The sequence below is a fragment of the Cetorhinus maximus genome, chromosome 34 (genome assembly GCF_964194155.1).
Source record: "Cetorhinus maximus chromosome 34, sCetMax3.hap1.1, whole genome shotgun sequence".
NCBI classification, from domain to species: domain Eukaryota; kingdom Metazoa; phylum Chordata; class Chondrichthyes; order Lamniformes; family Cetorhinidae; genus Cetorhinus; species Cetorhinus maximus.
The window spans coordinates 1,004,107-1,067,844 of NC_135912.1; the positions used below are offsets into that span (position 1 = coordinate 1,004,107).

A 63,738-nucleotide genomic window follows, 5' to 3' on the forward strand; every position below is an offset into this window, starting at 1 on the left:
TGTTGTGCGTAAATTGGCAGCTCCTTTTGCAACAGTAACTACTCTTCAGAAATACTTCATTGGCTGTGCTTCGATTTTTTGTAGTGTTGTCACTGTTGTAACTATATGCGCACAGCAAGATTCCACAAACAGCACAGAAATGTATCTCCTCTCTATCGCAGACAGGTGTGTCCCATGGAGAGTCTCCTCATGGCAGAGTTGTGACATAAAGAAGGTCCTGGTCCAGTGAATGACAGGGCTCTGGACCGCTTTACTCTGTATGCACACCGACGCCACTCAGTTCGAGCTCACAGTCGCCCTCCTCGACCCCCCCCCGCCCCCTCCAACCCCCGGTACCTCCAAACCGTTTGGGGCTTCCCAAACTGTGGGTCGTGACCCCCCGAGTGGGACCACGAGATGAAATTTTGGGGTCACGAGGAGCGAGGCAGCAATGGCTGCTGTGGAACTAACAGCTGCAAGGCCCCTTTAAATCTTCAAAGGGGAGGGATGGTGGGCGTGGCCTAATGGACTTCTCTCTGAGGCTCAGTTGCTGCTGCAAAAAAAGCCTGTAAAAAGGGGGGTATTTGGGGGCTTTTCTTGTAGAAATCCTGCCATTTCATCACTTCCACTCATGCTGCTCCCCCTCAACAGTTAAAGCCTCACCCCTCCAACGCTCAACAACTCTTGTACCCCGCCCCCCCACCCCCAAACTTTCCCTCTGGGGTCACTCAGAGCCTGATCCATTAAAATGGGGTCACACTGGGGGTAAGCTGGGGAAGCCTTGCTCCAAATTGTCCCGCTCCAGTTAAATATAGGGAAAGGGCAGCACAACCCCCATTCCCCTAACTACTGACCCCATCCAGTTCCTACAAACAGTCTGAGGCTCAGTCAGGCTGTTCACAAGCACTGACCCCTAAAGGAACTTATATCACCCACAGAGCAGAGCTACCACTCAGATAGGCACCTCCCACCTCAGGAATATTGCCCCTTTTGCCCCTGTTTTGCACCTTTGCTGAGACCCTCAGCCAGGCCGTTCCTATCTCTCTGACAATTCCAGTGGTCTCCTGAATTCACGTCTTCTTGTTCAAATCTCTCCATGGGCCTCGTTCCCCTCCCTATCTCTGTAACCTCCTCCAGTCCCTACAACCCTCCCTATCTCTGTAACCCCCTCCAGTCCCTACAACCCTCCCTATCTCTGTAACCCCCTCCAGCCCCTACAACCCTCCCTATCTCTTAACCTCCTCCAGCCCCTACAACCCTCCCTATCTCTGTAACCTCCTCCAGCCCCTACAACCCTCCCTATCTCTGTAACCTCCTCCAGCCCCTACACCCCTCCCTATCTCTGTAATCTCCTCCAGTCCCTACAACCCTCCCTATCTCTGTAACCTGCTCCAGCCCCTACAACCCTCCCTATCTCTGTAACCCCCTCCAGTCCCTACAACCCTCCCTATCTCTGTAACCCCCTCCAGCCCCTACAACCCTCCCTATCTCTTAACCTCCTCCAGCCCCTACAACCCTCCCTATCTCTGTAATCTCCTCCAGTCCCTACAACTCTCCCTATCTCTGTAACCTGCTCCAGCCCCTACAACCCTCCCTATCTCTGTAACCCCCTCCAGTCCCTACAACCCTCCCTATCTCTGTAACCCCCTCCAGCCCCTACAACCCTCCCTATCTCTTAACCTCCTCCAGCCCCTACAACCCTCCCTATCTCTGTAACCCCCTCCAGCCCCTACAACCCTCCCTATCTCTGTAACCTCTTCCAGCCCCTACAACCTTCCCTATCTCTGTAACCTCCTCCAGCCCCTACAACCCTCCCTATCTCTGTAACCCCCTCCAGCCCCTACAACCCTCCCTATCTCTGTAACCTCCTCCAGCCCCTACAACCCTCCCTATCTCTGTAACCTCCTCCAGCCCCTACACCCCTCCCTATCTCTGTAACCTCCTCCAGCCCCTATAACCCTCCCTATCTCTGTAACCCCCTCCAGCCCCTACAACCCTCCCTATCTCTGTAACCCCCTCCAGCCCCTACAACCCTCCCTATCTCTGTAACCCCCTCCAGCCCCTACAACCCTCCCTATCTCTGTAACCCTCTCCAGTCCCTACAACCCTTCCTATCTCTGTAACCTCCTCCAGCCTCTACAACCCTCCCTATCCCTGTAACCTCCTCCAGCCCCTGCAACACTCCAAGATCTCTGCTCTCCTCCAGTTCCGGCCTCTTGACCATCCCCCGATTCCCATCGCTCCACCATTGGCGGCCGTGCCTTCAGCTGCCTGGGGGCCCTAAGCTCTGGAATTCCCTCCCTAAACCTCTCCACCTTTCTCCCTCTCTCTCTCTTTCTCTCTCGCTCTCTCTCTCTCTCTCTTCATTTAAGACGTTCTTTAAAACTGATCCCTTTGACCAAGCTTTTGGTCACTTGTCCGTAATATCTCTTTTTGTGGCTCAGGGTCAAAATGGTGTTGGATAATTGCTGCTGGGACATTTCACAACATTAAAGGCGCTATATAAATGGAAACTGGTGCTGCAGTCTTCACTGGTTTTCTCCAGGCCTCACTCCAATCTCCTTCCCTCTCTCTCTAGGCTGCGATCGTTGAGAAGCGGATTCTTGCCAAGGTTCACAGTCGTTTCATTGTGACTCTGGCCTATGCCTTTCAGACCAAACATGAGTTGTGTCTGGTTATGACCTTAATGAATGGTGGAGACCTGAGGTAAGAGGGATCACGAGGGTCCTCCCAAGAGGAGGGTCGAATGTTAAATGGAAACAAAACCTGGCCCACCTTTCATCAGCAAATTTGCCCAAAGCCTCCCAAAAATTCCTTCCTTATCTCTCCTCTGCTTCCAACCTTAAACATTCACTCCCTCCACCACTGACGCACAGTAGCAGCAGTGTGTGTACCATCTACAAGATGCACTGCAGCGACTCACCAAGGCTCCTTAGACAGCACCTTGCAAACCAACGATCACTACCATCTAGAAGGACAAGGGCAGCAGACACATGGGGAACACCACCACCTGGAAGTTCCCCTCCAAGCCACTCACCATCCTGACTTGGAAATATATCGGCCGTTCCTTCACTGTCACTGGGTCAAAATGCTGGAACTCCCTCCCTAACAGCACTGTGGGTGTACCTACACCACATGGACTGCAGCGGTTCAAGAAGGCAGCTCACCACCGCCTCCCGAACCTGGTTTCTCTCCATGTCTCACTGTCCATCGCTCGTACCCTTCGGCCTATGCGGCATCTGCATTTCCTGACATGTTAACTTAAAATCCTCAACCTGACGCCTGTCTTTCACATGAGACACATGAGGAACATTGGACCTAGAGGAGTCCATTCAGCCCCTCAAGCCTGTTCCACGCCATTCACTGAGATCATGGCTGATCTGTGACCTAACTCCATACACCTTACTTTGCCCCATATCCCTGTGTACCTCTGGTTAACTAAAACCTATCTGTCTCAGATTTAAAATTAACAATCGATCCAGCGTCAATTGCCATTTGTGGAAGAGAATTCCAAACTTTTGCCACCCTTTGTGTGTGGAAGTGTTTCCTCATCTCACTCCTGAAAGGTCAGCCTCTGATTTATAAGACTTTGCCCCACCCAGTCCCAGATTCCCCACCCAGTCCCAGATTCCCCACCCAGTAGAAACAGTTTCTCTCTATTGACCCTGTCTGTTCCCCGTAATATCGTGAAAACTTTGATCAAATCTCCCCTTAGCCTTTATATTCCAGGGAATACAATGCCAGTTTGTGTAATCTCTCCTTGTAATTTAACCCTTGAGTCCAGCTATCATTCCGGTAAATCTACGCTACACACCCTCCAGGACCGATATAGCCTCCCTGAGCTGTGGGGATTATTGATTATTTAGCCGAGGGTCTTGGCTCTCCACTCGATACATGTAAAGTAAAAATCCCATGGCTATTATTTCAGAGAAGAGCAGGGGGTGGGTGATGGGGAAGAGTGTGTGTTTGGGGGGAGAGTGTGTGTTTCGGGGAGAGTGTGTGTTTGGGGTGAGAGTGTGTGTTTGGGGTGAGAGTGTGTGTTTGGGGTGAGAGTGTGTGTTTGGGGGGAGTGTGTGTTTGGGGTGAGAATGTGTGTTTGGGGTGAGAGTGTGTGTTTGGGGGGAGTGTGTGTTTGGGGGGGTGGTGTGTTTGGGGTGAGAGTGTGTGTTTGGGGTGAGAGTGTGTGTTTGGGGGGAGTGTGTGTTTGGGGGAGAGTGTGTGTTTGGGGGAGAGTGTGTGTGTGGGGGAGAGTGTGTGTGTGGGGGAGAGTGTGTGTTTGGGGGAGAGTGTGTGTTTGGGGGAGAGTGTGTGTTTGAGGGGGGTTGTGTGTTTGGGGAAGAGTGTGTGTTTGGGGAAGAGTGTGTGTTTGGGGGAGAGTGTGTGTTTGGGGTGAGAGTGTGTGTGTGGGGGAGAGTGTGTGTTTGGGGGAGAGTGTGTGTTTGGGGGAGAGTGTGTGTTTGGGGAAGAGTGTGTGTTTGGGGAAGAGTGTGTGTGTGGGGGAGAGTGTGTGTGTGGGGGAGAGTGTGTGTGTGGGGGAGAGTGTGTATTTGGGGGAGAGTGTGTGTTTGGGGGAGAGTGTGTGTTTGAGGGGAGAGTGTGTGTTTGGGGGAGAGTGTGTGTTTGGGGAAGAGTGTGTGTTTGGGGGAGAGTGTGTGTTTGAGGGGGGTTGTGTGTTTGGGGAAGAGTGTGTGTGTGGGGGAGAGTGTGTGTTTGGGGGAGAGTGTGTGTTTGGGGGAGAGTGTGTGTTTGGGGAAGAGTGTGTGTTTGGGGAAGAGTGTGTGTGTGGGGGAGAGTGTGTGTGTGGGGGAGAGTGTGTGTGTGGGGGAGAGTGTGTATTTGGGGGAGAGTGTGTGTTTGGGGGAGAGTGTGTGTTTGAGGGGGGTTGTGTGTTTGGGGAAGAGTGTGTGTTTGGGGAAGAGTGTGTGTTTGGGGAAGAGTGTGTGTTTGGGGAAGAGTGTGTGTTTGGGGGAGAGTGTGTGTTTGGGGTGAGAGTGTGTGTGTGGGGGAGAGTGTTTGTTTGGGGGAGAGTGTGTGTTTGGGGGAGAGTGTGTGTTTGGGGAAGAGTGTGTGTTTGGGGAAGAGTGTGTGTTTGGGGGAGAGTGTGTGTTTGCGGGGGTGGGGTGTGTTTGGGGGAGAGTGTTTGTTTGGCGGGGTGTGTGTTTGAGGGACAGTGTGTGTGGGAGGGGAGTGTATGTGTGTGGGGAGTGTGTATGTGTTGGGGGAGTGTGTGTGTGGGGAGTGTGTGTGTGTGGGAGTGTTTGTGTGTGTGGGAGTGTTTGTGTGTGTGGGAGTGTTTGTGTGTGGGGAGTCTGTATGTGTTGGGGGAGTGTGTGTGTGTGTGGGGAGTGTGCGTGTGTGGGAGTGTTTGTGTGTGGGGAGTGTATGTGTGTGGGGAGTGTATGTGTGTGGGGAGTGTGTGTGTGCATGGGGAGTGTGTGTGTGCGTGGGGAGTGTGTGTGTGCGTGGGGAGTGTGTGTGTGCGTGGGGAGTGTGTGTGTGCGTGGGGAGTGTGTGTGTGCGTGGGGAGTGTGTGCGTGCGTGGGGAGTTGTGCGGGGTTGGTGGGGGTTGGGGGTGTTTGGGGAGGCGTTGGGAGTTGGGGAGCTGTTGGGGGGTGGGGTGTTTGGGGGGTGGGGTGTTTGGGGGGTGGGGTGTTTGGGGGGTGGTGTGTTTGGGGGGTGCTGGGGGTGGGGGAGGGTTGGGGAGATGTTGGGGGGTGGGTTGGTGGTGTGTTGGGTGGGGGTGGGTTGTTGGGTGGTGTTGGGGGCTGTTGGAGCTGGGGTGGGGGTGGGGAGGGTGTTTGGGGGGTGTTGAGGGTGAAGGAGGGTTGGGGAGATGTTGGGGGGTGGGATGTTTGGGGGGTGTTGGGGGGTGTTGGAGTTGGGGTGGGGGTGGGGAGGGTGTTTGGGAGTGGGTTGGTGGGGTGAGGGTGGGGGTGGGAGTGGGTTGGTGGGGTGGGGGTGGGTTGGGGGCGTGAGTTCTCTCCAGGGTCCTTGGGACCAATACCTTCTCCCTCAACATCACACAAAGAAAGCTGACCTGGGGGGTCATTATCACATTGCTTGTTGTGGGATCTTGCTGTGCGCAAATTGGCTGCCGCGAGGCCCACGTTACAACAGGGATCAAGCTTCAGACAGGGGAGACCCTCCGGGCCTTGGCCTGCGGTGAATCAGATCGCACAGAGGGCAAGATCACCGCGCGGTATCAGGATCACCGTGCGGTGCCCAGTGTGAGCTGTGCGGTGCTCAGGATGGCCGTGCGGTGCTCAGGATCGCCGTGCGGTGCTCAGGATCGCCGTGCGGTGCTCAGGATCGCCACGCGGTGCTCAGGATCACCGTGCGGTGCTCAGTGTGAGCCGTGCGGTGCTCAGGATCGCCGTGCGGTGCTTAGGATCACCGTGCGGTGCTCAGTGTGAGCCGTGCGGTGCTCAGGATCACCGTGCGGTGCTCAGTGTGAGCCGTGCGGTGCTCAGGATCATCGTGCGGTGCTCAGTGTGAGTTGTGCGGTATCAGGATGGCCGTGCGGTGCTCAGTGTGAGCCGTGCGGTGCTCAGGATCACCGTACGGTGCTCAGTGTGAGCTGTACGGTGCTCAGGATCGCCGCGCGGTATCAGGATGGCCGTGCGGTGCTCAGTGTGAGCCGTGCGGTGCTCAGGATCACCGTGCGGTGCTCAGGATCACCGTGCGGTGCTCAGTGTGAGCCGTGCGGTGCTCAGGATCGCCGTGCGGTGCTTAGGATCACCGTGCGGTGCTCAGTGTGAGCCGTGCGGTGCTCAGGATCACCGTGCGGTGCTCAGTGTGAGCCGTGCGGTGCTCAGGATCATCGTGCGGTGCTCAGTGTGAGTTGTGCGGTATCAGGATGGCCGTGCGGTGCTCAGTGTGAGCCGTGCGGTGCTCAGGATCACCGTACGGTGCTCAGTGTGAGCTGTGCGGTGCTCAGGATCGCCGCGCGGTATCAGGATGGCCGTGCGGTGCTCAGTGTGAGCCGTGCGGTGCTCAGGATCACCGTGCGGTGCTCAGGATCACCGTGCGGTGCTCAGTGTGAGCCGTGCGGTGCTCAGGATCGCCGTGCGGTGCTTAGGATCACCGTGCGGTGCTCAGTGTGAGTCGTGCGGTGCTCAGGATCACCGTGCGGTGCTCAGTGTGAGCCGTGCGGTGCTCAGGATCATCGTGCGGTGCTCAGTGTGAGTTGTGCGGTATCAGGATGGCCGTGCGGTGCTCAGTGTGAGCCGTGCGGTGCTCAGGATCACCGTACGGTGCTCAGTGTGAGCTGTGCGGTGCTCAGGATCGCCGCGCGGTATCAGGATGGCCGTGCGGTGCTCAGTGTGAGTTGTGCGGTATCAGGATCACCGTGCGGTGCTCAGTGTGAGTTGTGCGGTATCAGGATGGCCGTGCGGTGCTCAGTGTGAGTTGTGCGGTATCAGGATCACCGTGCGGTGCTCAGTGTGAGTTGTGCGGTATCAGGATGGCCGTGCGGTGCTCAGTGTGAGTTGTGCGGTATCAGGATCACCGTGCGGTGCTCAGTGTGAGTTGTGCGGTATCAGGATCACCGTGCGGTGCTCAGGATCGCCGCGCGGTATCAGGATAGCCGTGCGGTGCTCAGTGTGAGTTGTGCGGTATCAGGATCACCGTGCGGTGCTCAGTGTGAGTTGTGCGGTATCAGGATCACCGTGCGGTGCTCAGTGTGAGTTGTGCGGTATCAGGATCGCCGTGCGGTGCTCAGCGTGAGTTGTGCGGTATCAGGATCACCGTGCGGTGCTCAGTGTGAGCTGACCAGCGAAATGCTGCAGCTCGGAAAAACTTGCCTGGGATAAATTTACTGCCTCAGATGTGGGATTAACACAGAAGCAGATTAAGCGAAGATTTGGCAGGACAAAGATAGACTTTATATCACCATGTGGGCTTTAACGCCAGCTGTAACTACCTTTCATATATTGACATCAATTCCATCTGCGGGACTTAAAATGGAAAGTTTAATGTGTTTTACATGGGTTCTTAGAATCGCACAGCACAAAAGCAGGCCATTCAGCCCATCCTGCCTGTGCCAGCCCTTTGCAAGAGCTTTGTGCTTAGCACCCCCTCCCCTCCTCTTCCCCCCCCAGTCCTGCAAATCTTTCCCCTTCAAGTATTTATCCAATTCCCTTTAGAAAGCTCCAATCGAACCTGCTCCCAGCTGAAGGAGGGAACAGGGTCGGCGGGGGTGGGGGGGGTGGGCGGGGGTCGGCGGGGGTGGGGGGGTGGGTCGGTGGGGGTGGGGGGGTGGGTGGGTGTTGGGGGGTGGAGAGAATGGAAAGTTCGGAAGAAAGAGAGATCTTGCTTCTCAATAGCGACTGTCACATCCCCCGGATGTCCCCAAACCGTTGAGAGCCAATGATGTCCTTTTGGAAGTGCAGACAACGTAGCAATCATGGCAGCCAATAAGTGCACAGCAAGATCCCACATTTCTGATAAAGACCCTGATGACCTGCTTTTTTTCTGGTGAGAGGGGCCTCAGTTTAATGTTTCATTTGAAACCTGGCTCCTCTGACAGTGTGGCACTCCCTCAGTACTGACCCTCCGACAGTGCGCCGCTCCCTCAGTACTGACCCTCTGACAGTGCAGCCCTCCCTCAGTACTGACCCTCCGACAGTGCGGCACTCCCTCAGTACTGACCCTCCGACAGTGCGGCACTCCCTCAGTACTGACCCTCCGACAGTGCGCCGCTCCCTCAGTACTGACCCTCTGACAGTGCGGCACTCCCTTAGTACTGACCCTCTGACAGTGCCGCACTCCCTCAGTATTGACCCTCCGACAGTGCGGTACTCCCTCAGTACTGACTCTCCGACAGTGCAGCACTCCCTCAGTACTGACCCTCCGACAGTGCGGCACTCCCTCAGTACTGACCCTCCGACAGTGCGGCACTCCCTCAGTACTGACCCTCCGACAATGCGGCACTCCCTCAGTACTGACCCTCTGACAGTGCGGCACTCCCTCAGTACTGACCCTCCGACAGTGCGGCACTTCAGTACTGACCCTCCGACAGTGCGGCACTCCCTCAGTACTGACCCTCCGACAGTGCGGCACTCCCTCAGTACTGACCCTCCGACAGTGCGGCACTCCCTCAGTACTGACCCTCCGACAGTGCGGCACTCCCTCAGTACTGACCCTCCGACAGTGCGGCACTCCCTCAGTACTGACCCTCCGACAGTGCGGCACTCCCTCAGTACTGACCCTCCGACAGTGCGGCACTCGCTCAGTACTGACCCTCTGACAGTGCGGCACTCCCTCAGTACTGACCCTCCGACAGTGCGGCACTTCAGTACTGACCCTCCGACAGTGCGGCACTCCCTCAGTACTGACCCTCCGACAGTGCGGCACTTCAGTACTGACCCTCCGACAGTGCGGCACTCCCTCAGTACTGACCCTCCGACAGTGCGGCACTCCCTCAGTACTGACCCTCCGACAGTGCGGCACTCCCTCAGTACTGACCCTCCGACAGTGCGGCACTCCCTCAGTACTGACCCTCCGACAGTACGGCACTCCCTCAGTACTGACCCTCCGACAGTGCGGCACTCCCTCAGTACTGACCCTCCGACAGTGCGGCACTCCCTCAGTACTGACCCTCCGACAGTGCGGCACTCCCTCAGTACTGACCCTCCGACAGTGCGGCATTCCCTCAGTACTGACCCTCCGACAGTGCGGCACTCGCTCAGTACTGACCCTCCGACAGTGCGGCACTCCCTCAGTACTGACCCTCCGACAGTGCGGCACTCGCTCAGTACTGACCCTCCGACAGTGCGGCACTCCCTCAGTACTGACCCTCCGACAGTGCGGCACTCCCTCAGTACTGACCCTCTGAGGGTGTAGTTAGGAATGGTTCGGGAAAAGCAATAGTAAATGGGGCTTGACAGCTCTGGAGGGTGTATTTGGTTGGCGTTTGTCTGATTGACAGTTGGCCCTGGGAGTTGCAGTACCATTCCCCACCACTGTTTAAGTCCTGCCCGGTTTCTCACCCACAGGTATCACATCTACAACGTCAACGAGAAGAATCCAGGGTTTGACGAATCTCGAGCTTGTTTCTACTCAGCACAGATCATCTGTGGCCTCGAACACCTACACCAGAATCGGATCATCTACCGGGACCTGAAACCAGAGAACGTTCTGCTGGATGATGATGGTAAACCATAGGCGCCCGGACCCGGCTGGGGTAGATTCATACAGCACAGAGGCAGCCCATAATTCCTGTGTGTTTGACCGGGACAGTGTAGAGGAAGCTTTACTCTGTATCTAACCCCGTGCTGTACCTGTCCTGGGAGTGTTTGATGAGGACAGTGTAGAGGGAGGTTTACTCTGTATCTAACCCCGTGCTGTACCTGTCCTGGGAGTGTTTGATGGGGACAGTGCAGAGGGAGCTTTACTCTGTATCTAACCCCGTGCTGTACCTGTCCTGGGAGTGTTTGATGGGGACAGTGTGGAGGGAGCTTTACTCTGTATCTAACCCCGTGCTGTACCTGTCCTGGGAGTGTTTGATGGGGACGGTGTAGAGGGAGCTTTACTCTGTATCTAACCCCGTGCTGTACCTGTCCTGGGAGTGTTTGATGGGGACAGTGTAGAGGGAGCTTTACTCTGTATCTAACCCCGTGCTGTACCTGTCCTGGGAGTGTTTGATGGGGACAGTGTAGAGGGAGCTTTACTCTGTATCTAACCCCGTGCTGTACCTGTCCTGGGAGTGTTTGATGGGGACAGTGTAGAGGGAGCTTTACTCTGTATCTAACCCCGTGCTGTACCTGTCCTGGGAGTGTTTGATGGGGACAGTGTAGAGGGAGCTTTACTCTGTATCTAACCCCGTGCTGTACCTGTCCTGGGAGTGTTTGATGGGGACAGTGTAGAGGGAGCTTTACTCTGTATCTAACCCCGTGCTGTACCTGTCCTGGGAGTGTTTGATGGGGACAGTGTAGAGGGAGCTTTACTCTGTATCTAACCCCGTGCTGTACCTGTCCTGGGAGTGTTTGATGGGGACAGTGTAGAGGGAGCTTTACTCTGTATCTAACCCCGTGCTGTACCTGTCCTGGGAGTGTTTGATGGGGACAGTGTAGAGGGAGATTTACTCTGTATCTAACCCCGTGCTGTACCTGTCCTGGGAGTGTTTGATGGGGACAGTGTAGAGGGAGCTTTGCCATAAGAATTTGAATGTAAATCTCCCAGTTTTCCCATTTTACTCCGAGAATCAGTTTTTAATTGTATGCAGGTGGTTGACATGAACTGGGAATTCACTTGTGCTTCTACGTGTTGGAGCAGAATGACAATCTTACGGCTGGGTTAGGAGGTGCGTGCTTGTAATGTGTAACAGTGTAAATAAATATGGTGGTGTGTCACTCAGGGAGGTGTCGCTGTGGCCACATGCACTTTTCAGATATAGTCTGGAGCTATGGGCAGTGATGATAGAGGCTTCAACTTTTTTTCCATCACATGTCTGAGCAGGACTCTTGCCCGGTCTCAATGCCCACCATTGTCGTGTGTTGGAGGGATTGACCGGTTGATGGCCAACCTGTTTGGCTGAGTTATGAATGCACCTTCCACGTCCATCAGGTCCTGGAGTGGGTCTTGAACCCGAAGTTCCTGACTCAAGAGCAGGTTTGCAGTCTACCGCACCAGAAGACCTTCAACTGTGAACCAATACAGAAATGTCTCAAGATTGGCTCCAGTTCCATCCTTTACCAGCTGCCTCTCAGGAATATAACATCAGCCACGTTTCTCCCATCTGCTTCCTCTCTGGGGCCTCTGTATATCACTGTGGCAGAACCCTTGTTGTTAGACTGAGGACATTCTGGTGCCATAGTGCAGGAAACTCAAGCTGGTAACAGGAAATAGAACTAAGAGTGAGTACATGCAAAACATTTTAGTCACACTAAGTGGTGGGTCTGTGCCTGCTTTCTGGAATACGTTGCAGTCTGCAATGGTCCTTTAACAACAAACTCCTCAACTAGAATCGGAGTCAGCAGAGCCCTCTCCGTCTGTCGCTCTCTCTCTCTCTCTCTGTCGGCCTCTACCTCACCCTGTCTCTCTCTCTCTCTCTCTCTGGTTTGCCTTTCTCAGCCTCCCCCATTCTCTCCCTCCCCTCTGTGTTTTAATTACTGTACATCGTTCTCTGTCTAGGTCACGTGAGAATATCTGATCTGGGACTGGCAACTGTGTTGAAGGAAGGCCGCAGTCAGACCAAGGGTTATGCAGGCACACCGGGTAAGTAATGAGTACATTCCACACTGGCCTGGTCCCATGAGGCAAAATCAAATGAAACAGCAGAGAGTTTGGCAGTGAAATTCAGTCCCCTGATACAGAATCTTTATAAACCCTCCCTGACTCTGCACCACCCTGAGTGTGAGAGGACGCGGGTCTGTGTCTGTGATTCCCCCACACGGTGACGGGACGCGGGTCTGTGTCTGTGATTCCCCCACACGGTGACGGGACGCGGGTCTGTGTCTGTGATTCCCCCACACGGTGACGGGACACGGGTCTGTGTCTGTGATTCCCCCACACGGTGACGGGACGCGGGTCTGTGTCTGTGATTCCCCCACACGGTGACGGGACACGGGTCTGTGTCTGTGATTCCCCCACACGGTGACGGGACACGGGTCTGTGATTCCCCCACACGGTGACGGGACGCGGGTCTGTGTCTGTGATTCCCCCACACGGTGACGGGACACGGGTCTGTGTCTGTGATTCCCCCACACGGTGACGGGACGCGGGTCTGTGTCTGTGATTCCCCCACACAGTGACGGGACGCGGGTCTGTGTCTGTGATTCCCCCACACGGTGACGGGACGCGGGTCTGTGTCTGTGATTCCCCCACACGGTGATGGGACGCGGGTCTGTGTCTGTGATTCCCCCACACGGTGACGGGACGCGGGTCTGTGTCTGTGATTCCCCCACACGGTGACGGGACACGGGTCTGTGTCTGTGATTCCCCCACACGGTGACGGGACACGGGTCTGTGTCTGTGATTCCCCCACACGGTGATGGGACACGGGTTTGTGTCTGTGATTCACCCACACGGTGATGGGACGCGGGTCTGTGTCTGTGATTCCCCCACACGGTGACGGGACGCGGGTCTGTGTCTGTGATTCACCCACACGGTGACGGGACGCGGGTCTGTGTCTGTGATTCCCCCACACGGTGACGGGACGCGGGTCTGTGTCTGTGATTCCCCCACACGGTGACGGGACACGGGTCTGTAAACGAGAAAAATAATTTGCATTCCTGCACCCTTTTCACTAGCTCAGGATGCCCCACAGTCAAAGAGCCAAAGATGTACTTTATTTGAAATGTAGTCACTTTTGTAATGTAGGAAACATGGAAGATCCCACAAAAAACCGACATGGTAATGACCGGGTAATCTACTTTGTCTGCTGATGTTGGTCGAGGTGTAAAATTTTGTTTAACCTTTCACACTGTCTCCGGCCCTCGTCCCATTTCCATTGATGTTTAATCTCACATAATCCATTCCTTTCGAAATGTAACCGCTTCAGATGTTCAGGGTATACCTGACCCAGCATTTGCTGACAAGCTGTTAAATCCCGAAATTCCCTAAAAAAAGCCCATCAGCCTGAAAGGTTGACTCTGTTTCTCACAGATGCTGCCAGACCAGCTAAAGTTTTCCCAGAATTTGACCGGGGCTTGTGGAGTGCTGACTGTCCTTATCTCTCCTTTAGGATTCATGGCACCCGAAATGCTTAAAGGCGAATCCTACAACTTCTCTGTGGATTACTTCACACTCGGTGTTACTCTGTACGAGATGATTGCTGCCAAGGGGGCTTTCCGAATGCGTGGGGAGAAGGTACAAATAAAACCCAGACCGAACCACAGGCCCAAACCCAGACTGAACCCAGCAGCGGGAACACAGACAGGCCGGAGTCAAGGGACAGATCCCCGGGAGAGAGTTACAGACTGGAATCTAATCGAGGGGTTCGGGGGGTGGTTTATATATAGAATAACAGATACCCGGGAGTGAGTTACAGACTGGAATCTAATCGAGGGGTTCGGGGTGGTTTATATATAGAATAACAGATACCCGGGAGTGAGTTACAGACTGGAATCTAATCGAGGGGTACGGTGGGGGTGGTTTATATATAGAATAACAGGTACCCGGGAGTGAGTTACAGACTGGAATCTAATCGAGGGTTTCGGGGGGGTTTATATATAGAATAACAGATACCCGGGAGAGAGTTACAGACTGGAATCTAATCGAGGGGTTCGGGGGGGTTTATATATAGAATAACAGATACCCGGGAGTGAGTTACAGACTGGAATCTAATCGAGGGGTTCGGTGGGGGTGGTTTATATATAGAATAACAGGTACCCGGGAGTGAGTTACAGACTGGAATCTAATCGAGGGTTTCGGGGGGGTTTATATATAGAATAACAGATACCCGGGAGAGAGTTACAGACTGGAATCTAATCGAGGGGTTCGGGAGGGTTTATATATAGAATAACAGATACCCGGGAGCGAGTTACAGACTGGAATCTAATCGATGGGTTCGGTGGGGTTTATATATAGAATAACAGATACCGGGAGCGAGTTACAGACTGGAATCTAATCGATGGGTTCGGTGGGGTTTATATATAGAATAACAGATACCGGGAGTGAGTTACAGACTGGAATCTAATCGAGGAGTTTGGGGTGGTTTATATATAGAATAACAGATACCCGGCACTGAGTTACAGACTGGAATCTAATCGAGGGGTTCGGTGGGGTTTATATATAGAATAACAGATACCGGGAGTGAGTTACAGACTGGAAACTAATCGATGGGTGTGGGGGTTTATATATAGAATAACAGATACCCAGGAGTGAGTTACAGACTGGAATCTAATCGAGGGGTTCGGGGTGGGGTGGTTTATATATAGAATAACAGATACCCGGGTGTGAGTTACAGACTGGAATCTAATCGAGGGGTTCGGGGGGGTTTATATATAGAATAACAGATACCCGGGAGAGAGTTACAGACTGGAATCTAATCGAGGGGTTCGGGGTGGGGTGGTTTATATATAGAATAACAGATACCTGGGTGTGAGTTACAGACTGGAATCTAATCGAGGGGTTCGGGGGGGTTTATATATAGAATAACAGATACCCGGGAGTGAGTTACAGACTGGAATCTAATCGAGGGGTTCGGGGTGGTTTATATATAGAATAACAGATACCCGGGAGTGAGTTACAGACTGGAATCTAATCGAGGGGTTCGGGGCGTTTATATATAGAATAACAGATACCCGGGAGTGAGTTACAGACTGGAATCTAATCGAGGGGTTCGGGGCGTTTATATATAGAATAACAGATATCCGGGGGTGACTAATCAAGGGGTTTGGGGGCTTTATATGCAAAAATAAAAGGGAAGCCTTGCATTTCTATAGCACCTTGTAGGACCTCAGGATGTGCTACAGTGCTTTACAGACAAATAAATTCTCTTTACACATTGTCACTTTTCTGTGATGTGTGAAACCCGGGAGCCAATCCGCTCCCACAAACAGGAATGCAATAATCTCTCCATGGCCTCCCCTATCTCTGTAACCTCCTCCAGCCCCTACAACCCTCCCTATCTCTGTAACCTCCTCCAGCCCCTACAACCCTCCCTATCTCTGTAACCTCCTCCAGCCCCTACAACCCTCCCTATCTCTGTAACCTCCTCCAGCCCCTACAACCCTCCCTATCTCTGTAACCTCCTCCAGCCCCTACAACCCTCCCTATCTCTGTAACCTCCTCCAAGTCGCTAAAACCCTCCCTATCTCTAACACCTCCTCCAACCCCTACAACCCTCCCTATCTCTCTAACCTCCTCCAGCCCCTACAACCCTCCCTATCTCTGTAACCTCCTCCAGCCCCTACAACCCTCCCCAATCTCTACAACCTCCTCCCGCCCCTACAACCCTCCCTATCTCTGTAACCTCCTCCAGCCCCTACACCCCTCCCTATCTCTGTAACCTCCTCCAGCCCCTACAACCCTCCCTATCTCTGTAACCTCCTCCAGCCCCACAAACGTCCAGGATCTCTGGGCTCCTCCAACTCCGGCCTCTTGTGCATCTCCAATTCCCATCCCTCCCCCATCGGCGGCCGGGCCTTCAGCTGCCTGGAGCCCTGAGCTCCGGAATTCCCTCCCTAAACCTCTCCGCCTCTCTCTCTCTCTCACTATCCTCCTTTGAGATGTTCCTTAAAGCCCACCTCCTTGACCGAGCTTTAGGTCACCTGTCCAAATCTCTCCTTAGGTGGGTCTGCGTGAAGGGCTTTGAGGAGGGGTGTTTCAGTCTATTAATGGCGCTGTATAAATGTGAGCTGTTGAAACCGTGGCTGGCGTATTGTCCCATCTTTGAATGTTGTGGCTGTGGGAGAATAAAACTCCCTCTTTGCGTTGTGAAGGTGGACAACAAGGAAGTTAGCAGACGGATCCTGAATGACCCAGTGCAATACCCGCAGACGTTCAGCGAGGATTGCAAGACTCTGTGTGAGGCCTTGATGGCCAAAGACACTGCGCAACGCTTTGGCTTTAAAGATGGAAGCTGCTCGGAGGTGAAGAGTCATCCGTTCTTTAAGAACCTCAACTGGGGGAGGCTGGAAGCTGGTAAGGGAAATCCCACACCCCCATCCGAAACAAACAGGGCCCTAGAATCCCTCAGCAGGAATTGCAGCCAAAGTATCAGAGTTATAGGTCACCGGATATCCGTTCGTCCAGCCGTGGGGTGTGTGAGTTGGGTGTGTGTGTGGGACCCTTGGGCGGTGAGAGGTGTAAATCAGACTGAGACGTCACAAGCCAGCAGGAATCAGTGCGGGGAGTGCACCAGTGTCATATCCTGGATCCGAGATTCAGCATGGGAACAACTACAGAGCAGGAGGGAGAGAAACAGACTGACCGAAACAGCCTGCAAAAGATGGGAATGGGCAGGTGGGAATAGGATGGGTGGGAATGGGCTGGTGGGAATGGGCTGGTGGGAATGGGCTGGTGGGATTGGGCTGGTGGGAATGGGCTGGTGGGAATGGGCTGGTGGGAATGGGCTGGGAGGGAATGGGCTGGTGGGAATGGGCTGGTGGGAATGGGCTGGTGGGATTGGGCTGGGTGGGAATGGGCTGGGAGGGAATGGGCTGGTGGGAATGGGCTGGTGGGAATGGGCTGGTGGGAATGGGCTGGGAGGGAATGGGCTGGGAGGGAATGGGCTGGGTGGGAATGGGCTGGTGGGAATGGGCTGGTGGGAATGGGCTGGTGGGAATGGGCTGGTGGGAATGGGCTGGGTGGGAATGGGCTGGTGGGAATGGGCTGGTGAGAATGGGCTGGTGGGAATTGGCTGGTGGGAATGGGCTGGTGGGAATGGGCTGGTGGGATTGGGCTGGGTGGGAATGGGCTGGGAGGGAATGGGCTGGTGGGAATGGGCTGGTGGGAATGGGCTGGTGGGAATGGGCTGGTGGGATTGGGCTGGTGGGAATGGGCTGGTGGGAATGGGCTGGTGGGAATGGGCTGGTGGGAATGGGCTGGTGGGAATTGGCTGGTGGAAATGGGTTGGGTGGGAATGGACAGAAACTAATAGCTGGTGCCCCCATCCCGGCAATGACTAAACACGAGGTATTGACCCACACAAAGTACAAAGACCATTTGTTTCCAAGACGGTATCGTAACAATCCCTCCTTCCCAAGGGCAATCCCACCATGGAACAAGCGGCAAAGGGGAATAGTCACAGCCCTGCCACCAGGAATCCTCAAATCCCAGCTTTAGATTATTACCATTAAAAAGATTTCATCACCAGGACGATCCTCTCAGTAGCTCATGCCTGCTTTCACCAGCACTGCCCAGGTGAATGTTGGTGGGAGACGGGTGTTAGTCTGTGATGTTGACACAGCTAAAACAGAACGAGGAGCAGAGAAAGGCAGTCTTGCATTTCTGTGTGTCGGCTGTGGGGTAACTCTCTGTTAGGAGGTCATGGCTTTGAGGTCAAGAGACATGAGCACATAATCCAGGCTTAATCTCCATGGGCAGTACTGAGGGAGTGCAGCACTGTCAGGGGGTCAGTACTGAGGGAGTGCTGCGCTGTCGGAGGGTCAGTACTGAGGGAGTGCCGCACTGTCAGAGCATCAGTACTGAGGGAGTGCCGCACTGTCGGAGGGTCAGTACTGAGGGAGTGCTGCACTGTTGGAGGGTCAGTACTGAGGGAGTGCTGCACTGTCAGAGGGTCAGTACTGAGGGAGTGCCGCACTGTCGGAGGGTCAGTACTGAGGGAGAGCCGCACTGTCAGAGGGTCAGTACTGAGGGAGTGCTGCACTGTCGGAGGGTCAGTACTGAGGGAGTGCTGCACTGTCGGAGGGTCAGTACTGAGGGAGTGCTGCACTGTCAGAGGGTCAGGACTGAGGGAGTGCTGCACTGTCAGGGGTTCAGTACTGAGGGAGTGCCGCACTGTCGGAGGGTCAGTACTGAGGGAGAGCCGCACTGTCAGAGGGTCAGTACTGAGGGAGTGCCGCACTGTCAGAGGGTCAGTACTGAGGGAGTGCCGCACTGTCGGAGGGTCAGTACTGGATGCTTCACTGTCGGAGGGTCAGTACTGGATGCTTCACTGTCAGAGGGTCAGTACAGAGGGAGCGCCGCACTGTCGGAGGGTCAGTACTGAGGGAGAGCCGCACTGTCAGAGGGTCAGTACTGAGGGAGAGCCGCACTGTCGGAGGGTCAGTACTGGATGCTTCACTGTCGGAGGGTCAGTACTGGATGCTTCACTGTCAGAGGGTCAGTACAGAGGGAGCGCAGCACTGTCGGAGGGTCAGTACTGAGGGAGAGCCGCACTGTCGGAGGGTCAGTACTGAGGGAGAGCCGCACTGTCAAAGGGTCAGTACTGAGGGAGTGCCGCACTGTCAGAGGGTCAGTACTGAGGGAGTGCCGCACTGTCGGAGGGTCAGTACTGGATGCTTCACTGTCGGAGGGTCAGTACTGGATGCTTCACTGTCAGAGGGTCAGTACAGAGGGAGCGCCGCACTGTCGGAGGGTCAGTACTGAGGGAGAGCCGCACTGTCGGAGGGTCAGTACTGAGGGAGAGCCGCACTGTCGGAGGGTCAGTACTGGCTGCTTCACAGTCAGAGGGTCAGTACTGGATGCTTCACTGTCAGAGGGTCAGTACAGAGGGAGCGCAGCACTGTCGGAGGGTCAGTACTGAGGGAGAGCTGCACTGTCGGAGGGTCAGTACTGAGGGAGAGCCGCACTGTCAGAGGGTCAGTACTGAGGGAGTGCCGCACTGTCAGAGGGTCAGTACTGAGGGAGTGCCGCACTGTCGGAGGGTCAGTACTGGATGCTTCACTGTCAGAGGGTCAGTACAGAGGGAGCGCCGCACTGTCGGAGGGTCAGTACTGAGGGAGAGCCGCACTGTCAGAGGGTCAGTACTGAGGGAGAGCCGCACTGTCGGAGGGTCAGTACTGGATGCTTCACTGTCGGAGGGTCAGTACTGGATGCTTCACTGTCAGAGGGTCAGTACAGAGGGAGCGCAGCACTGTCGGAGGGTCAGTACTGAGGGAGAGCCGCACTGTCGGAGGGTCAGTACTGAGGGAGAGCCGCACTGTCAGAGGGTCAGTACTGAGGGAGTGCCGCACTGTCAGAGGGTCAGTACTGAGGGAGTGCCGCACTGTCGGAGGGTCAGTACTGGATGCTTCACTGTCGGAGGGTCAGTACTGGATGCTTCACTGTCAGAGGGTCAGTACAGAGGGAGCGCCGCACTGTCGGAGGGTCAGTACTGAGGGAGAGCCGCACTGTCAGAGGGTCAGTACTGAGGGAGAGCCGCACTGTCGGAGGGTCAGTACTGGATGCTTCACTGTCGGAGGGTCAGTACTGGATGCTTCACTGTCAGAGGGTCAGTACAGAGGGAGCGCAGCACTGTCGGAGGGTCAGTACTGAGGGAGAGCCGCACTGTCGGAGGGTCAGTACTGAGGGAGAGCCGCACTGTCAGAGGGTCAGTACTGAGGGAGTGCCGCACTGTCAGAGGGTCAGTACTGAGGGAGTGCTGCACTGTCGGAGGGTCAGTACTGGATGCTTCACTGTCGGAGGGTCAGTACTGGATGCTTCACTGTCAGAGGGTCAGTACAGAGGGAGCGCCGCACTGTCGGAGGGTCAGTACTGAGGGAGAGCCGCACTGTCAGAGGGTCAGTACTGAGGGAGAGCCGCACTGTCGGAGGGTCAGTACTGGATGCTTCACTGTCGGAGGGTCAGTACTGGATGCTTCACTGTCAGAGGGTCAGTACAGAGGGAGCGCAGCACTGTCGGAGGGTCAGTATTGACAGGTTGAAAGGTGCTACAGAAATGCAGGTCCTCCTTCTTTCCAGTTCTCATGAATGTTCTGAGCTGAAACATTAACTCTTGTTTCTCTCTCCACAAATGCTGTCCGACCTGTTGACAATTTCCAGCGGTTTCTGTGTTTATTTCAGATTTCCAGCACCCGCAGTTATTGGCTCCAAAAATCCAATCTTGTGATCTTTCAGATTTTGTGACACAGATTAACAAAGAGCCCAGAGATTATAACCATCAGGAAAAACCTGGACTGTTATTTTTCTAGAAAAGGGAAGGACGAGGGGTGACCTGATGGAGATCTTCAAAATTATGAAGGGTTTCTTTTCGATAAAGTAGACGTAGAGAAGATGGTTCAACCCGTGTGGAAGACCAGAATAAGGGGCTATCAATGCAAGATACTAAAAATCCAAGGGGGAATTCAGGGGAGAGTCTTTTACCCAGAGAGTGGGGAGAATGTGGAACTCACTCCCACAGGTTGAGCTGAAGAGTGTAGATACATTTAAGGGGAAGCTGGATAAACATGAGGGAGAAAGGAACAGGAGGATATGGGGATGGGGTGAGATGGAGAGGGGGGTTGGGAGGAGGCTCGTGTGGAGCAGAAACACCAGCACGGAGCAGATGGGCCGAATGGCCTGTTTCTCTGCTGATACCTCGATGTAAGTGCCTGGGCGGAGGGATTTTACAGCCCTGTCCCCACCCCCAAGGGGACGTGAAACTCCGCACCCCCGGAATTGACCGAATGCTCTGGAATGTGCTATACGCTGCGGCGAACACCGGATCAGAGCTATCCCGTCACACCGAGTGTTGTTTTTGTTTGTAGGTCTCGTGGACGCACCGTTTGTCCCGGATCCGAACGTCGTCTATGCCAAGGACATAGGAGACGTGGGCGCTTTCTCAACCATCAAGGGCATCGTATTGACCGACAGCGATCAGGAATTTCATCAGGAGTTCGCCTCTGGCAAAATGCCCATCCCGTGGCAAGAGGAGATGATAGAAACAGGCGTGTTCGATGAGCTGAATTCCGCGGGGGACAAAGGGTCAATGCTGAGCGATAATGAGGATGGCACACGCAGCAAGTCTGGGACCTGTGTCCTTCTCTGAGGCTCGGTTCAGAACATCGACGCAGATCGAGGAGGAGGTAGCGGGAGACAGACAAACCGAATCGCAGACTCCAGGTGGAAAGGGATCCTCACAGTGACCCAGCTGCTGACAGTACAGGGTCCATAAGACCCAATTTCAGCCAGTAGTGATTACACAGTCAATCCTTAAACTCCAGGTTCATGATCCGACTCAACAATGCAGCACTCCCTCAGTACTGACTCTGTGACAGTGCGGCACTCCCTCAGTACTGACTCTGTGACAGTGCGGCACTCCCCCAGTACTGACTCTGTGACAGTGCAGCACTCCCTCAGTACTGACTCTGTGACAGTGCGGCACTCCCCCAGTACTGACTCTGTGACAGTGCGGCACTCCCTCAGTACTGACCCTCCGACAGTGCGGCACTCCCTCAGTACTGACCGTCTGACAGTGCAGCACTCCCTGAGTACTGACCCTCTGACAGTGCAGCACTCCCTCAGTACTGACTCTGTGACAGTGCGGCACTCCCCCAGTACTGACCCTCCGACAGTGCGGCACTCCCTCAGTACTGACCCTCTGACAGTGCGGCACTCCCTCAGTACTGACCCTCTGACAGTGCAGCACTCCCTGAGTACTGACCCTCTGACAGTGCAGCACTCCCTCAGTACTGACCCTCCGACAGCGCAGCACTCCCTCAGTACTGACCCTCTGACAGTGCAGCACTCCCTCAGTACTGACCCTCCGACAGTGCGGCGCTCCCTCAGTACTGACCCTCCGACAGTGTAGCACTCCCTCAGCACTGATCCACTGACAGTGCAGCACTCCCTCAGTACTGACCCTCCGACAGTGCGGCGCTCCCTCAGTACTGACCCTCTGACAGTGCGGCACTCCCTCAGCACTGACCCTCCGACAGTGCAGCACTCCCTCAGCACTGACCCTCTGACAGTGCAGCACTCCCTCAGAAGCAACAATGAGAGTTTTGACTTGGAGTTTGTGCTGAAATCTCTGGAGTGTAGCTCAATTCCACAACCTTCGGGGTGACTGCCAAGGGAATAAACATCTGACCCACACTCAGACCGCTCCACAATTTCAGTTGCAAAACACAAATTCCTTTGTTCCTAATCTCTTCCGTGTCCAGTTCTTATGTCGATGTTTGTCTTTTCACAGTTTTACTCTGTATCTAACCCCGTGCTGTACCTGTCCTGGGAGTGTTTGATGGGGACAGTGTAGAGGGAGCTTTACTCTGTATCTAACCCCGTGCTGTACCTGTCATGGGAGTGTTTGATGGGGACAGTGTAGAGGGAGCTTTACTCTGTATCTAACCCCGTGCTGTACCTGTCATGGGAGTGTTTGATGGGGACAGTGTAGAGGGAGCTTTACTCTGTATCTAACCCCGTGCTGTACCTGTTCCTGGGAGTGTTTGATGGGGACGGTGTAGAGGGAGCTTTACTCTGTATCTAACCCCGTGCTGTACCTGTCCTGGGAGAGTTTGATGGGAACAGTGTAGAGGGAGCTTTACTCTGTATCTGACCCCGTGCTGTACCTGTCCTGGGAGTGTTTGATGGGGACAGGGTGGAGGGAGCTTTACTCTGTATCTAACCCTGTGCTGTACCTGTCCTGGGAGTGTTTGATGGGGACAGGGTGGAGGGAGCTTTACTATGTACCACACGTGAGCCAGAGAATGTTCTGGAAATTTGCTTTGTTCAGTTCCATCTTTCTCCCTCCAGAGGGCGGTGTTGCTATGTAAACAAACATCTCAATATTGGCGACATTTGGGAGTAAAGATCGTATTTGTCTCTCAGCCATAAGAAAGATTTTAATATCTGTCATTCCTTTCCCTATCTCAGGACTTTACAAATTCCTTTCCAGCTATGAAATACTTTTTGAAATGCAGTCACTGTTGCGATGTCAGAAAGGCAACAGCAAATTTAGCACAGCAAGATCCCACAAACAGCGTGGTGATAATGACCCAGTTCATTGGTTTTCAGTGGCATTGGTTGAGGGATAAATATTGACCTCGGAAAACCGAGGAGAGCTCTCCCCTGCTCTTCATTGTAACCGTGGCCATTGAATATTGTACATCTACACGAGAGAGCTGTAACTGAAGCAGTTTAATGTCTCATGGAATGACTGACCCTCTGACAGTGCGGCACTCCCTCAGTACTGACCCTCCGACAGTGCGGCACTCCCTCAGTACTGACCCTCCGACAGTGCTGCACTCCCTCAGTACTGACCCTCCGACAGTGCGGCACTCCCTCAGTACTGACCCTCCGACAGTGCGGCTGTCCCTCAGTACTGACCCTCCGACAGTGCGGCACTCCCTCAGTACTGACTCTCCGACAGTGCAGCACTCCCTCAGTACTGACCCTCCGACAGTGCGGCACTCCCTCAGTACTGACCCTCCGACAGTGCGGCGCTCCCTCAGTACTGACCCTCCGACAGTGCGGCACTCCCTCAGTACTGACCCTCCGACAGTGCAGCACTCCCTCAGTACTGACCCTCTGACAGTGCAGCACTCCCTCAGTACTGACCCTCCGACAGTGCGGCACTCCCTCAGTACTGACCCTCTGACAGTGCGACACTCCCTCAGTACTGACCCTCCGACAGTGCGGCACTCCCTCAGTACTGACCCTCCGACAGTGCAGCACTCCCTCGGTACTGACCCTCCGACAGTGCGGCACTCCCTCAGTACTGACCCTCCAACAGTGCGGCACTCCCTCAGTACTGACCCTCTGACAGTGCAGCACTCCCTTAGTACTGACTCTCCGACAGTGCGGCACTCCCTCAGTACTGACCCTCTGACAGTGCAGCACTCCCTCAGCACTGACCCTCCGACAGTGCGGCACTCCCTCAGTACTGACCCTCTGACAGTGCAGCACTCCCTTAGTACTGACTCTCCGACAGTGCGGCACTCCCTCAGTACTGACCCTCCGACAGTGCGGCACTCCCTCAGCACTGATCCTCTAAAAGTGTGTCATTGGCACTGGGAGTGTCTGCACGGTTTATATAATCATGGTATTGGAGTGGGTCTTGACGCTTCAGCCTCATGACTCTGACGCGAGGGATGGAGAGAGAGAGCGCGCTATCCTCTCTGGCAAGACTGATCTATTAATCCCACACAATCGCTGTGACCTTTGTCCAATCTTATTCTTCCGAAGTAGCTTAGCACGGTTACAAATAATCCCCTCTCTTCATCCTCTTCCCTGGCCTGAAGCCTGGTGATTGCTGCAGATTACCGGGGATAATCAGCTCCTGCTTTCAGCTTTATTTGCCATGGACGGGCTGTGACCTTGTGACTTGGGGTCGCTGAGGAGTTTCCCTGTTATCACCATGAGGGGCAGCCCTGGCTTCCAATGCCTGCTGGGCTGTTTGCTGATAGGTTGGCTGGAGGAGTGCTTTGATTGGTTTACACTGTCTTATGTAAGTGCGTGGGCTGGCTATTTTGCACACGTTACACGTGACCTGGGAGTCAGCGGTTCAATGCCCTGCCTGGTTCCACCTCCCAGTCTCAGGTGTTAATGTGTGTTAATTATATTGTTAAGATGCTCAGATGAGAAGGCATTGTTTGCTGGTAGTACCTAGAGCACTTGTAAAGAGAGACTGCCCCTTTACGGGGCTGTCAATTAGCTAATTTGTTAATTTTTATTGGAACTCAAAACACGCCAAGAGAGACTGAGAAGGCTAAGGTGGCTCTCGAACTCCCAGGTCATCTATATTTACTGCAGCCTTTCGGAGTCTATGTTCCACGTGTACAGAGGTTGTAGTAGGTTGCACCCTCTTCTTAATTTCCAGAGGGTCTCGCTCCTCAGGCTTTTAGCCCCATGCTCCTGATCTTTGGCCACCCGATAGTGGGGTGGGGTGGGGGGAAGTGGGGGGGGGTGAGGGAGTAATGGGTAGGGAGGTGGACCTCCTTGTAGGCCTACACCTGGGCCTAGCCTAGATGGCCATTGACAGGTCCAGGAAGCAAGCAGGGGGGTGGTGGGGTGGATCGCTTGGCCTGAGTGTCTGCCTCCCTTCCACGGCCACGTTTGTTGCTGGGTGTCCCCCCCGGAGAGGGAGAACATGGTGTCCACCGGTACACCTGGGGCCTTCCACGAGCGGCAGGGGCTGGAGAGCTTCATCAGCCTTGGGAGCAGCACTTTAATCGAATTTTGACAAGTTTCCTTTCAAGTTTTGTCTTTTGGTCACACGGCTACCTGGTTTATTAGTTTATTTGTTAATGAGTTTATTTTACTAGTAATTAAAAGAGAGTATAAAGGGAGACTGCTGGGACACTGGGCAGACACATGTAATGTTGCATTCTGTAAGTAAACCAGCTATCGAGCAAAGGATTTACGTCCAGTTTTACACTCCAAATACTGGCTTGGGAACCAAATATTGCAGGAGCACCAGCTCTGTCCTAAATAAATTGTTCTTTCTTCCCCTGGGGTCGTTGGTGATTTTTTTTAACATTCGGGGCTTTGCCTCCCTGTTTGAGAAGCTTTTATCATGAGCGAGGTTTTCGGCTCCCGTCGGTCTTCAGCCAATGGCGAGCTCCCGGCAACCCCCGCAGTCGCTCCGCCACCCAGACACGCTGCCCTCCCGCAGCCAATCAGAACGGGGAACTGGCGTTTCGGTGATCCCCTTGGATTACTCTTGACTGTGTGTGCCACAGAATTCGTCGCCCCCCCCCCTCCCCCCACCCAAACCACCTCTCTCCCCCCCACCCACCTCACCACGGGGCCCTGCCGATCGCGTTTCACGCCGGGCGGGATTTAATTGGCCGGCTGGTGTGAAATTGCCTTCCGGGCCCGATCGTGGGCAGCGGGCAGCTTTCCAACCCCCCCCGCCAGCCCGATGCCCCCACGCCAAGGGCAAAATTCTGCCCCGAGGGGGGCATTTTGAGTTCTTGCCCCGCTACCTCTCCACTTTCCAAAATTCGACCGGTTAGGATGGCACACGGGATCAGGAACAGGACATTCGGCCCATCGTGTGCCTGCTCCGCCATTCGATGCAATCATGGCTGACCATCTACCATCTATCCCCCCCCTCTCGGGGTCATCTTGTTGCCTCTGGCTGGGGTTGGGGGTGGGGGTGACTAACAAGGGGGTGAAAGGTTAGCGGGGGGTGGGTGGGATGCAGATTTCCGGTTACTGTCAGATCAGCCATGATCTTATTAAATGGTGGAGCAGGCTCGAGGGGCTGAATGGCCTCCTCTTGCTCCTTGTATATTATTAGTATCCAGAAATCTATCCATCTCAGCCTTGAACGTGCTCAATGACTGAACCTCCTCTGGGGTAGGGAATTCCAAAGATTCACCAGCGTCTGAGTGAAGAAAATTCTCCTCATCTCAGCCTTAAATGACCTGCCCCTTATTCTGAGACTGTGGCCCCTTATTTTTAGACCTCCCCACCCCACTCCAACCCCCCAACAGCCCACCAAACAGGGGGAAACATCCTATCCCCATCTACCCTGTCACGCACTGTAGGAATTTTGGAAGTTTCAGTGGGATGGCCCATCATTCTCCGAAACGCTAGAGACTCACCTCACACAACAATCCCGCACACATCACAGGAGGCCATTCCGCCCATCGTGCCCGTACTGGCTCTTTGAAAGAGCCATCGAATTAGTCTTGCTCTTTCCCCCTACCTCCCACCCACCCCCCCTCCCCCCACAACGCCATCTGCTCTTCACCCCCCGCCCCACCCCAAGTCCTGCAGGCTTTCCCCCTTCAAGTATTTATCCAATCCCCTTTTGAACGTTCCTATTGAATCTGTTTTCCGCCCCCCCACCCCCACCCTTTCAGGCAGCGCCTTCCAGATCACAGTCAAGAGCACGAACTCTGGCTCAATGACCCCCTCGCTTTGATCGCAGGAAGCGGGTCCCAATGACGGGTACCCCAGCTCGAGATTCGCTGAGAGGGGGACCCTAAGGATCCCGAGTGATCCAGAACCGTCCTTGACCAGCTTCCTGGAACCAGTGAGAAGCCGCGACACAGAACCTCAAATCCCTGGGAGGGCATTGGAGGAGAATTGCAAAGGCTTCTCTACATTCACTCGCAGAGAGGTGGGGAAAGGAGATGGCCATTCAGCCCCTCTGGGGGCCAGTCCCGCCATCCGATTTCCTAAGATCCAGCGGGCGCACGGAGATCCAAATGGCCTCCCATCGGAACCGTTCGATAATCCCGTGGTCGGATCACCTTCTGTGGGCTCCGCAAAAAAAGCACAGCAGACCAGCGGGTCTATTTTTCAAGAGTTTATTGTCAAGAGGAGCTGCAGAGGATGCAGGGAGAGGAAAGTAGGTGCAGGGGTGAGGAGGCTAGCGGAGAATCAGATGAGAGGAGTGGGTGGGGGGTGGCGCAGCACAGGCCACTCGGCCCATCGTATCTACGCTGGACAGAAATCGAGTCACACAGCCTAATGCCTCTCTGCAGCATTTGGGCTCCAAGCGTTTGTGCAAACGCTTAGGCCCTCCCGAATTAATGGGAGTCTCCAATTCTACTTCCTGAATTCTTTACTGGGCCGCTGGACAAAGCCTCCAGCGTCCATGGATGGGCTGAGGGGTTGTTTAGGAGCCGGGCAGCTGTGGGATGAGATGCTATTGTGTTTGAACCAGGCCTGGTTGAAGTCCACGGGTTCTCCTTGAAGCCTGATATCTTCCAAACAACCCGAGAAGGGGAGTGAGTCATGTCCCAGATGCTTGAGGGCTAGACACAAAAAATAAACACACACATACTTTATTTGCCTATTAACCAAGTCTCGGCCACACATCGCCCCCTTTCTCACTGACCTACATTGGCTCTTGTCCAAATTCTTATTTCCAAAATCCTCCATGGCCTCACCTCCTCCCCATCTCTGCAACCTCCTCCTGCCCCTACAACCCTCCCTATCTCTGTAACCTCCTCCTGCCCCTACACCCCTCCCTATCTCTGTAACCTCCTCCTGCCCCTACAACCGTCCCTGTCTCTGTAACCTCCTCCATCCCCTACAACCCTCCCTATCTCTGTAACCTCCTCCAGCCCCTACAACCCTCCCTATCTCTGTAACCTCCTCCATCCCCTACAACCCTCCCTATCTCTGTAACCTCCTCCATCCCCTACAACCCTCCCTATCTCTGTAACCTCCTCCAGCCCCTACAACCCTCCCTATCTCTGTAACCTCCTCCTGCCCCTACAACCCTCCCTATCTCTGTAACCTCCTCCATCCCCTACAACCCTCCCTATCTCTGTAACCTCCTCCAGCCCCTACAACCCTCCCTATCTCTGTAACCTCCTCCTGCCCCTACAACCCTCCCTATCTCTGTAACCTCCTCCAGCCCCTACAACCCTCCCCATCTCTGTAACCTCCTCCCGCCCCTACAACCCTCCCTATCTCTGTAACCTCCTCCAGCCCCTACAACCCTCCCCATCTCTGTAACCTCCTCCAGCCCCTACACCCCTCCCTATCTCTGTAACCTCCTCCAGCCCCTACAACCCTCCGAGTTCTCTGCGCTCCTCAAATTCCGGCCTCTTGCGCATTCTTGATAATTTTTCTCCCCCATTGGCGGCCGGGCCTCCAGCTGCCTGGGGTCCTGATCTCTGGAATTCCCTCCCTAAACCTCTCCGCCTCTCTCTCTCTCCACCTCTCTCTCTCCACCTCTCTCTCTCTCCCTTTCTTTCAATGCTTCACAAATCCTCTCTCATTAGCCAAGCTTTTGGTCACATGTCCTAACATCTCCCTAATGTCAAATTTGTTCCTGTGAATCACCCAACATTTTATTACGTTCAATGTACAACATAAATACAAATTGTTGTTTTTAACATTTTTGGGGGAAGTGGGGTGGCATTGGTGACCTCATGATTTCACCCACTCCGCTTTGACCTTTTGAGGGGGATGGGCCAATTGCCTGGAGCAGGCAACGCCATTGGCCCCCATTTCAAGATGGCGCCGGCAGGACTGGGGCGGTTAGTTCACCGACCCCATTCTGGGACCATGACCACCGCAGAACAGGAGGAGGCCCCTCGAACCTGTTCGGCCATTCAGTGAGGTTGTGGCTGATCTTTAACTTAACCCCGTCTACCAACCTTGATTCCATAACCCTTAATCCTCTCACCCGCGCCCCCTGTACCCCCCAAAAAATATCTATCAATCTCAATTTTGAAATTTCCAATTGATCCTCAGCCTGGACAACTTTTTGAGGGAGACTGATTCCCACTCCCCCCCTCTGTGTGTGATGAAGTCCTTCCTGACATCACCCCTGAACGGCCTGGCTCCAATTTTAAGGTCCTGGACTCTTCCCCCACCCCAACCGATCCACTAGAGGAACTTGTTTCTCTTTATGAACCCTACCAATTCCTCTAACCACCTTAAACACCTCAATGTAGATCAACCCTTAATCTTCTATCCTCAAGGGGGAGATGGTGACAATATCACTGGACGAATAACCCAGAGGCCCAGGCTAATACCCTGGGGATGCGGGTTCAAATCCCACCCCGGCAACTGGTGGAATTTAAATGCAATCGATGAATGAATATATCTGGAATTGAAAGTGAGTCTCAGTGATGGTGACTGTGGCAACTATCATCGATTGTTCTGAGAGGGATTAAAAAAAAACCCATCTGGTTCCCTAATGCCCCTTTAGGGAAGGAAATCTGCCACCCTTACCCGGTCTGGCCTACATGTGACTCCAGACCCACAGCAATGGGGTTGACTCTTAAACGCCCCCTGAAATGGCCGAGCGAGCCACTCAGCTCAAGGGGCAATTAGGGATGGGTAACAAACGCTGGCCTTGCCAGCGAGGCCCAAACCCAATCAAAGAATAAAGAGTAAGAAATACTAACCAAGGCTACACCACTTGTTGATCTTGGAGAAATAATTGAACCCTGGTGAATCTGTCCTGGGTCAACCTCACCCCCCCCCCGGGGTCCACCTTTTAAACAAGATGGGGTTGGAGTTGGGGTGGGGGTTGGGGTTGGGGTTGAGGTTGGGGTTGGGGTTGAGGTTGGGGTTGGGGTTGGGGTTGGAGTTGGGGTAGGGGTTAGAGTTAGAGTTGGAGTTGGGGTTGGGGTTGGGGGGGGTGGGTGTTGGGGTTGGGATTTGGGTTGGTGCTGGGGGGTGGTGGGTGTTGGGGTTGGGGTTGGCGTTGGGGAGGTGGGTGTTGGGGTTGGGGTTGGGGTTGGGGGGGTGGGTGTTGGGGTTGGGGTTGGGGTTAGGGGTGTGGGTGTTGGGGGGTGGGTGTTGGGGTTGGGGTTGGGGGGTAGGTGTTGGGGTGGGTGTTGGAGTTGGGGTTGGGGTTGGGGTTGGGGGGTGGGTGTTGGGGTTGGGGTTGGAGTTGGGGTTGGGGTTGGGGTTGGGGGGTGGGTGTTGGGGTTGGGGTTGGGATTGGGGTTTGGGTTGGAGTTGGGGTTGGGGTTGGGGTTGGGGGGGTGGGTGTTGGGGTTGGAGTTGGAGGGTGGGTGTTGTGGTTGGGGTTGGGGTTGGGGTAGGATTTGGGGTTGGATTTGGGGTTGGAGTTGGAGTTGGGGTTGGAGTTGGGGTTGGAGTTGGAGTTGGATTTGGGGTTGGGGTTGGGGTTGGGGTTTGGGGTTTGGGTTGGAGTTGGAGTTGGGGTAGGGTTGGGGTTGGGGTTGGGGGGCTGGGTGTTGGGGTTGGGGTTGGGGGGGGTGGGTGTTGGGGTTGGGTTGGGGTTGGGGGGGTGGGTGTTGGGGTTGGAGTTGGGGTTGGGTTTGGGGTTGGGGTTGGTGTTGGAGTTGGGGTTGAGGTTGGGGTGAGTGTTGGGGTTGGGGTTGGGGTTGGGGTAGGATTTGGGGTTGGATTTGGGGTTGGAGTTGGAGTTGGGGTTGGACTTGGAGTTGGATTTGGGGTTGGGGTTGGAGTTGGAGTTTGGGTTGGAGTTGGGGTTGGGGTTGGGGTTGGGGTTGGGGGTGTAGGTGTTGGGGTTGGAGTTGGAGTTGGCGTTGGAGTTGGAGTTGGAGTTGGGGTTGGGGTTGGGGTTTGGGGAGGTGGGTGTTGGGGTTGGGGTTGGGTGGGTGGGTGTTGGGGGTTGTGGTTGGGGTTGGGGGTGTTGGGAGGTTGGGTGTTGGGGTTGGGGTTTGGGTTGGGGTTGGGGTTGGGTGGGTGGGTGTTGGCGTTGGGATTGGGGGAGGTGGGTTTTGGGGTTGGGGCTGGGATTGGGGGGGTGGGTGTTGGGGTTGGGGTGGGGGGGTGCGTGTTGGGGTTGGGGTTGGGGGGGTGTGTGTTGGGGTTGGGGTTGGGTGGGTGCGTGTTGGGGTTGGGGTTGGGGCTGGGGGGGTGGGGGCTGGGTTTGGGGTTGGGGTTGGGGGGGTGGGTGTTGGGGTTGGTGTTGGGGTTGGAGGGGTGGGTGTTAGGGTTGGGGTTGGGGGGGTGGGTTTTGGGGTTGGGGTTGGGGTTGGGGTAGGGGTTGGTGGTGTTGGGGTTGGGGGGGTGGGCGTTGGGATTGGGGTTGGGGTTGGTGTTGGGGGAGGTGTGTGTTGCGGTTGGGGTTGGGGTTGAGGGTGGTGGGTGTTGGGGTTGGGGTTGGGGTTGAGGGTGTTGGGTGTTGGGGTTGGGGTTGGGGTGGGTGGGTGTTGTGGTTGGGGTTGGTGTTGGGGTTGGTGTTGGGGTTGGTGTTGTGGTTGGTGAGGGGTGGGTGTTGGGGTTGGGGTTGGGGTGGTGGGTGTTGGGGTTGAGGTTGGGGTGGGTGGGTGTTGGGGTTGGGGTTGGGGTTGTGGTTGTGGGGGGTGGGTGTTGGGGTTGGGTTTGGGGTTGGGGGGGTGGGTTTTTGGGGGGAGGGTGGGTGTTGGGTTTGGGGTTCGGGTTGGAGTTGAGGGTGGTGGGTGTTGGGGTTGGGGTTGGGGTTGGGGTGGGTGGGTATTGGGGTTGGGTTTGGGGTTGGGGGGGTGGGTTTTTGGGGGGAGGGTGGGTGTTGGGTTTGGGGTTCGGGTTGGAGTTGAGGGTGGTGGGTGTTGGGGTTGGGGTTGGGGTTGGGGTGGGTGGGTATTGGGGTTGGGTTTGGGGTTGGGGTTGGGGGGGTGGGTGTTGGGGTTGGGGTTGTGGTTGTGGGGGGTGGGTGTTGGGGTTGGGTTTGGGGTTGGGGTTGGGGGGGTGGGTGTTGGGGGGGGTGGGTGTTGGGGTTGGGGTTGGGGTTGGGGTGGGTGGGTGGGTATTGGGGGGGTGGGTGTTGGGGTTCTCACCTGGAAGGCCTCCCAGAAACAACAAAACATCTTTCCTGAACCACGAGGTGTTCAGAGCTGCAAAGTCACTCGCGTCCACAGTGTGACGGCCATGCTGATACCCAACTTGCAATGTCGCCTCGCTCTCCGAGATGGTTATGTTGACCCGCTGCCCGTCACACAGTCTGGTAGGGCCGGCCAAGCTGATGAGCGTTGTGGATCCCAGGACCAGTTTGAAATGCTGAGGAACATTGACAAATACTGGGGGTCAAAGAGGCGAATGGTAAATGGTCGGGGGCGGTGGATGGTGATGCAGATGGAAAGATTGTACATCTATCGGTGGGACTGCCAACCCTGACTGGTTTGAGTCTTGGAGGTTTCATCACAAGACCGCCAATGTGTCGCCGCCCCCCACCTCCCAACACCCTACCGCCATTGGTCAGCCCACATGCCCATCATCACGGAAAGCCAACTTCATGTGACCAATTGGAAAGCAATCAAATTCTGCCTTACCTGATTGGCTGAAATCAGTCAACAGCCTTCCCCTTTGGAAAGTTCCTATTGAATCTGCTTCCGCCGCCCTTTCAGGCAGCGCCTTCCAGATCACAACAACTCGCTGTGTAAAAAAAAACCTTCTCCTCATCTCCCCCTCTGGTCCTTTTCCCGATTCTCTTCAATCTGTGTCCCTCTGGTTACCGACCCTCCTGCCGCTGGGAAACAGTTTCTCCTCATTGACTCTATCCAAACCCCTCAGGATTTTGAACGCCTCAATTCAATCTCCCCCTTAACCTTCTCTGCTCTAAGGAGAATAATTCAGTACATTAGCTTGACACTGGGCTGTGCTGGATTAACCAATTTAGCGTCAAAAAGGACCCAATCTCCACTTATCTGTGGGGCCTGGGTGTCTCCAGGTTGCTCTCCAGATGCCTCGCCTGAGTGGCCACTCTCACCCCAGACTCTCAGCATCCACCGGCTATTTGACCCTGGCGGGAATCATAATTAGCCCTAACGTTGTGCTCAGCTACCCTCCACTGGGGCAATTTTCAACTTGGGGGAATGGGTAAGGGTGGGTGGGGTGGGGCGCTGGTCACTGGATGGAAACCCATAGGCTTTCCCCAATCCCCGTCTCCGCCCCCCTGCATGGCACAAAGAAAGCGAGTCTTCTCAAGGCAAGATCAGCCAAGGAGCGAGGGAAGGTCCCGGGAGCCTCTGCTGTGGGAACTGGGCAGGAGGCCCCGACTCCCACGCTCTCTTTCCCAGGTTAATGGGGAAATGGCGGCGTAGTGGGAATGTCGCTGGGCTAGTCATTCTGAGGCTAATGCCCTGGGGGACAGGGGTTCGAATCCCCACCCCACCAGGGCAACCGGTGGAATCTAAATTCAATTAATAAAATCTGGAATTGAAAACTAGTCTCAGTGACGGTGACCATGAAACTATCATCGATTGTTGTGAAAAACCCCATCTGGTTCACTAATGCCCCTTTAGAGAGGGAAATCTGCCGTCCTTACCCGGTCTGGCCCTACACGTGACTCCAGACCCCACAGCAACGTGGTTGCCTCTTAACTGCCCCTCGGAAATGGTGTTAGGAGCCACTCGGTTTAAGGGTAATTAGGGATGGGCAACAAATGCTGGCCTTGCCGGCGACACCAGCACATCTCGTGAGAGAATAAAACGGTTTAAGCACCTCATGCCTGTCCTGGAGAGAGAACTGTAACTTAAGGAGACAGTTGTGTGCGCCTGACAGTAAGGCCATGACGAGACCACTGTGCTTCCGCGGACGTATCACCACCTCGAACCTCAGGACCCAGCCCGTCGGAGATTCGGACTTGTTCAGGAGCTCTGGAAAAGGAAAAGGAGAGAGATATATATCGGGAAGGTGGGCTGGGCTGGAACACACACACACACACACACACACACACATGATACCTGTGGGGAGGGGGTTGCAATTCTACAGCCCCCAACACCACCTTGGCCACCTCTCACACCCATAGAAGGGCATTTTTTTTCTCCCCCCCACCCACCCCCCTCCGCCCACCACCCCACCCCCACCAAAAGCATAGTCACTGTAGAAAACGCGGGAGCCAATTTGCGCAGAGCAGGATCCCACGCGGTAATGAGGCAGGTCGTCCGGTTTCTTTGTTAAGCTGTTGGGGGTTGAAGGATTGGGCCCCGGGACGCCGGGGAGAACATCCTCTCCGCCCCACACCCCCGCCGCCCACCCCCCAACCCTTCTCTTCCAATAGCGGCTGGTGGGTTCTTGGAGAGACTCAAGGGGAGGTCGGGGGGCGGGTAAATCGCTGAGGTTCTCTTACCGCTGCATTTGAAGACAGCCATTCCCACTCCAGGGAAGAAGGATCCCGGCATGATGTCGGTCGGACACTGTAAGTTGGGATTGTTGGCCACTTTCTTCACGAGCCATGAAGTGTTTTGTTGCAGCCAATTCCAGTTTGCCATGCAGGCATCCAACGGGTGTTTGAGCTGAAGGGGTTAAGGTAAAGGTCTTGTCACATGGGTTGTCCGTCACCTCCTGTGGAGACATTCGATGTGGCACCTCCGACTGCCCTGGACCCCAAACCCCAAGCCAGCATGAAAATTCACCACAACATTCAGCCCAGAAAGAGGCCATTGGGCCCATTGTGCCTGTTCTGGCTCTTTGGAACTCCCAACCTCCACCCCCCCCACCCCCGCTTCTTCCTCTGCACAGTCCTGCAAACCCTTCCCTTTCAAGTATTTATCCAATTCCCTTTTGAAAGTTCCGACTGAATCTGCTTCCGCCGCCCCTTTTCGGGCCATGCCTTCCAGATCACAGCAACCCGCTGCGTTAAAAAAAACCGGGATGCCCCCCCTCATGTCCCCCGGTTCTCTTCCCCATCCCCTCCTTGTTGCTTAGCACATTTCCCAGGTTGACGTCAGTTGGAGTTGTGCCCAATCCAGGTGGTCAGTGCCTCTCAGAAAGAGCGGTGGGGTCCCACACTAACCCCTGGGGAAACACCGCCCTGTGTGTCAGGGTCACTCACTGGCATTAGAAGGCTGGATTCATTGATGAGAAGCCCACCTATGGCAATCCTCATGTTGATCAGGTTACCATCCAACCCCACGCTTGGAAAAATTCTGATGGCCAAAGCAACCTTTTGATTCACTGTCAGTTTGATCTCGTTCTCTTGGCTCCTCACGGCTATCTGTGGAGAGAGAGAGAGAGCAAGGGAGGAGAAGGACACAGGCTGGTAACAGTTAGCACAGCAAATTTACAGCAGGGGAGGAGGCCATTCGGGCCCATCCTGTCTTTGTACTGTCCGAAAGCACTATCCAGTCTAAGCCCACCTCCCATCCCTCGGTGCGCACTCCTTTGGGGTACAGCGCCCCGAATGGGTATCCAGAGTCACAGAGTTGTCACAGCGCAAGAAGGAGGCCATTCAGCCCATTGTGTCTATGCTGACTCTCCGAATGAGCAATGCGCCGGGTGCCATTCTCCCTGTAGCCTTGCTCATTGTCCCTTTTCAGAAAATAATGCAGTTCCCTCGGTCGAAGAACCACACTCTCAGGCTGCGCATTTCCGATCCCACCCACTCGCTGCGCGAAGAGGTTTCTGCCCATGTCTCTATTGCTTCTTTAGTCAATCGCCTTAAACCTGTGCCCCTCTCGTTCTCGATCCTTCCACCAATGGGAACAGTTTCCCCCCTATCTACTCTGTCCAGACCCCTCATGGTTTTGAACATCTCCGTCAAATCTGCTCCCAGCCTTCTCTTCTCCAAGGAGAACAGTCCCAACTTCTCCAGTCAATCGACACAACTGAAGTTCCTCATCCCTAGGACCATTCTTGTGACTCTTTTCTGCGCTCTCTCTAACACCTCCACTTCTTTCCTAAAGAACTAGACACAGCACTCTAGTCAAAGCTGGGCCAGTGTTTTATACAGGTTTACATAGAAGGTTCACTCAACTGATCCCTGGGTTGGGAGGATTATCTTATGAGGAAAGGTTGGACAGGCTGGGCCTGTACCCATTGGATTTTAGCAGAATGAGAGGGGATCTTATTGAAACGTATAAGATCCTGAGGGGAGTTGACAGGGTGGATGCTGAGAGTGTGTTTCCCCCTCGTGGGAGAGTCTGTTACTAGGGGACACAGTTTAAAAACACGAGGTCTCCCATTTGAGACGGAGATGAGGAGAAATATTTACTCTCAGGGGCCACGAGTCTATGGAATTCTCTTCCGCACAGAGTTAGAACCGCAGAAAAGTTACGGCGCGGTAAAGAGGCCATTCAGCCCATCGTATCTGGTGCTGGCCAAAAAAAGAGAGAGCAAAACCAGCAGCTTATTTTAATCCCACTTTTCAGCACCTGGTCTGTAGCCTCCCAGGTTACAGCGCTTCAGATCCAGGTACCTTTTTAAATGAGTTGAGCGTTTCAGCCTCAACCACCAACTTAGGCCGTGATTTTCGGATGCCCACCACCCTCTGGGTGAAAAGGTTTTTCCTCATGTCCCCTCTAATCCTTCCACCAATCACCTTAAGTCTATGCCCCCTGGGTATTGACCCCTCAGTTAGGGGAAAACAAGTCTTCCCTGTCCACCCTATCTAGGCCCCTCATAATCTTGTACACCCCAATAATTTAGGTCACTCCTCAGTCTCCTCTGTTCGAAGGAAAACAACCCTCACCTATCTCATCCTTCCTTATAGCAACAACTTTCAAGACCTGGCAACATTCTTGTAAACCTCCTCCGTACCCTCTCCAGACCAATTATGTCCCTCCTGTAATGTGGTGACCCGAACTGTACACAAAATTCCAGCTGTGGCCTAACCAGCGTTTTATCCAGTTCCATCATCACATCCCTGAGTTTGTTTCAGCTGGGATATTATTAAGGCTGAGTTAAATAGGTTCTTGATCGACAAGGAAGTCGAGGGTTATGATGGGAGGGGGTGGGGGGTGGGAGACAGCAGACAGGAAAGCGGAGTTGAGGCCACAATCAGATCAGCCATGATTTTAGCAAATGGTGGAACAGACTCGAGGGGCTGAAGGGGCCACTTCAGCTCCTAATTCGCGTGATCATATTAACATAACCTCCTTGCTCTTGTACTCTGTGCCCCTATTAATAAAGCCCAGGGTACTGTACATTCTATTATCCAAGTGAATTTTAAATGTGACAAGGGTTTCTGTCTACACCCTTTCAGGCAGTGAGTTCCAGATCCCCACTGGGTGAAAAAATTACCCCTCAATTCACCTCTAATCCTCCTACCAATGACTTTAATGGTTGTCCTCTCTGCTAAGGGAAATAGTTCCTCCGAGCCACTCTGACTAGTCTCCTCAATTTAATGCACCTTGATTAAATCCCCCCTCCTCCTCTGTTCCAAATACAAGAACCCCAGCCTATCCAATCTTTTCTCTACTCCGAGCAACATCCTCATGAATTTTAACCAGTATCGGAGAGATTGGGATTGAAGGTCCAGGAGGAGAAGTTTGGGAATGACTGGTACTGATCTGAAACAGGGGAGATGGTGGCATAGCGGTAATGTCACTGGGTTAAGTAATCCCGAGGCCCACGCTAATGCTCTGGGTGTTGCGATATGGATGTCGCCTGTTGTGAATCGTTGATGGGAAGGTCTTGAGACTTGTATATTTAAACCTATTCAGCTATTTACAGATCCCAGGTTACTGTCATGAGTGCTACCGTTTCTCCAGGCAAGTTAGGCTGCTTCTAGAGGGTTCTCTCTAGATTGTTCCATTTGCGCCTATTACCATGTGACTCTATACATCATACCGTGGGCAGTGCTATTCTCCAGTCCCACGTTAACCCTTGCTCTGCCGAGCACCTTTCAATTACAATGGCAGGGCACATACAACATCATATAACACTGGGGTTCAAAACCAACCATGGTGTTTGCTGGAGCTTAAATTCAATCAATAAATCTGGAATATAAAGCTAATCTCAGTAATGGCGACCATGAAACTATCATCGATTGTTGTAAAAAACCCATCTGGTTCATTAATGTCCCTTTAGGAAAGGAAATCTGCTGTCCTTACCCGGTCTGGCCTACATGTGACTCCAGACCCACAGCAATGGGGTTGACTCTTAACTGCCTTAACTAAAATGTGTGGGGGTGGGGGTGGGGAGGTGGTGGGCGGTGGGGAGACAGCACAACACAGCTTCTCTAAAATAAGGGGCTAAAAGGGTTAAGTACCGAGGATGGTTTGCGCAGACTAGGCTTGTAACTCCCTCGAGTCTGGAAGAGTAAGGGGGTGATCTAATCGAGGTGTTTGAGACCGGCTACAATCAGAGACAGGCTGTTCAGGAGAGAAAAGTTAGGGAATATCGTGCAAAGAGGTGTTAAACATGGGGAACTCTTTAGCTTAAAAAGCAGTAGATGTTGGGGCTCAATTAATCATTTTGAAGCTGAGATTGGTTGATATTTGTTCACTGAAGGTATGAAGAGATTTGGGGCAAAGGCTTAAGTCACAGATCAACCACGATCTCATTGATTGGCAGAACAGGCTCGAGGGGCTGAACGGCCCTCCTCCTGCCCCTGCGATCCACTCTGAGTTAGGGGTGAAAGGGACTTACCTTCCTCCACTTTCCATCGTTTAGGATGTCACCAGATGACACGGTGAGACGACAGTGTTCGTTCTTAATCTGGATTTCGGGCCTGCCGTTTCTTAACGCCAGAATGAACCAGTTATTGCCCGCGTTAGAATCACCATAAAACACAACTCCTTCCGGGTCATAGGTCCGTAGGTCAAACTCGGACTCAAATCTGAGTCATGGGGAGAAAGAAACTGTCAGATTTTATATTCGCCAAACACGAGACACATGAAACACAGCCACTCCTACATGTTTTTTCATTCATTCACGGGGATGTGGTGTCGCTGGCTAGGCCCAGCTTTTATTGCCCATCCCTAATTGCCCCTTGAGAAGGTGGTGGGTGAGCTGCCCTCTTGAACCGCTGCAGTCCCTGTGGTGTAGGTACACCCACTGTGCTGTTAGGAGAGAGAGTGCACACAAACCACTCTCCACTTGCCTGGGTGAGTGCAGCTCCCACAACACTCAAGAAGCTCGATACCATCCAGCACAAAGCAGCCTAGCTTGATTGGCACCCCATCCACAAACATTCACTCCCTCCACCACCGACGCACAGTAGCAGCAGTGTGTGTACCATCTACAAGATGCACTGCAGAAACTCACCAAGGCTCCTTAGACAGCACCTTCCAAACCCACGATCACTACCATCTAGAAGGACAAGGGCAGCAGACACATGGGGAAAACCACCACCTGGAAGTTCCCCTCCAAGTCACTCACCATCCTGACTTGGAAATATATCGGCCGTTCCTTCACTGTCGCTGGGTCAAAATCCTGGAACTCCCTCCCTAACAGCACTGTGGGTGTACCTACACCACATGGACTGCAGCGGTTCAAGAAGGCAGCTCACCACCACCTTCTCAAGGGGCAATAAATGCTGGGCCCAGCCAGTGAAGGCCACAGCCTGTCAAAAGATTTTAAAGAAAGACCCTTTGTAACGCTATCCATGACCTCACCCCTCTCTAGCTCTGTAACCTCCTCCAACCCTGCACCAATCAACATTCCAAAACCTCTATCCTTCCCAACTCTGGCCTCCCTTTCATCCCTTATCCACTTCACCCCACCGTACGTGTGTGTGAGATGGTCTGTTATTGGAGTTTACTTCATTGACTGCTTCCTGAGGCTGAATCAGGCCAGTAGCAGCCCTGGTGCCTTACTTGGACCCGGGATGAGCCTCCCAGCCTATATCCACTCCGCCACCCAGATCGCCTGCTTCCATCTCCGTGACATTGCCGGACTTGGCCCCCGCCTCGGCTCATCCGCTGTGGAAACCTTCATCCATGCCTTATTCGTTACCCCTGGGCTCAACTCCTCCCGCCTGGCCTCATGAAAACCTGAACCACACACGAAACTCTGCCCTCCCCTACCATGGCTCGCACCAGGTTTTCCTCACCCCTCGTGCGTGCTGACCCACACTGCTCGCGGGTCCGGGAGCGCCTCAGTTTTAAAATTCCAAACCCCTCCGTGGCCTCCCCTCTCCCCGTTTCTGTATTCTCCTCCAGTCCCAAACACCCTCCTACATCTCTGTGTCCCTCCAATTCTGGCCTCCTAAGGATCCTTGATTTTCACTGCTCCACCATTGGTGGCCGTGCCTTCAGCGACCTCATTGGTGGGTGAATCGTACATCAGAACCCACCAATCAGAACCCATTCTTCGAATCTGCAACTTGGGATATCTGGGAATTAGTGAGACCTCCACCTGAGAGGGCAGTCACACCTCGGCTCACCATTTCAACTGAAAGGCTACCTCAGTACTGATCCTCTGACAGTGCAGCACTCCCTCAGTGCTGACCCTCCGACAGTGCGGCACTCCCTCAGTACTGACCCTCCAACAGTGCGGGACTCCCTCAGTACTGACCCTCCGACAGTGCGGCACTCCCTCAGTACTGACCCTCCGACAGTGCGGCATTCTCTCAGTACTGACCCTCCGACAGTGCGGCACTCCCTCAGTACTGACCCTCTGACAGTGCGGCACTCCCTCAGTACTGACCCTCCGACAGTGCGGCACTCCCTCAGTACTGCACAGGGAAGCTGGGTCTGGATTGTGTGCTCAGGTACCTGGAGTGTCATTTTCCTGTCCTGCAGTGCCTGTGCTGCCCACTCAGGCATCTCACGCAAAAATTGCTGAAGTCACGGCAAAGGGGGCTGCAAATAAATGGACAGCTCTTGAGGGAGGGGGTCAGTGGGCCGATATCTGGTGAATGATGGATTGGATCAATGTGAATGCCTCTGAACACATTGTAAGAGAAATTACACCACTGTAAAGCAGCAAGCAGTAAAAGGCAAAGGTCCATACCTGCTAACTTTCTCTAGATGCACACTCACGACCTCTGAAGGAATGGGTTTCTCCCAGCTCTGAGCTAAAGATAGGAAGGCGGGGTTCCCGTCGCTTGACCAGAACAAGCAGGGATTAAATATCTATTGGTGATTCAAACAGAATAGGGAAAAAAAAGACAGAAAGGGATTTAGAATTATATCTCTCCAGTGAACAGAGTTAAGGGATTAGTCATTCGGTCGTACAGGACTTTGTTGTATTGCTGAATAAAGAGACATGTTGTCGAACACTTCATTTGGACATTCGCAAGAATACCAATTGTAAAGGGAACAACAATTTATACTGCATGCAAAGAGAGCGCTGATTGGTTGTTAAGAGGGTTTCTGATTGGTAGAGGCATCATCATGGAGAATGCAACAGGGAACAGTTAACTGCCAAGTTTTGTTTAAACTCACACCAGTCAGGTTGTACTCTGATTGGTCAAGGCATTGCCATGGGTCATGAAGCAGGGATTGGCTATCCCCCCGAGCTTTTGTTTAGTTGAAAAAGGTGCAATGCGTGAACATGCTGTTTCAGTTTGAAAAGGACAGGGTCCTGTGCGTGAATATGTGTAGCTCCCAGCACACACACAGTTTCACTGGACAAGTAATCCAGAAGGGCAGGGTGATGCTCTGCGGACACGAGTTCAAATTCTACCACAGCCGGTGGTGGAACTTGAATTCAATAAAAATCTGCAATTAAAAGTCTGATGATGACCATGAAACCATTGCCGGTTGTTGTATAAACCCATCTGGTTCACTAATGTGGTTGACTCTTAAATGCCCTCTGAACAAGTACAATTAGGGGTGGGCAATAAATGCTGGCCTAAAATAAACTCACTTTTTAACAAAGACTCACTTGTACCTGCTCGAAGTGAAGCATATTCACACAAAGGGCCCCCCATACTTTAAAATCAGAAAGAGCAAGTTCACATATTGCATCTGACAGCATTGGCAACACCAAACACCTGATAGTACAAAACTCCTGATAATATCAAACACCTGATAATACAAAACTCCTGATAATATCAAACGCCTGAGAACTGTGCAGTTCTTAAAATATTTTTTGGGAACATGGCGGTATTCTGTAAAGGAGGCTGTGTGTGTGCGTGTGTGTGCGTGTGCGCATGTGTGTGCGCGAGTGTGTGTGCGTGTGCGTGTGTGTGTGTGTGCGTGTGTGTGTGCGCGAGTGTGCACATGTGTGTGTGTGCGCGCGTGTGTGTGCGCGAGTGTGCGCATGTGTGCGTGTGTGTGTGTGTGTGCACGTGTGTGTGCATGTGTGTGTGCGTGTGTGTGCATGTGTGTGCATGTGTGTGTGTGTGCGCGTGTGTGTGTGCGCTCGTGTGTGCGCGTGTGTGTGCGTGTGTGTGTGCGTGTGCACACACGTGTGTGTGTGTGTGTGTGTGTGTGTGTCTGTGTGTCTGTGTGCAATTAAACGAGGGAAGGTTAGTGAAGACAGCTTGTCTGTGGGAGCAGAGAGATGAAAGGTAAAGGTTGCTAAATGCAGGCATTTGTAATGAGAGGCTCTGGTGAGGTTGAATGTACAAGGAAATAGGTTGGGTTTGAAACTTGCATTACAAGATAAATAGGAACTTGACTTTTCAGCTGTTAACTTTCAAAGGGGAGTTTAGAAGTGACAAGGGACTTTTACAACTTACAAAGGTTTGATCAGTAAACAACGGAAGATGATTAAATTTTATTTGTGACCCGAAAGTGAAGACAATAGGAAAACATGAAAGACCTTTATATTTTGGAAAATTTGAGTTCAAAGAGGTGTTTAGAACAATGGAGTCTAAGATCAAAGGGGGAAAGAGTACTGAAAGGAAAGGTGTTTAGCTGAGTTGAGGTGGCTGTGAGGGGGAGATGTCCTGACACCAGATCTGCGCTGAGAAAGGTTCTGTATTTGAAGCAGCCACCCAGTTCCAAGCCAGAGGGCAGTCTGTTCCTGAATTTCCTTTGGATTTTTTTCAGCTGCAGAGTGGAAGAGAATGAGAAGTTTGTTGTGGGAAAAGCAGGAAAAACTTTTAAGATCTTAAGTGATACAGGGGCTAGTGTCATCTGCTGTCCAGAAGGGTTATTGCAGGAGAAAGTGTTAGTGGAATTCATGGGGGATTCAAGCCTATTTTGTTGTATAAGCTAAATTTAAAAGGTGATTTGAAAACAGGAGAGGTGATTGTTGGAATGGTAGAGAAATTGCCTATTGGTGAGGTTCAACTTATTCTAGGAAATGATACAGCTGGATCGCAAATATTGACTACACCTTCTGTAGTGGAGGGGCCTGTTGAGATGCGATTAACAGAGGTTTTACAGGAGGAACATCCTGGATTGCTTCCAGGTTGTGTGGTGACGAGATCACAGACACACAAACTAAAACAGGAAGAGGAAGAATCTAAAAGACAGGGGGAGGATACTGATTCAATCATTGAAAAGATTACTCAGGAGGAGAAGATGAGGCCGAGGTGTTTACTTTCTTGAAGTTAGTGGAGTTAAAGCAGTTAATACCAAATTGCTTATTCTGAAACAGAAGCAGGATACATTCCAGAATGTTAGTACCTTAAAAAGAATGTGTTAATGAGGAAATGGAGAAAGCCTCTTGTCCCAGCAGATGAAAACTGGGCGACAGTGCACCAAGTAGCGATACCATCTGGGTTCCGGAATGAAATATTGAGAGTGGCTCATGAAATCATAATGGCTGGACATTTGGGAATTAGGAAAACTCAAACTAAGATACAACAACATTTCTATTGGCCTGGACTAAAAAAAAGATGCAGTTAAATTCTGTCAAACCTGTCACACATGTCAAGTGATAGGGAAACCTCAAGCAGTGATTAAACCTGCACCTTTAATTCCAATTCCAGCATTTGAAGAACCTTTTAACAGGGTCCTGATTGATTGTGCAGGACCCGTCCCTAAGACTAAAAGTGGAAATTAGTATTTACTGACAATCATGGATGTGTCCACGAGATTCCCAGGAGCAATACCTTTAAGGAAAACAACAGCAAAGGTGATTGTAGGGGAGTTAATCAAATTCTTTACAAGATATGGATTACCAACAGAAATACAGTCGGATCAGGGTTCCAATTTCATGTCACAGCTATTTAAAGAAATAATGAACAGCCTAGGAATAAAGCAATTTAAGTTGTCAGCCTATCACTATGAATCACAAGGTGCATTAGAAAAGTGGCCTCAAACATTAAAGACAATGATTAGAGCATATAGACAAGACTACCCACATGACTGAGATTGAGGGATTCCATTCTCGTTGTTTGCTATTAGGGACGACCCTAATGAGTCAACAAGGGTTCGGTCCTGTTGAGTTAATTTATGGTCATGAAGTAAGGGGACCACTCAAACTGATTCAGCAGAAATTAGTGAGTCAAAGTTCTGAAACTACTCCCCTGGATCATGTGATGACATTCAGAGGAAGATTAAGCAAGGCATGTGAGCTACCTAGGAAACATTTAAAGGTGTCTCAAGAAGTGATGAAGGCAAATGTGGATAATAGTGCAAAGGCTCATAGTTTTGTGTGTGGGGAAAAAGCGTTAGTATTGTTGCCAGTGCCAGGCGAACCATTAAAGGCAAGGTTTAGTGGAGCTTAGCAGATTGAAAAGAGACTGAGTGAGGTAAACTATCTAGTGAATATCTTAGAAAGAAGAAAGAGTCAACGAGTATGCCATGTAAACATGCTAAAAAGGTACTTTGACAGGGAGGATAAACTGAAGGGGATACTGGTAGTTGTCGGTAAAGAGGAGGAAACAGGAATTAAATATTCTGAAATTGACCTTCCTCTAATTAAATTGAACAATGAGGAGGTACTTAAGAATCTAAATGTGACATTAAGTTACCTTCCAAAAAAAGCTGTCAAAGTGATTTACAAGAGATGTTGCAATCCCACAAAGCAATTTATGGAAATTGACCAGGGAAAACGAATTTGGCTTTGCATGATGTTGATGTGGGGGATTCAGTTTCAATAAGGCAACAACCACATGGGTTAAATCCAGTAAAATTGGCTCAAGCATGGAACGAAATTGAATTTATGCTTGAAAATGACATCATAGAACCCGTCACAGTAATTATAATGGTGCCAAAACCGGATGGATACAAAGACTATGAGACAGGATGTTTAGGTCAGCATGCGGGCACGATTGGCGGGCCTGGGAGCAGCCGGGGAACAGACCACCGCCTGCGATCAGCCCACCCCACCGTGATTTCAGGCTGGCTGATCGATTAACGGCCAGCCGGCGAGAAACGCGCGATAAAATTCTCAGCGCTGCCAAATTGGAGGCGGGAGGAGGACGGGCGCGGGAGCGGGGGGAGCGCAGAATGAAAGCTCCCTGAAGGCAGAGAGCTGCCTCCGGGAACCGAAGGATTTAAAAACAAATAAATAAAGATTTTAAAATCCGGGGAAAGAAAATGTCCACGTGTCAGAGTCGGTCGCCTGAACATGTACACGATGGAAATTCTGCCCATGCATTTTTAATTTAATAACGGAAACCTCATCCCGCCCTTGGGTGAGGTTTCATCAAAAATGCAAAGCCCGCCTGGCAGATTCGCCCGTCCGCCAACCGAAAGATTGGACAGACCACAAAACAAATCGAGGGCAATTGGAACTTTAATGGGCTTAATTACCCTCTTAATTGTCGGTGGGCGCGCTTCTGACTATTGTGCGTGCCCGCCCGAGTGAAGTGTGGCCCCAGCCCGGGATGCTCGCCCGATGTCATCGCGCGCTATTTTATGCTCGTGCGGGTCAGGCGCGGACCCACACGCCGAGCGCCAAGTTCTGCCCATTTACCGTAAAGTGAACACAGTAACAAAGGTGGGTTCGTATCCTACTCCACGATGGGAGGATTGTATCAGGAGAGTGGGTCGATCAGCATTTATCAGAAATAGTGACTTGCCGCGAGTTTACTGGCAAGTGCCCTTATCGGAATGGGGAAAAGAGGTATCAGCTTTTGTGATCCCGGATGATTTATCTCACTGCAAAGCAATGCCCTTCGGCATGAAAAACACGCCAGCAACATTTCAGAGACCAGCAAACACGAAGTGATTGAGGGACTGAGCAATTGTGCTGTTTATATTGGCGGTTTAGTGGTGTTCTGGGAGAAACATCCATGACGTGAAAAGGAGCTGCTTGACCAACGACAGGATGCCAATTTGGTGACAAATTTTGGCTAAAAGCGAACGTGCAAAAGTGAAAGCTGCACATTTGGGCCACGCTGTCGGACATGGTCAAGAGGCTGCACCAGATGCGAAGGAAAATGTTTTTGTAGAGTTCCCGGCGCCTACAACGAAATGGGAAGTTTTGAGATTTCTGGGCATGAGTGGATTTTATCGAAAACTCGTGCCAAATTTCAGCACTGAGTGGGTTATTGAAAAGGAACAGGAGATTCCGATGGACACAGGAGCATCAGAATGCATTTGACAGTTTGAAAACTGTACGAACAGCTACACCTGTTCTCTCAGTGCCTGACTGTACAGCGCAGTTTAAAATGCCTGTTGGCGCCAGTGATGTGGGTGTTGGTGCTGCAGGAAGATGAACTGGGACTTGAGAAACCAGTGGGGCATTTCTCACATGTGCATCAGAAGAAATATTCAACTATAGAAAAAGAGACTTTACATTTGGTTTTAGCATTGCAGCATTTTGAAGTGTGTGTTAATTTAAAAAGTAGGTTGAAAACAGGCGAGGTGATTGTCGGGGTAGTGGAAAAATTGCCCATTGCAGGGGTTCAATTTATCCTAGGAAATTATATAGCTGGGTCACAGGTGTTGATGATGCCTACTGTAGTCGAGCAGCCCGTGGAGACGCAATCAACAGAGATGCTCAGAAAGAGTATCCTAGGTTGCTTCCAGCTTGTTTCGTAATGAGATCACAAATTGTCATGAAAATATAATAATTTTCATAATATTATTGTGATTTATTGTAAAGATAGGTTAATAGTGGTGCTTGGATTAGTTTCTGTGTGTGTGTGTGTGGGGGGGGGGATTTAGTTGACTTAGAGACGGCTAATCTGGAGCTTTTGAGTGATCAAAAGGGAAGCTAGGTTTGAAATGCTGAATATGTAAACATGGGTGAAGTTTTAGAATGTGAGGTGCGAGGAAAATTTGCATTTTTAGATAATTTGGGTTTGTTTGAATTTCAAAGAGATCGTAAAATGTTACACCTAGCCAGAAGAAGCTAAGCTAAACAGTGTGTTTATTTTTCCCAAAGGTTACTGATAATATGAGTACTGTGGAAGATTTATATTTTGAGAATAGTAAAGTTGCAAAGGCATATTGAAACAATGGAATTTACATTGAAAAGGGAGAAACATGTATAATAGAGATGAGGCTATGTGTAAGGGGAAAGGAATTCTAAGATCTAATGTGAGTGTGAAAAGCCTCCAGCCTCTGTTCATTAAGTTGCTGTCTACAGGAACCGAAGCTAAGAGAATTCGCTTTGAATATCACTGAACAGGGTATTGAGTGCGCTTTGCCTGGGTCCGTTGAAATCTATTTTGCTTTATTGTTGCCTTAATGGAGGTGTAACTGGAAGCTAGATTAATTTGGAGATTTAGGAGTTATTATAATAGTAATTTGTAGACCTATGTATGTGCTTAAAATCTTTTCTTTTATTAATAAATGTTTAATCTAGTTTTGTAAAAAAAACTCTACACCTTGGTGAACTTATTACTACTGAATCCAAGGTTAGCATTTTGAAATAAAATACAAATTGCAAAACAGTTGTGGCAGCAGTTTCAAGTTTCCCTCTGGGAGTTGAGCAGCTCAGCATTTACCATCTGCTGCGCCATAACAGGTTGAAACAGGAAGAGGAAGAATCTGCAAGACAGGGGAAGGATGCTGACATCCAGTTAGCTGCATCTGTCTCTGAAAGGATTGTTCAGCGAGGGGAGGTGGGAGAGAATGAAGCTAAAGTGCTTAACTCAGGGAGATTGGTAGAGTTGCAGCAGAAAGATCCATGAATAAAGCAATTATACTCTGAAACAGAGGCAGAATGTATTCCAGAAGAAAGCTAATGTGTTAACGAGGAAATGGAGACCTCCTCATGTTCTGGAAGATGAAAAGTGGGCGGTAATACATCAAATGGTAATACCATCTGGATTCAGCAAGGAGATATTAAGAGTGGCTCATGAAATTTCAGTAGCTACACATTTAGGAATTAGAAAACTCAGGCTAAAATACAAGAACATTTCTATTGGCCTGGACTGCATAAAGATGAAGTCAAATTCTGTCGAACATGTCACACATGTCAGGTGATAGAGAAACCTCAAATAGTAATTAAACCTGCACCTTTAACTCTGATTCCAGCATTTGAGGAACTTTTTACCAGGGTCCTGACTGATAGTGCAGGGCCCCTCCCTAAGACCAAAAGTGGAAACCAGTACTTGCTGACAATCATGGATGCTTCCACTAGATTCCCGGGAGTGATACTTTTACGAAACATCAGAGCAAAGAGGATTGTAGAGGAGTTGACAAAATTCTTCACAACACATGGTTACCAAAAGAAATACAGTTGGATCAGGGTTCAAACTTCATGTCACAGCTGTTTAAGGAAGTAATGAACAGCCTTGGGAATAAAGCAGTTTAAGTGGTCAGCCTATCACCCTCAATGACAAGGAGCTTTAGAGAGATGGCATCAAACATTATGACTATGATGAGAGCATATAGTCGAAACTACCCACAGGACTGGGATCGAGGGATTCCTTTCTTGTCGTTTGCTATTAGGGATGCCCCTAAACAAATCAACAGGATTTAGTCCTTTTGAATTAACCTATGGTCATGAAGTAAGGGGACCACTTATGTTGATTCGGGAGAAACTTGTGGGTCAAAATTCAGAAACCACTCCCCTGGATTATGTGACAGAATTTAGAGGAATATTAAATAGAGCATGTGTGTCAGCTAAGGAGCATTTAAAGCTACCACACCAACTGATGAAGACAAGTGCAGATAAGATGGCACATTCTCGTAGATATGTTGCTGGAGAAAAGATGTTGGTATTGTTGCCAGGGTTAGGTGAAGCATTAAAGGCAAATTTTAGTGGGCCTTACCAGATTGAAAAGAGACTGAGTGAAGTGAATCATTTAATAAATACCCCAGGTAGAAGAAAGAAGAAGAGGGTGTGTCATGTAAATATGCTTAAAAAGTACTTTGACAGGGAACATAACCAAAGGGAAGTATTAGCAGTGGTAGATAAGGAAACGGAAGTAATTAAATTGGACAATGAGGAAGTGCTTAAGGATTTAAATGTGAACCTTAGTTACCTTCCAGACAAGTGTCAAAGTGATTTGGTAAAGTTACTGCAGTCACACGAAGCTATTAGTGGGAATAAGCTGGGGAAAACAAATTTGGCGGGACATGGGGTAGAGTATTGCCCCAGGCGGGTGGGCTGCGATCGGCACTGCACCGCGATCGGCACTGCACCGCGATCGGCACTGCACCGCGATTTCACACTGGCGGGCCAATGAAAGCCCGCCTGGCGTGAAACGCCAGTGGCAGTGCTGAGCGCTGCCTGTGGGTGAGGGGGGGGGAGGAGTGCCAGCCGGCTGAGTGTGAAATTCACGCATGGGCGGGAGTGAGGGCCGCATAACCTCCCTGAGGCAGAGAGCTGAAGATAGATGAAGACACATATTTTTAAAAAATTTAAATAAAAATGTGACTAAACGTGTCCCCTCGTGTGACTCTGTCACATGAGCAGGGACATGTTATTAATGAAAAATTAAAGTTTTTATTTTATCTTTATTTGCTTTTGGAAGCATCATCCCACCCGTGGATGAGGTTTCCAAAAAAATGCAAAGGCCTCTTGGCCTTTTCGCCTGCACGCCCCTCCCCCCAACCTTTAGGTTGGACGGGCAGCAAAAAAAATAATTTAATTGATAACTTAATGGCCTTAACAGGCCTGTTAATTGTCAGGGGGGGGGCGCACTGCCGGCTCTGGAGCTCGCCGGCTGACCGAGCTATTGCGCGACTGCGCATTGACGTCAACACACTTGGCCAACGTCAACTCACGTCATTTCATGCTCGAGCAGGTCGGGCATGCGCCCGCCGACGAAAATGTCTGCCCGTGATGTAAATGTAGAGGATTCGGTTTCAATAAGGCAACATCGTTACAGGGTAAATCCGGTAAAATTAGCTCAAGTGCAAGAAGAAACTGAACTCAAGCTTGAGAAGTCTAAATGCAGTAACTGGAATTCACCCATGGTGATGGCACTGAAACCAGATGGAAACTCAATGTGGATGATCAAGAAGTGAATGCAGTGACAAAGTTCCACGGTTGAAAGATTGCACTCAGGAAGTGGGACAATAAGAGCTTATCACAAAGATTAACTTGCTGCGAGGATATTGAGAAGTACCCTTACCGGAAAGAGTGAAAGAGATATTGTAGCTTTTGTAACGCCGGATGGGCTTTATCAGTTTAAAGTTATGCCATTTGGTATGAAGAATGCACCAGCAACACTCCAAAGACTGACAAACAAAGCAATTGCAGGACTGAGCGATTGTGCTGTTTATATTAACGACTTGGTAGTTTTCAGTCAAACATGGGAGGAGTGTTTACAACATCTGAAAGAACTGTCTGATTGACGGCAAGAAGCTAATTTGGTGGTGAACTTGGCTAAGAGTGAATTTGCAAAAGTGCATGTTACCTATTCAGGCCGCACCGTTGGACATGGTCAGGTGGCCCCACGAGATGTGACAGTAAAAGTCATCGTGAATTCCCCAGCGCCTGCAACAAAACGGGAAGTTTTGAGGTTTTTAGGCATGAGTGGATTTTACCGGAGGTTTGTACCAGATTTTAGCGGGTGTGGTTGCTCCATTGTCTGAACTGCTGAAGAAGAACGCCAAGTTTCAATGGACACAGGAGTATCAGAAACCTTTTGGCAGTTTAAAAATTGTATTGGCTACGACAACAGTTTTGGCTGCATCTAATTATGCCAAAGCTGTCTAAAGTTGGCAATTGATGCAAGTGATGTGGGGATTTGGTGCTGTGCTGTTACAAGGTGAAATAGGAATTGAAAAGCTGGTGGGATATTTTTCACAGAAGCTGAACATACATCAGAAAAGATACTCCACCATTGAAAAAGCGGCTCACGGTCTGGTGTTAGCATTGTTGCGTTTTGAGGTTTATGTTGCAAGCGATTCTTCAGAAACAATTATTTATACAGACCGCAATCCTTTAAAGTTCCTGGAAAAAATTTGAAACCGGAATGCTAAACTGTTCTGGTGGAGTTTATTACTCCAACTGTTTAATTTACAAATTATACCTGTGGCTGGACAGAGAAAATTTCATTGCAGATGCATTGTCAAGATTTTAAAGTTCAAACAAAATTGGACATTTGAAACATGGACAATGGACAGCCATGACCTCTGTCAATACAAAGCACTTGTGAATATTGTCATGTTAATGCGTTTACTTGGTAGTATAATAGTTTTGTGTATTCTGAGTACAGTAAGTAATGTGAAATGGGTTGAGAAAATGAAACAGTATTTTAGAATCGTCACAGTTCATTTTTCCATAAGGACGGAGGTGTAAAGAAAATATCATTTTTCCAATATTACTGCGGGATACTGTGAAGCAGGCTTGTGGGGGCTGTGCATGTTTGTGCAACTGATTTAATTAAACTGAAGACAGTCAGACTGCAAAATCATCAAAGGGTTAGGTTTAAAGTGGAAATGGACACGCTAAGTTGGGACACAAGTAAATGCAACATGAATAGGAATTTGCATTAGGAGATAAATGAGGGGTTGAATTTTTAGCTGTTGAATTTCAGAGAGTCAAAAGGAAGTTTTACAACTGGCAAAGATCATAAAGCAAAGTTATTAAATTTATGTTTCCCGAAAGTGGTGACCACAAAGACAACATGAAAGATTTTTATATTCTGGGGAAGGTAACTTCCAAAGAAAGCTAAGAACAATGGGTTTAAAGATGAAAGAGGAAAAAACACATTTAAGGTAAGATTGAAAGCTGTATGAGGTGTGGCCATGTGAGATGTTGAAGAGCATGCAGTGCGAAGACAGACCTGTGAAGGAAACAGCCTTTAGTTACCCCATAGAATTGTCTGGTTGTTCCAGAAAGTAAGGTTTTGTTACAAGCCTTGGGTTTCCATCATCAAGTGAGAGGAAGAGAGAGGCCCTGTGAGGTACCTCCCTTATAGCAACAGTGGGTGCCTTGCGGTAATATTGATGGATGTTTTATAGAGTAAGAATCTATAGGGGCTGTTGATTGGAAAAGGGTGTTTATTTGTGAGTCTATCTGGGCTGAATATTCCCCCCGTCAGGGGAGAAGTTGAAGGACGGGCGCGCACAAGCGCGCTTCCGATCGGTGCCCCCGATCGAAGGCGCAGCGCCATTTTACATGGGCGGGTCAATTAAGGCCCACCAGCGTGACGTCCACACAGAAGCGCTATGCGCTCCCCATGCTGGTGGGGTGGGGGGGGGGAGAATCCCAAAATTGAGAGTGTGCTCTTTCGCACATGGGCACGAAAGAGCGCACTCATCTTCCTGAGGCTAAGTGCAGCCTCAGGGAGATTGGCTCAAAATGTACAAAACTTAAAATAGGAAAGTAAAATTCCCCTAATATGTCCCCCATGTGACGATGTTACATGGGTTGGGACCTTTTCCTAATTGTCACAAAACCTCTATTAAAACTTTTAAAATCCTACAAGAAACCTCATCCCGCCCGTGGATGAGGTTTCATGCTTTTTCTAGTTTGTTCCAGGGCTCCTGGCCTGCCCGGCAACCTTAAGGTTGGACGGGCAGGTCCTTTAATTACATAATTGACCCTGTCAATGGCCTCAATTGGCCATTGACAAGTCGGCGGTCATGAAGATGATTTCGCTGCGCCCCCGCCTTCCTGAAAATTTAAATGGGGCGCGGTGACTTCGGGAGTTCCCCCCGACATCACCGTGCGTCATTTTATGCGTCGGCGAGCGGGTCCCGCCCCCACTCACCGACACGTAAAATCCTGCCCTCTGAGTAGGAATCTTTTGGGAAAGGTTGTAAGACTAAAAGTAACTGTGTCACTGTAATCTTTCGTGTTTACATCTCCTTTTCTTTTGTTAATAAATGTTTTAATTTAATATTTAAAATCTCCAAAAGTGGTAGCGGGACCTTTACTTCTGACTTCAGTACACATACCTTCTCGTAATAAATACAAATTGCGAATCATTGTAATAGCTTGACTAAGTTTCCCTTTGTGATTTGGTCTGCCTGACAATTACCACCTGCCTGATCATAACAAGTATAATGGGGAATGCCACACGGGTTGAGAAAATTTCTTTTTGAAATATGATGTTTCATTTCTTTTTCCCATTGAGGAAGGTGTGAAGTAGGATGTTATTTTTCTAAGTTTTTGGTAATATGGTGGTATTCAGTAAAGAAGGGTGTATGTGTGTGTGTGTGTGTCTGTGTGTGTGTCTGTGTGCGTGCGCATGTGTGTGTTTCTGTGTGTGTGTCTGTGTGTGTGTGTCTGTGTGTGTGTGTGTCTGTGTGTGTGTCTGTATGTGTGTCTGTGTGTGTGTGTCTGTGTGTGTGTCTGTGTGTGTGTCTGTGTGTGTGTGTCTGTGTGTGTGTCTGTATGTGTGTCTGTGTGTGTGTGTCTGTGAGTGTGTCTGTATGTGTGTCTGTGTATCTGTGCCTGTGTCTGTGTGTAATTAAACTGGTGGAAGGTTAGTAAAGACAACTTGTCAGTGGGAGCTCACTGACTCTCAGTTTGGGTTCCGCCAGGGTCACTCAGCTCCTGACCTCATTACAGCCTTGGTTCAAACATGGACAAGAGAGCTGATCGCCCAAGATGAGGTGAGAGTGACTGCCCTTGACATCAAGGCAGCATTTGACCGAGTGTGGCATCAAGGAGCCCTAACAAAACTGGAGTCAATGGGGATCAGGGAGAAAACTCTCCACTGGTTGGAGTCATATCTAACACAAAGGAAGATGGTTGTGGTTGTTGGAGGTCAGTCATCTCAGCTCCAGAACATCACTGCAGGAGTTCCTCAGGGTAGTGTCCTCGGCCCAACCATCTTCAGCTGATTCATCAATGACCTTCTTTCCATCATAAGTGGGGATGTTCGCTGATGATTGCACAATGTTCAGCACCATTCGCAACTCCTCAGATACTGAAGCAGTCCATGTCCAAATGCTGCAAGACCTGGACAATATCCAGGCTTGCGCTGACAAGTGGCAAGTAACATTCACACCACACAAGTGTCAGGCAATGACCATCTCCAACAAGAGAGAATCTAACCATTGCCCCTTAACATTCAATGGCATTACCATCACTGAATTCCCCACTATCAACATCCTGGAGGTTACCATTGACCAGAAACTGAACTGGACTAGCCATATAAATACTGTGGCTACAAGAGCAGGTCAGAGGCTGGGAATCCTGCAGCGAGTAACTCACCTCCTGACTCCCCAAAGCCTGTCCCACCATCTACAAGGCACAAGTCAGGAGTGTGATGGAATACTCTCCACTTGCCTGCAGCTCCAATAACACTCAAGAAGCTTGACACCATCCAGGATAAAGCAGCCCCACTTGATTGGCACCACATTCACAAACATTCACTCCCTCCACCACCGACGCATAGTGGCAGCAGTGTGTGTACCATCCACAAGGTGTCAAGAAGAGATTTTAATGCCTAAAATGTTATTGGAAATTATTTTTTTAAATAGAGTTCTAGTGGGATCTGTGTGTATGTGTGTGTCTGTGTGTGTCTTAATTGGATTAAAGCCAGCTGGACTGGAGGCTTTGATGTGTAGAGAGATGTAGGTTTGAAATGGTAATTAGATAAACATGGGGAAGTTTAGAAACATGGGTGTCAAGGGGGCAATTTGCATTTTTAAATAAACCATTCAAAAGAATGGATTAAGTCTTGCACTTAGCTAGAAGATGCCAAGCAATGTGTTTATTTTTTTCAGCTTAATAAAATTGGTGGAATCAAAGGATGTTATTGTTAGAAGAGGTGAAATTAAAAGCCTAGTGATTCAGTAGAAAATTTACATTCAAAGTGAAAGATATCCAAACAGGAGAAAGGAGATTGTGGGTAAGGCAGAGGCATTTTAAGATCCATCAAGTGTGAAAAGCCTCAAGCTGTTGTCTGCAAGGACCCAGAGCTGAAAGAAACTCATTTTTAATGCGACTGTCCAGGTTGTGCTTTGCCAGGTATCTGTTTAAATCTATGAGATTTACTGTTGCCTTACTGGGGGGTCTAACTGAGAATCAGATTAATTAGGGGAATTTTGTAGTTATTATAGTAGTAATTTTGTAGACGTGTGTATGTGTTTACAATCTCTAATGTATTAATAAACATTTAATTCAGTTTTATAAAAACTCTTGAGACTCGGTGGTCTTATTACTACTGAATTCAAAGCCTGCATCTCGAAACATACAAATTGCAAAAAATGGGTTATGACAGTTGTTTCAAGTTTCCCTCTGGGATTCAAGCAGCTCAGTCTTTACCACTGGCTGCGTCACAATAAAGATGCAACTGCAGAAACTAACCCTAACCCTGACCCAACTTACTCTATAAAAGCAATGCCCCGATTTCTTTTGGCCACTTCATTTGCCTAGCCACCTTTTCAAACAAGATAAAGAATGCCTCTACGTCCCTCTCCTCAGACTTTGGGAGAGCTTGCACAAACCTAAACATCTCGCCGCTAGGTTCTAGGTTGATGGTTTTTTTTCATCATCAGAGCTTTCTTCAGCATCTGAAATCTCTTATTCAACTTCCAGCCCTCTGAGCTGGTGTTCCCTTTCCTGCTCCTTCATTCTCTCTTCCATTGCTAGCTTTTCCCTCTGGAGATCAGGTTTTTCACATTTCCATTTCTTTTTGAAATGATCTCCCCATTTTCCCTTTCCATTTCTGTTGCCTCAGGTTCCAGCCTTTTTTCATTTACAATCCTTTTCCTTTTTTGTTTTGCCTCCATTTCAGGTTTTTTTTCAATTCCTTTGCTCGTTCAAATTCAAGCCTGGTCGTTTCTAACTGAAGTCTCGCTACCTCCAACTGTGACTCACCAGCGTCGGGTATCACTTCCAACTTTAAACGCCGCACTATTATCTCCACTTTGTCTGGTTTCCTCACCCCTTTGGGTAATTCCAACTCCACTTTATTCACCAATTCCATCAGTTTACTCTTGGTTAATTTCTGTAAACCGGTCAGTTACATTTTCCATCTGTCAAAAAAGGGCCTGAGCAACTTCTAACACCATTTCGAATTCTGACCTGTGTCATACCTCACAGCAACTCCAATTCCTATGTCCAGCACCTCTTTAACTCCACGGTACTCGTTAAAACGATTCACAGGTCCCACTAATGTTGAAGGATTTCCAACGCCAGGCCAATTTTTATTCCGCGTCCAATCACCCGCTGTCCGCGTTTCAAATTCGACAAGAGCCCCCATTTTGTTACTATCCCTAGCTGAGGTCACCACTGGCGAAGCCTGATCCCAGGGTGGAACCCAGCTTGATAGATCCTAACTTTTAGTGTTTGTTTAGATACCCGGAGAGTGGCTACTGAACAGAGTCACAGGAGTCAGCTGACGAACTTTTAACAAAAAGAAACATTTGTTCAACAAGGAAAGATGGACTATGGGGAACGTTTTTCCCCTATCGGGGGGAGGGGAAGTACGGGAGTGGGCGCCGGAGGCCGGCCTTGCGATCGGCACCCCTGGTCGGGGTGGGGGGGCGCCACCATTTTACATGAGCGGGCCAATTAAGGCCCGCCCAGCGTGACGTCCGCCAGGAAGCGCTATGCGCTCCCTGTGCGGGTCGGAAGGGATTCCCTCAGCCGGGAGTGCGCTCTTTCGCACATGTGGTCTCCCCAAGGCCAAGTGCTGCCTCAGGGAGATCAGTTTCAATTCAAAAGTTGACAGAAAGGTAATTAAAAAATTGCCCTGACCTGTCCCCTCATGTGACACTGTCACATGAGTTGGGACACGTCCTTAACTTTTATTTAAACATTTGATATACATTTAAAAGCCCTCATGAAACCTCATTCCGCCCGTGGATGAGGTTTGATGCTTTTTCCAAGTCCCGCCAGGGCTCCCGGTCTGCCCACCAACCCTAAGGTTGGACGGGCAGGTCCATCAATCAAGTTAATCAGTTTTTGAATGGCCTTAATAGGCCGTTGACATTTGGGTGGGTGCCCAGCCGATTCGGCTGCGCCCCCACCGAACTGAAAGTCTAAATGACGCGGGGTGACACCGGGATGCACGCCCGATGTATCCCCGCATCACCCCTCCCCCGCTCGCTAATGGGAAAAACCTGCCCTATATTACAATACTCCTTCACTCACAACTATACCTTTACAGACATATACAGATGTGTAAGGATAACACAAGTTACAAAAGCTATCTTATACTTTAATGTTCATAGTAAATACACAGTCCTTTGTAAACCTCTAGCAACCTGTGGTCAGACACACCACACTCTGAAACCAAGTGACAGACACCACCTCAACCAGATGCTATGGATCCCTCCTCAACTCCCCCCAGACGCTTGTCATATCGTGAGCCAACGGGTTTCACTGAACTCCGTCTTTCACACAAAGGATTCCAATCTCCGCTCTCCAAGAACTCCCTTTGGAATCTTCACCCAAACTGACGCTGTCTCTCGGGTGCCTTCCGCAAGGATTCACCTCCAGGGTTTCAAACCCTCCGTGCGATGTTCCCCTTCCCTAGGTCACCACAGGCATTCAAACTGTCTTCTACGTACTCTCCCTCACCAACTCAGCCGTCAACAGCACACCACTGTTTCACATGCCCATAGTGAAGAGTTACAGACCTTCAGTTGTCTCTTTGGACTTTCTTGCCTCTTGCAGAATGTTCTCATTTTAAATCTGAACTTTCCTCTCTGCCCCTCATTCTTAACTTCACTTAACAGGAGCTTTTCCAGATTCCTGTCCTTCCTTTGACTCAAAGGTCTGCTTGGGACTTTCTCCTCTTCCACTCCCCTGGATTTTGGGGTTTTAGCTTGGGACTTCTATCTGTCCCCTTTGCTCCATTCTCTCCTGGCAGCTAATTGCAGAACCAAATGCACTCAAACAGCTGCCAAATCAAAACTGCGGCTTCTCTTCTTCTGTGTATGTGCCTGTGGGAGGGACATGCCTCTCTGGCCCCCTGTTGCTAGGCAAAAGTTCAATTCTTCTACCCTTATTTGTTTAACTTAGCTGCAACAGTTGCAAAAAAAACCTCATTAGAAATGCAAGCACCCTTTTAAAGTGAAACTAAAACTCCATTTGACCTTTCTCAACACAGACACAGAAATACAAATCAAACTTTAAGTATAAAGGTAAAACTCATTCCCAACATCCACAAATACCAATATAACTTACTTAAACTCTCTCTATTTCTGAACAGGGGGAGATGTCCTGAGGCCAGCTCTGTGCTGTGAAAAGCTGTGAATTTGAAGCAGCCACCCAGTTTCAAGCCAGAGAAGTCATCATTTTCAGAGAGTGATGTGTTCCTGAACTTCTTTCAGCTTTTTTTTTTCTACAGCAGAGTGGAAGAGAGTGAGAAGTGGGGTGGTAGACTTTATTAAAGCGACAGCAGTTTTTGCCTTGGGTAATATTACTGGATTTTTATGGTTAAAATCTAAGGGAAGCTGTTGCCAAGTAGCTTGCTTGTGTGTTTTGACCAAGTGGGATTTTTGGGGGATGTTTTGTAAGACTGTTTTAACTGTATAATTTTAATCTTGCGTGTTTAAGTTTTTTATCTTGTTAATAAATATTTTAATTTTAAGATCCTAAAAGTGTGACGGGGATTCTATGCTTCTGGAATCAGCAGTGTTTTCCTCATTTTCAAAATACAAACAAAGTTATGATCAACAAGACAAGTTTCCCTCTGGGTTTTAGCTTGCTCAGCAACTAACCTCAGCTGCGGCCATAACATAATATAAAAACTGACAATACCGAACCCCTGACAATATAAAACTGATAATATACAAAACGCCTGATAATATAAAAAGAAACCTGAAAATATAATATTGAGAATATGAAACACCTGATAATTCAAGACACCTGATGATGCACAAAACCCTGATGATTTATTGTTGATTTTCCCCCTTATTTCGGTTTTCTTGTGAGTGACCTGATGAGTGCAAGACAAAAAGCTTTGACACCTCTCTTTTTTCAGTAAGACTGAAGTTCTGTGCAACCAAATGACTATTTGCATGCCTCATAATTTAAAACGCCTGATAATATCAGACACCAGAGAATATAAGACAACCGGGACAAAAGATAACTGAGAATATAAGACAACTGAGAATATAAGACAACTGAGAATATAAAACAACTGAGAATATAAGACAACTGAGAATATAAGACAACTGAGAATATAAGACAACTGAGAATATAAGACAACTGAGAATATAAGACAACTGAGAATATCAAATACCTGATGATATAAAACATTTGACAATGTAAAACATTGGATATTTTTAATCTCCTACTCCTGCTGCCACAAATATCCTTATCTTATCTGAAGCTGATAACATTTGTACCCCTGCCTTTGATTGCAGAATAATTTTGGCAATCGAACCCACCACTCTCACTGGTCTGGCCACATGTTTGGTCTAGCGCGTTGAACCTTGACTGGTGCACGGGTTATCCGTGTTGAAGTCAGTGTTACATTTTACCTTCTCTGCTTGCAGGTTTCCCGCACCTTGGTACCAGCTTAAATCTCCGGAGGCCATGGTGTGGAGGGAAAGTAGGGCCACCAGCAGCCCGGAGGAAAGTAGAGCCATCAGCATTGTAACAGCAAATTGAGAGATAGTGAGGGGTAGCGGGAGCTGCACTGAGTCTTAGCCGCCGGTTGAGGAACAGAAAGTGCTGGCGCTAAATGGAGGGATGTTCTTGGGCTGTTGGACTTTATACGTGTCTGCTATTTATTGGAGCGATTTCTCAAGAGGGCTTTGTGCGGGGGTAGTAAACTTTGGCCAGACAAACAGTAGCCTCATTCCATTATGGTCACTGATGTGTACAGAGGCTGATCTCGGAAAGGAGAGAAGGAGGGACAACGTGTCACAGGCCACCGTTAAAACAAAACCTGAGCCACATTCTGTCCATCCAATTTCATGGAGTAGCTGTCAAGCTTATCGGACAGAGGGAGGCTGCCAGGTAATAGTAATCAGGACCAGCGGGATCCCACGGGAGGGGATTCAATCACCTCAGGCGGGGCCAGAGAGGAGCTTCCCCATTCTTCCTGGCCATGAGTCGAGCTGGAGTTGATTTTTTCTGCTTCAGCCCAGATGCCACATGCCACATGAGCCCTCCTCACGGCTTTGGGTGGGTGTGGGGGTGGGGGGGCTGGTTTGGAGGGTATGTGGGAGGTGGGTGGTGTTTTGGTGAAGTGTGTCTGCGCTGGGATGTGTGAGCATGTGTGGACAGGCGAGAGGTCACCCTCCAGGGGTCTGCACCCCACCCCAACCCCAGGAGTTCCAAAGACAGGCATTGCAAAATGTACTGTGGTTGCTCCAGAGGGTGAGAGGGAGGCAAGGCCTGAAGCATCCCTGTTAGTGTATGCAGTGGCTGTGGGCAAAGCAGCTACAGCGGCGCTACCTCAGTGTTAAAGGTTGTTAACCCCTCGCTAGTTCTATCCTTGACCATCGGGGGGCCCTGGATCTGCTACATAAGACAGGAATAGTCTGAATTGGATGTGTCAGTAATAAGATAGTTTAGGGGCAGGTCCCTAGACTCAATTCTCTACTCTTCAGTTATATTGCGATCTCCTGTTCTGTTCATGTTGTTTGTTTATTCGTCCATGGTGTGGCCATCACAGCCAGGCCAGCGTTTGTTGCCCATGTTCAGAGGGCATTTATTTTTAAGATGCAGCCACATTGCTGTGGTCTCCTAAAGGGGCATTAGTGAACCAGATGGGTTTTTACAACAATCACTAATGGTTTCATGGTCACCATCAGGCTTTTAATCCCAGATTTGTTTTTATATTGAATTTAAATATCACCATCCTCCTGTAGCAGGATTTGAACTCAGGCCCCCAGAGCATTACCCCTGGAATATGAGCCCACTGACAATAGCACTACACCACCGCCTCCCTAAATATTCCTTCGTCCGCCCAAACTTGCATGACATTCCAACGCCCTATCAACATTGCCCACTCTAATTTATTTACCAATGTCTGACAACATTCGTATTTTGTTTTAGCATTCACGGGATGTGGGTATCGCTGGCTGGGCCAGCATTTATTGCCCATCCCTAATAGCGCCTTGAAAAGGCGGTGGTGAGCTGCTGCCTTCTTGAACCACTGCAGTCCATGTGGTGTAGGTACACCCACTGTGCTGTTAGGGAGGGAGTTCCAGGATTTTGACCCAGTGACAGTGAAGGAACGGCTGATATATTTCCAAGTCAGGATGGTGAGTGGCTTGGAGGGGAACTTCCAGGTGGTGGTGTTCCCCATGTGCCTACTGCCCTTGTCCTTCTAGATGGTAGCATGGGTTTGGAAGGTGCTGTCTAAGGAGCCTTGGTGAATTCTTGCAATGCATCTTGTAGATGGTACACACACTGCTGCTACTGTGTGTCGGTGGTGGAGGGAGTGAATGTTTGTGGAAGGGGTGCCAATCAAGTGGGCTGCTTTGTCCTGGACAGTGTCGAGCTTCTTGAGTGTTGTGGGAGCTGCACTCATCCAGGCAAGTGGGGAGTATTCCATCACACTCCTGACTTGTGCCTTGTAGATGGTGGACAGGCTTTGGGGAGTCAGGAGGTGAGTTACTCGCTGCGGGATTCCTAGCCTCTGACCTGCTCTTGTAGCCATAGTGTTTATATGGCTGGTCCAGTTCAGTTTCTGGTCAATGGTAACCCCCAGGATGTTAATAGTGGGGGATTCAGTGATGGTGATGCCATTGAATGTCAAGGGGAGATGGTTAGATTCTCTCTTATTGGAGATGGTCATTGCCTGACACTTGTGTGGCGTGAATGTTACTTGCCACTTGTCAGCCCAAGACTGGATATTGTCCAGGTCTTGCTGCATTTGGACATGGACTGCTTCAGTATCTGAGCAGTTACGAATGGTGCTGAACATTGTGCAATCATCAGCGAACATCCCCACTTCTGACCTTATGATGGAAGGAAGGTCATTGATGAAGCAGCTGAAGATGGTTGGGCCAAGGACACTACCCTGAGGAACTCCTGGAGCTGAAATGACTGACCTCCAACAACCACAACCATCTTCCTTTGTGCTAAGAATGACTCCAACCAGCAGACAGTTTTCCCCCTAATTCCAGTTTTGCTAGGGCTCCTTGGTGCCACATTCAGCCTTGATGTCAAGGGCAGTCACTCTCACCTCACCTAAGGAGTTCAGCTCTTTTGTCCATGTTTGAACCAAGGCTGTAATGAGGTCAGGAGCTGAGTGGCCCTGGCAGAACCCAAACTGGGCATCAGTGAGCAGGTTATTGTTAACCAAGTGCCGCTTGATAGCACTGTTGATGACCCCTTCCATTACTTTACTGATGATTGAGAGTAAACTGATGGGGCGGTAATTGACCGGGTTGGATTTGTCCTGCTTTTTGTGTAAAGGACATACCTGGGCAATTTTCCACATAGCCGGGTAGATGCCAGTGTTGTAGCTGTACTGGAACAGCTTGGCTAGGGGCACGGCAAGTTCTGGAGCACAAGTCTTCAGTACTATTGCCGGAACACTGTCATGGCCCATAGCCTTTGCAGTATCCAGTGCCTTCAGCTGTTGTTTTGATATCATGTAGAGTGAATTGAATTGGCTGAAGACTGGCATCTGTGATGCTGGGGACCTCTGGAGGAGGCCGAAGTGGATCATTCACTTGGCACTTCTGGCTGAAGGTTGTTGTAAATGCCTTATCTTTTGCACTGATGTGGGTTCCCCATTTAGCACAGTGGTAGTGCCACACAACACGATGGAGAGTATCCTCAATGTGAAGGCTGGACTTTGTCTCCACAATGACTGTGCAGTGGTCACTCCTACCTATACTGTCATGGACAGATGCATCTGCGGCAGGCAGGTTGGTGAGGATGGAGTCAGGAATGTTTTTCCCTCTTGTTGGTTCCCTCGCCATCTGCTGCAGACCCAGTCTAGCAGCTATGTCATTTAGGGACCAGCCAATAGTGGTGCTACTGAGACAATCTCGGTGATGGACACTGAAGTCCCCCACCCAGAGTACATTCTGTGCCTTTGCCACCCTCAGTGCTTCCTCCAAGTGGTGTTCAACATGGAGGAGCACTGATTCATCAGCTGAGGGAGGGCGGGACGTGGTAACCAGCAGGAGGTTTCCTTGCCCATGTTTAACCTGAGACTTCACAGGGTCTGGAGTCAATTTCCTAAAGGGGCGCTGGTGAACAGGTGGGTTTTTGACAACCATCATTAGACTTTTAATTCCAGATTTTTATTGAATTCAAATTCCAACATCTGCCGTGGTTTGAACCCATGTCCCCT

General features: G+C 50.7%; 2 protein-coding genes across 2 annotated transcripts in view; one reads left to right on the forward strand and one right to left on the reverse strand.

Annotated features, from left to right (window-relative positions):
* The window catches only part of LOC144671780 (rhodopsin kinase GRK1-like), a 24,432-nt gene extending 3,069 nt beyond the window's left edge, over positions 1-21,363 (forward strand). The window contains exons 2-7 of the mRNA XM_078533811.1: positions 2,558-2,685; positions 9,975-10,132; positions 12,112-12,195; positions 13,664-13,788; positions 16,365-16,566; positions 21,074-21,363. Coding sequence (XP_078389937.1) covers positions 2,558-2,685; positions 9,975-10,132; positions 12,112-12,195; positions 13,664-13,788; positions 16,365-16,566; positions 21,074-21,354 — 978 coding nt within the window. The 3' untranslated portion in view covers positions 21,355-21,363. The remainder of the gene's footprint in view (positions 1-2,557; positions 2,686-9,974; positions 10,133-12,111; positions 12,196-13,663; positions 13,789-16,364; positions 16,567-21,073) is intronic.
* A 6,195-nt stretch (positions 21,364-27,558) lies between these two features.
* On the reverse strand, positions 27,559-60,180 carry shbg (sex hormone-binding globulin). The gene is made up of 8 exons (XM_078533763.1): positions 59,957-60,180; positions 41,319-41,440; positions 39,012-39,201; positions 35,476-35,637; positions 34,771-34,936; positions 34,143-34,297; positions 32,480-32,699; positions 27,559-28,015 (listed from the first exon to the last, which is right to left on the reverse strand). Exons 1-8 carry the CDS (start codon positions 60,068-60,070, stop codon positions 27,807-27,809), a joined length of 1,338 nt encoding a protein of 445 aa, XP_078389889.1. The 5' UTR covers positions 60,071-60,180; the 3' UTR covers positions 27,559-27,806.
* Between the last annotated feature and the right edge of the window lie 3,558 nt (positions 60,181-63,738).

Excerpts from the sequence above, each read along its gene's own strand:
- shbg (XM_078533763.1), bottom strand. The coding sequence starts at position 60,070 with ATGCTGATGGCTCTACTTTCCTCCGGGCTGCTGGTGGCCCTACTTTCC. Across the intron at positions 32,700-34,142 it reads CTCTCCAGGACAGGCATGAG|CATTTCAAACTGGTCCTGGG; the intron begins GTGCTTAAACCG and ends AATGTTCCTCAG. Across the intron at positions 28,016-32,479 it reads GTTTCTGGGAGGCCTTCCAG|CCCTCAAGCATCTGGGACAT; the intron begins GTGAGAACCCCA and ends TTTTGTGTCTAG.